General features: G+C 41.0%; 3 protein-coding genes across 8 annotated transcripts; 1 reads left to right on the forward strand and 2 right to left on the reverse strand.

Moving 5' to 3' along the window:
- Window positions 1-11,874: 11,874 nt before the first annotated feature.
- On the reverse strand, window positions 11,875-13,768 carry LOC131230483 (uncharacterized). Its single transcript, XM_058226403.1, has 2 exons — window positions 13,661-13,768; window positions 11,875-12,303 (listed from the first exon to the last, which is right to left on the reverse strand). Exons 1-2 carry the CDS (start codon window positions 13,766-13,768, stop codon window positions 11,875-11,877), a joined length of 537 nt encoding a protein of 178 aa, XP_058082386.1.
- Window positions 13,769-14,600: 832 nt separating this feature from the next.
- On the forward strand, window positions 14,601-43,802 carry LOC131230760 (transcription factor LRL2-like). 6 transcript variants are annotated; one of them, XM_058226723.1, is made up of 7 exons: window positions 14,601-14,851; window positions 17,030-17,388; window positions 17,958-18,113; window positions 18,296-18,361; window positions 22,196-22,261; window positions 33,526-33,585; window positions 43,292-43,802. In XM_058226723.1, the coding sequence occupies exons 2-7, from the start codon at window positions 17,062-17,064 to the stop codon at window positions 43,466-43,468; spliced, it is 852 nt and encodes a 283-aa protein (XP_058082706.1). In that variant the 5' UTR covers window positions 14,601-14,851; window positions 17,030-17,061; the 3' UTR covers window positions 43,469-43,802. The 6 variants fall into 6 exon arrangements, with proteins under 6 accessions (XP_058082706.1, XP_058082705.1, XP_058082701.1 ...); XM_058226718.1 differs by having other exon boundaries at window positions 14,604-14,851; window positions 17,030-17,604; XM_058226719.1 differs by having other exon boundaries at window positions 14,604-14,851; window positions 17,033-17,604.
- A 19,752-nt stretch (window positions 43,803-63,554) lies between these two features.
- On the reverse strand, window positions 63,555-63,950 carry LOC131230484 (uncharacterized). The gene is made up of 2 exons (XM_058226404.1): window positions 63,827-63,950; window positions 63,555-63,736 (listed from the first exon to the last, which is right to left on the reverse strand). Exons 1-2 carry the CDS (start codon window positions 63,948-63,950, stop codon window positions 63,555-63,557), a joined length of 306 nt encoding a protein of 101 aa, XP_058082387.1.
- Between the last annotated feature and the right edge of the window lie 8,139 nt (window positions 63,951-72,089).

Consider the following 72,089-nt stretch of genomic DNA (forward strand, 5'->3'; position numbering starts at 1 on the left):
ACTGGTATAAGTCTCGGGTCGAGTCGGCTCGGATATACGGGACACGACTCAGGATCACGCAAATGCCAGTAACAGATCGCAGGTCGCTGGAATTCGACCAGAAGGACCGCGAAAGCTTACGAAATGGTATGGTCTAGGATACGGGCCTTACACTTCGTTTGTCATTAACGATCCCTATCGAAGGAAGTCAACTTATAGAAGTAGTCTATAAGTCCTTTTGACATGGGGAAGGCTTTGTCATGAACAAGAGGAATTGTTCCGACCACTTGGGATGGATGAACAATAGTAGGACCCTAAGCAGGTTGTCATGTCCTAACAACAGAACTACAACTCACTCGAGCCATAACCAGAACAAGACCCTACATAGGTTGAACTGCTCCAACGACAGTACCTTGAATAAGTGCAACCGTTCGAAGGATTATACCACAATAAGCCTGAACCACTTTAGGGATGGTTGGACCTAGAGGATAAGCCCGAACCACTCTAGGGATGGTTGGACCTAGAGGATGAGGAACTTGTTGACGCAAAGGAGGAGGGGGAGAAAGATGCTTTAACCTAACTGCTCTTTTGAAAACATTGGTGGGATTGGTGTCTGATGACCATTGGCTTTGGAATCCTCGACTTACGAACAACCAGTATAGTAAAGGAGGTAGAACAAATCTCTTAGCCACATCCTCAAAGTTCTGTCAGATTGGTAGCTATTCCTCGGGCAAGCAGAATGGTTTTTTAGAAAGTGGATGGACATTTTTTTTAAAAAAAAAGGCAGGGAGGGATAGGGATATTTGAGTTAACTCGAACAGATAAAGGGATGAGGATACTTCGAGTCAACCTGAATGGACGGGCACACAACAAGGCGGGTTAAAATTCAACCTTTGCTTAGAGATTTAAATTACTGATTATAAAAGCTCCACTAAAAGGGAGGTTCCTAGAAATTAGGTAATTGGCCTATAAATACTAGTTCAAATTCTTAGCATGTTCAGGGTTATAGGGATCATATCATGTGCCTCTAAACCAAGAAGGGTTGTTAGACATATCCCATAAGGGAAAGAAGAAAGCGCCTGATAAATAGGAAAGCGATAAAAGAAGAAACATTAGCAATCCTAAAATGGTCACTTAATAATGTGGTAATGAAATAAATGACGATGATCGTAAGTGGGGAAAAAAAAAGAAGAAGAAGAGGCTCAATGTCTTTACAACAAAAAATTGAAAAATATTAGCAAAACCAAAGTTAGAAGATCTAGAGCTGACCCCCACACAGATGGATATTTTTATCTGCAAGCTCGTGAATGGCTTGATAGAGGTGAGAAAGGACAAAAGTAGCAAGAGCAAGCTTTTGGCTAAAGGCAAGTGCCTTAGCTGAGGCGTTGTACTTTTGGTCGTCTGACCGACCTTAACACAAAACAAAATGGCACAACCATGTCATGAAGGAGGCAGTGTGTTCCAAATGGGAGACCGACCGTGTCCTATCTCCTTCATAATAAAGTGTTATAAACAACATTTGCATTTTGATTGTTGAAAGTATGAGGTGGTTGAGGAATGCAGGGTTTGATATTTCTTCCAATGGCTAGAACACCAAAATGTCACAAATGTCTAAGATTGTCGGACTCATAGGTTTATAATGAAAATGGAAGATGTTGGAGGACCGACTTCAAAATAAATGATAACAGCCAATAAGGAAGACTACATAGAAGATGAAAGATGAGAGAGTTGGATACAATTATAGATGCCGATTTCCCTTCGGTGATATCCAAAAATAGTTTTCATCCAGTTTAGTTATGGGATCCATTCAGGACACTAGGAAGGTGATGGCTTTGTATTTAAGATTTCTAGGATTATATAAGGTATAGTCCAAACGGTCACCCTCTGGGAGGAGTTTCTCCTCAATATATAGAGAGAAGGAGGAAATAATAAGAGAGGTTACCCTTAAAAGACAAGCGAAACATTGGACCAAGGACATCCACGGTTAGAAGCGTTAGTAGGAGAAGAGTAGGATGAATAAAAGAAGGTGACTTAGGAGGAGAAAGAATATTAGGGAGACGTGGTTTTCCATACAATCGACAATTAGATTGACTATCTTGGAAGCAGGAACGTCCATGACTGCAAACTTAGGTTCGAAAATGTTGGAAGAAGAAGAAGCCATTAAATATGAAAATTTGTAATAACGGACCAATAACGAAAGCCATGAAACAACGAACGATGAAAGAAGAAGAGAAGGATGTAAGGTGACAAAATGAAAAGAAAACAAAATGTATGCGAAACATTTCTAAATAAATATAATCATTGGGTTTCACGTCCATATTAAAAGTGGGCAATCACGACATAAGATTTTGATGTAATATTATTGCGCACGACGACTGAACATGAACCCCTTGCCGCCACGTGTTAGGTGTTGGAGTGAATGTCGAAGTTGAAATGTCAAATGTCCCTTCACGACCTCCAGAGGTGAAGAGACGCGGGGGCATTATTTACACATGTCCTAGCACGTTCACGTGGACGAATGAGATGACACAACGTATCGACACTACGTACGAATGACGGACGAAATCTTACTCGCACTTTAAGGGGTCATTTGACACCATGGATTTGGGGGTATTTGACATCCCCGAGGTTGTTTTGCGCCATAAAGTAACTGGGGGTTTCAAATCCCTTCAATTAAGGGGTTTGAAATCTAAGGTGCGACCTTGGATTACATCTAAAATTATTCCCATAGTTGCATGTGCAACATGTGTATCACTAGACTATTAATTTATTGGACACATGGCCCATTAATGATATTGTAAAATAATTAGATTATCAATTGCATCACTATAATTACTTTAATACAATGGTCAACACTGTCCAAACATTATCCATGTAAATCAATGGTTAAAAATCGTCAGTTAGTCACTTCGATGTGATCTTGTGCTTATGGCCCATCCGAGACCTGCAATTTCATCATTTTTTGGCAAAGTATATATTTCAGCGGGCTTATTACAACCATTGGGTAAAAAATTACATAAGTTAACTAATTAGAGATATTAAAGTTGCTTTAGTAATTAAATTCAAACCGCTGCAAATACACTATGAATAGCTACTTTTGGATTAAAGTTAATTCTTAATATAGGGTGTCAAACACAACGAGAGGATTTCAAATCCAGGGGGTTTCAAATCCATGCTCCCAAACAGGCCCTAAGGATATCTTCTGATTCCACTCCCTTCGGGACGCGAATTGCATCCTACCCCCACTTGTCTCTAGCCACGAACATGCGCATCTGTGTGGGAGCCCACCGTGATGCATCTATTTATCCACTCTAGCCATTCATTTTCTCAGATGTTTTAAGGTATGAGCCAAAAAATGGGAGATCCAATGCTTAAGTGGACCACACCACAATATGACTCTTGCATTTAATGCAAACCCAAGCTTATTATCGGGCAAATGACACTTGCATTTAATGCTTTGTGCATAACCCAAGCTTACTATTGTCAAGGTTCAATTGAGCTTTGAATCTGCCTCATTTTTAGGCTCATACCTTAAATTGATATGAGAAAAGAGATGGACAATGTGGATAAATAAATACATCACGGTGGGCCCCCACACAAGTGTAACCATTCGTGGTTAAAGACAGGCGGGGATATATGGGACACAATCCACCTCCTTCCCTTCGGCAACACGTTACATGCCAAAAGCATAATGGTTTAGAGTTGTATGCACGTCTATGGTTGAGAAAAGCGAGACACAGTGAGAAGGACACGTAACCTTTACACGAGTGTGATATATGATTGAGCAACGTGCTTGACAAAGGCTTATAAAGACCTGCTGAGATTAGAAATATATCGCAATCCAGATACAATTGACAAGCCTGTCTTACACGATCGTGCCTCAATGAGAAACTTCCCGGAGATGATCTGTGCTTTCATAGTGACTGCGAAGGTTTGAGAGATGGGTTATTCCTAAATTCTAAAGTAACTAAGGGATGCAATGATGAATTCAAGTCAAACTGGCATACAATTGATCTCATGACTTTCGATGATCTCTACATCAACAAGGAAACCCAAACTAATGGGAGACTTTGATATGGATGATCGCCCTCCCAATCTATATAAGGAGCATTTGATGAAGGGCTCAGAGCACCAACTGAGCTATCACACATAAACTCTCACAATATATTGCTACCTTATTTTAGTTTTAGCCTTAGTGCATCTATTTTTTCCAACCCCGTTGTAAAAATTTAAGAGTTTAACATACTTTAGATTGTCACTGTCCAACACTATCGCTACAATACACATAAGAGTAGTGTAAATATCCATGCCTTACCATCATTGGATCCCAATCAATCAAGTTCATACTTGAAAAACCACACGGATCAAATCTTACTAACCATCTACTTTGATTGTTTATCCACACATCGTAAGTATTAATCTTTACTTTATTTTATTTTTCACTTATTTTATGTTCTCACCTATTATACTTATCTTCAGTATGCATCATAAAATGGATAATTAATTTTTAATTTTAATTTTAATCATTTATTGTTATATTACTAGGAACCTTGATTACTATTAACAAAAAAAAACATCCTTAAGTACCACATGAAAGGATCCTGTTAGAAAATACCAATCCTCTTTTAAATGGTCACTGAGGATATGCATAGTGTTGAGGTCAAAATCTGGACGACACTGCCCTCAGTCTCCCAAACCGTGGACCACTTCAACGTCTTAATCCTGCACAATGAGAACAGGCAAAGGTGACCCTGGCTAAGCCGGGGGACCCTCCGATGCCTAAGTCAAGTCAAGGGAACCTGGGTCTAAGTGGGGAGCAGTGGAGAATGTCAGAATGTTGCGTACCTATAGTAGTGGGGTCTCAATGTATTTATACCTGACTGCTGGACGGTTTGGGTCCGCTATTGTCGGCACGATTTACTCAATCAGTGGGATACTGAGATCGTGGGGATATTATACGCAATCCATGGATCGTGTAGCGCATGATGTGGATAATGCGTATCTGGGAGCGAAGCAATCAGCCACGTTTGCTTATGGTAGTTTTCGAATCTGGTAGACGGAATGCCCGCCTTGACATATTGTCTCGGCTCGGTGCTCTGGAAACCTTCTCTTTGAGGTCCAAGGCAAGGTGTCGGATTTATCTTATCGGGTCAGACTTCGTGCAATTGATGTCAGTGGTCGGATTGTTCCTCTTTCATCAGACATTAGGTAGGCAGCTTACCACTTCCGATTGGAGTGTGGAAGTCACTCTGATCCTTAGCCTCGAAGTAAGAGCACCTTCATAGCTAAGAGCACCTTCATAACGCACGACTTCTTTAGGGACGCTTACATCAGGTCGGATGAGCATCGCCTCGGTTGTTTATATATTTGGTTGAATTAGTTTGAGGCTTACCCTTGGGTTTATTAGGGGCTCGGATCTTCCCATAACAGAAGCCCCCTACTCTTCGAGTTCAACTGTGGACTCGAAGAGTAATTACATAGAAGATCGCTCACCCATGCTGGTGCAATCATGATCTACGAATTCGAAGCGCCATATTCTTAGGATTTCGCACCTGTGGACTACTTTCTAGCGGACCCGTGCCGACGGTTATGATTTCAAATAATTGCTCAGTCTATGATGAGTCGCCACGTAAGCCCGAGGAAGAGTCCATGCGACAGCTCCACCTACTCGAGCATCGTTCCGTGTATCGGAGCATGCTGTTCAATGTCAGAACCGTACTACCTGGCAGGGGCTTGGCTAACGATAGACAGCCACGTGTGCTCGGGAATCAACTCGCACTGATTCGGATGCGGCCATCACTCCTTGCCATTAATGCAGAGATTCTCTGTGGCTTATATAAGTTTCTTTCGGACTTGCTCCTTTCATTGGCATTTTAAGCTTGAGTGCGTGCCGGAGGAGGCGATTTCCAGTGAGAGGGATTTTGGTTGATTTAGAGATTCCGACGGGCGATTCCAACTAATCAAACGTTTCCGGCAAAGGCGATTTCCGGTGACCATCCGGTGAGTCCCTCTCATCGTTCCTTTTACTTCTCTTTATAATGTCATATGATCTCGAGACTGTTCAGGAGTATGGTGATGACTCCGAGCCGGGGAACTCTGATGGTGGGAGAGGAGGCCCCTTTAAAGCTATACCCTTATACCCTCCACCTTGAAGACAGAAGGAGGCAGGGGCTCCTACTCATCGGGCTGGCTAGAAGAAGGCCACCTGAGTCCCCCAGACTACTACCGCCAAGGCTAATGAAATGCCCACAAGTGGACGAGCCTTGGAGATAGTCCCTGGAGGCTCCATTCTATCATAGTCTCAAATGGATTGGATCCGTTCGGAGTTCCAGATCCCGAACTCCGTTCAGGTAAGGGCCCCGGGGCCCCTCAACACTGCTGTGCCCTTGCTAAGGGGGAAGTTGTAATCTTCCTCTGTGTGCTGCAATGTGGGCTCCGGCTCCCTCTACATCCTTTCTTCCAAGCTATAACAGCTTACCTCGGACTTGCTCCGGGGTAATTCACCCCCAATGCTTGGAGGCTATTAATCTCTGCCTTCATCACCTGGCGCCTAGTCGGGAATCTGGAGCTGACCCCGAAGGAGCTGATGAGCCTATACCTGGTTAAGCACGACAGTTAAGAACCATGGTACTACTTCGCGACCCGAGGCAGCAAAGGGTCGGGGCTGGTGATGAACCTTCCGTCTTTCAAGAAGGATTGGAAGAATAAGTGGTTATGGGCTGCGGGCAAGTGGAAGGCGCCAGCGGCGGAGCTGGGGACTCTGTCGACTCGGGTCCCCACCCGATTCTGAAACCAGGTCGGACTTTGATTCTCTTTCCTTTCGTTTTTTTTAGATCTCCTTCTGCTTCAGTCAGAATAGACCTTTCTTTATCCTTGTAGATTTTCCGAGAGGCACACCACTCCTTGACTCGGCCCAAAAGAACCGCATCGCCAAGGCTAGGGCATGATCGGGGGAACTTCGTTCCTGAACAGACCTGATCACTGCGGCCAACCTTCACTGGTCCGGGCTTTGCAAGTCTCAACCTCTCCCCACATCCTTCAGTAAGTTGTCATCTTATTACCTTTGGTGAGATCAACTTTATTTGCTAGGTTATTAATCCGTTATTTCTCGTACAAGCATGGCTGATGATATGCTCTCTCCCCCCGAAGCTGGAAATGAGTTCGGGGACAAGGCTCAAACCTCAATAGGCAGTCAGACCAGGCTGAGGAGGCAGTGGGCTTGGCCCAGGTGGGGATGAGCGGCGGGAGGTTCCAGCCGGGCTACCACTTGTCTTGCTTGACGTCTTGGGCCGCCAAACATGCCCCAGAAGAGGAGATAGCCAAACTTCTCACCAAGTCGACAGCTCCTTCCTAAACGACTTGGCTTCCATTTTTTATACGATAATACTCATTGCTTTTCTACCTCATCCACGTGCTCATTTTTCTATCTCCGTTTAGACTATCCCGAAGCTCCTTTCGACTCGAGAGAGAATACGGGAGCTCAAGAGGAGGGATGCTGTGGTGGAAGCTCTCCGGAACGAGGTGGGGGTTCACAGGGATGAGGCTACCCTATTTCATCTCGAGTTGGGTGAGCTGCATCGGCAGTTTGAAGATGGGAATACCAGAGAGCTCCAGCTGCAGAAGGTTGCAGACGACCTCGAGGTCCGACGCGAGGCGGCGGAGGCCAAGCTGACATGGGCTAGGGCTCATGCCAATTCGTTGGCCAAGGAGATTATTCGGTTGGGAGAAGTCCTATAACAGACTAAGGCCGAGGTGGCAGAAGAATGGAGCCGAGCTGTCTCTCAAGCGATGGAGGCTCAACGGGCCGAAGACGAGGCTTCCCTGGCAGGAGCAGTAGCGGCTATGATTAATGCCTTCAAGGCTTCGAAGGAAAGGGATACCAAAGCCACTAATTTTTACAACTGTGGCTAGTATTGAAGTGGTCCAAGATTTGTACCCAGACCTTAACCTTGAGCCCTTGTTGCCTAACGACACTGGAGAGGAGCCTGCCGAAGACGCCCGCCCGGACTAAGCCCCCGATTCCCAAGCGCCCTCAACTGCATAATTCTCAGTAGCCCTCTTTTTTCTTTTTTGAACGGATAATATTATTATTTTTTGAATGGATGGTATATTTTTTGACCCTTTGGAAATGGCTCTTAGATGATGATTTTTCTCATATTGGTTAATTTTTGGATGTTTGATGCTGACTGTTGATTGTCGAACTGAATCATTGTCCTGTCGGTTGATCTCCATGTATGGCCGAGCCGAGCCTGTCCTTGGACGGGTCAGCTCCCTCCAATGCATTTTTAGTAGACCTTTTTAAGCCTTCTTGGCTCGATTATTGTTGAGTCCGAACCCCTGGGGGTTCGGCTCTTCCCACGATTGGCGAGAAACCTCTGCTCTATGCGTTAGTCGAATGATGAGCCGATTACCCTACTAGAGAGTCAAGTCATCTTTTGGCTTTTCCCCTGTCTTGGAGGGGATGCCATGTCGAGTTTTCATGGGATTACGTTTTGACCCCTTCTTTAAGGGATCGGCCCGTTCAGTCCGCCTTTGAATATGAGAGGCGACTTTTACTTAATAGATAATTTCGTACGTGTAGAAGATGAATCGTGAATTTTATTGAAAGCCTTAAAGGCTGGTCGCTCGGAGGTGTACACTATTGGGGGCCTTAAAAGCTGGTCGCTCGGAGGCGCATACTTATTAGGGGCCTTAAAGGCCAATACATTAGGGATAGTAGATCTTCGGATGCTCGGCGTTCTAAGGGTGAGGGAGTTGGCGGCCCTCAAGGTCTTTTAAGTGGTAGGAGCCTGGCTTTGTTGATCGGACCACTCGATATGGTCCTTTCCAGTTAGGCCCGAGTGCTCCAGCCCCCGGCTCGACAGTGTTTTGGAAGACCGGGGGAGGACTAAGTCCCCTGGGCGGAACCGCCTGACCTTGACTTTAGAATTGTAAAAGCTCACCACCTGCTAATGCCGAGCGGTGACTCGGAGCCTCGAGATGTCTCAGACTTCCATAAGAAGATCCAGGTTAACTGCGATCTATTCGGAGTTTTAGTCCTCTTAGTAATTTCTTACCTGAGTAGTAGGGAGACCGATTTCTACCGACACCATTGCTTCCCAACTGTAGGAGAGCGAGAATGGGGTTTCCCTAGTAGAGGACTGAATTGTGGTCCTGTAAGCCCAGAGGACGAATGGGAGCTCCTCAGCCCAGTTACCTTTTGCTTTCTCCAATTTTATTTTGAGATGGTGTTTAATGACCTTGTTAACTGCTTTCACCTGTCTGTTGGACTGTGGGTGCTGAGGCGAAGAATATACATTTGCGATGCCGAGCCCTTGACACATGTTTCGGAACTTGTCGTTATCGAATTGTCGGCCATTGTCTAACATGATGATACACGGGATCCCGAACTGGCAGATAATATTTTTCCAGACAAAGTCAATTACTTTCTGTTCGGTGATCATTGCAACAGGCTCGGCTTCAGCCCACTTAGTGAAGTAGTCGACCGCGATGATGGTGAACTTGACCTGCCCTTTCCTAGTAGGTAGAGGGCCGATGATGTCGATCCCTCACTAGGCGAATGGCCACGGTCCGCTCATGGTGCTAGTTTCTCCAGGGATGGATATCTTATTTTCGCAGGTCCATCACCTTGCTCACGTAATATAAGGGGTATTGCTTGTTTCCGACTTCTCTGATCAGGGTTGAGCTGACAGCCGAGGCCGAGACAACGAGGTACAAGTACAGGGGCTCACCTTCTTCAGGCTTGGATAGGAGGGGGGTGAGCTACGTACTGCTTTAGCTGCTGGAAGGCTTGCTCGCATTCTGACGTCAACTCTGCCTTCTTATGACCCTTTAATTGTTGAAAGAAGGGGAGGCATTTGTTTGTCACTCTGGATATGAAACGTCCGAGTGCGGTGACTCTTCCCGTGAGGCATTGTATTTCCTTGATGGTCCGAGGTGAACTCATGTCAAGGAGCGCCTTAATCTTATCGGGGTTGGCTTCGATGCCCTGCTGACTGACTTGGAACCCAAGGAACTTTCCCGATTCAACCCCAAAAACACACTTTGCAGGGTTCAGCTTCATCTGGTATTCTCGGAGGACACTAAATGTCTCCCCGAGATTTGTTAAGTGATCAGACGCCTTAATACTTTTCACCAGCATGTCGTCAACATATACTTCCCTGGTGTGTCCGATCTGTTTGGCAAACATTTGATTTACCATCCTCTGATATGTCGCCCCAGCGTTCTTCAGGCTAAATGACATGACCCGGTAACAGTAGAGTCCCTTGTCCGTGACGAAGGTAGTCTTCTACTTGTCTGGGGGATGCATCGCAATCTGGTTATACCCAGAATAGGCATCCAGGAAGAAGAGTAACTCATGACCAGCTGTGTTGTCCACCAGTTGATCAATCCAAGGCAATGGGAAGCTATCCTTGGGGCACGCCTTATTCAGGTCCGAGTAGTCTACACAGACCCGCCACTTCCCGTTGGATTTTCTGACAAGCATTACATTTGCAATCCAGTCGGGGTAATATATGTCCTCTATAAAGCCGGCATCGAGTAGGATGGAGACCTCCTCGGCAATGGCCTCGTAGCGCTCGGCGTCGAATGGTCTTCTCTTTTGTTTCACTGGTTTATGATCTGAGTCCACGTTTAACCTATGGACCAAAACATCAAGGGAGAGCCCTGACATATCTGCGTGCGACCACGCGAAGACGTCCTTGTGTTGCTGCAGGAACATTAACATTTCGAACCGTTGCTCGGAGCTTAATGATGTATCGAGCTGAACGGTCTTACTCGGGTCTACTTCATCGAGTGGCACTTTCTCTAGATCTTCTATAGACGAGTTCCTAGCTCATCCTCGGAGTTCTAGAACGTTGATAGTAATTGCTTGTTTGACGGATCCCTTTTTGACCGCTATCGCGTAACATCCTCGAGCCTCACGTTGATCGCCTCGGATGTAGCCTATTCCGCCCTCAGCTGGAAACTTCAACATTAGGTGATAAGTAGAAATGACTGCCCTCATTGCATTGAGGGAGGGTCGGCCCAGGATGACATTATGCACCGATGGTACATTGACAACAAGAAAGTTCACCATAAGGGTGACTTAGTGTTGTCCTTCTCCTGCAGTTACTGGGAGGGAAATGGCTCCTTTGGAGATCACTCTCTCTCCAATAAAGCCGTGCAGGGGGGTTTTCACAGGTCGGAGGGGCGACCGGGGAACCCCCATTATTTTGAAAGCTTCGGAATAGATCACATTGGCTGAACTTCTGGTGTCGACCAGGATGCGGTACACCTTGTGATTTGCTATATATAGTCATCATGACCACTAGGGCATCATCTTCCGTAAAGGTTAGGCTGCAGGATTGACCTGGAGCTCCTTATTAGGCCACTCAATTAAATGGATGTAGTGTTCTGGATCGGACTTCCTAGAGTAGGTCTTCCGAGCCGTGTTGGAATCTCCTCCACCGTCCGAGCCCTCGAAAATGGTGCGGATTTTAGCTGGCTCTTCCGTGGGCTTCTTCGATCGCTCTTGCTCCCGTTCTTCCTTTCGAACGACCCTCTCTTTTTTAGTGTAACGACGCAGGTGTCCCTTGCAGAGAAGGGACTCGATTTCATCCTTGAGATCCGTACAATCGTCCGTATTGTGGCCATGATTACGGTGAAAATGACAGAACTTTCGTCTGTCCCGATGTTCCGGGTCGGCCTTCATACAAACAAGCCAATTCAAAAGTTTTTCTCCTCGGATGTCTAACAGGATCTGTTCAGCGGACGTATTGAGGGGGGTGTAGGAACGAAATTTCCCTTCCGGTCTTCGGCTCGGTCGATGATCGCGAGGGGTGCGGTCATCCGACCCTTTGCCGGTCGACTGGGACTCTTCACTCCTAGGCCTCTTCCGTTTACCAGTTGAGTCAGTTACTTGTACACTTTTGTGGCATTAGTAAACTCCTCGACATTAGCGGATTTTTGGGCTCTTACGACGAAGTCCGATAACGTCTTTGGAGGGCTCTTCCTAATGGAGAAAGTGAACCTTCCTTCTTTCAGAACATTGAACACCGCAGCAAGTGCCATTTTGTCATTGTAATCTTCTACCTGTAACGCTTCCTCGTTAAAGCGAGCAATGTAGTCCTTTAGCGACTCTTTTGGCCCTTGTCTGATGGCGAGCAGGTGAGTGTTGGGTTTTTTACTTCTCTTACCACTTATAAACCGGGTAAGGAATAGTCGGCTTAACTTTGCGAAGGAACCGATGGAATTGGGTTTGAGCTGACGATACCAACTCCGAGCGGATCCTATAAGGGTAATAGAAAATCCCCTACACATCATCGCATCCGTTGCTGTCTGGATCTGCATCCACGAACAATAGGCTCTCGATGCTCAGATGGGTCACCGGACCCAGAATATTGGATGACAAGAGGTATTCGAAACCTCTGCGGCATCACTTCATCGATGATGGTGGAGGTGAAGGGAGGTTCGGTCTCTTCCATCATTGCCTAAATCATGGCGGGAACTGTCAACAATTGCTGCTTCCTTTCCAGGGTTAAAAACTTGTAGTTGAGTTCCGCAAACCGCGCTTCCCAGGGATCTTTATTCTTAGCGACAATCTTTGGGGCATCTTCTATTTATGGAGTCCTCCTTTCCCTCCTCCGCTCTAGCTGATGGCGGAGGTCCGTAGGTGCTAGGGCCAAGGTGATCGAGTTGTTAGTGGGAGCTCGAGTGGCGGTATTCCGTGTCACGACTCTAACTTGTACCGGAGGAGGATTTTGACCCGAAAGTGGCGCCCGAGAGTGTTGAGTGCCTTGGGCCTCATACTCCTCGGCATAGAGTGAGCCTCTACGAACAATCTGACTGGCTCAGGAACGGGATATTCGCGAATTGGCTGTAGTTCCTGTCGTTACTTCATTCTGTTTACTTCATCGTGTAGGACTTGAATCTCATTTTGCATGGCTCGACACTTACTCGCCCGGTTGCGAGAACGCTGAGAAGGCCCCGGAGCTGACTCGGCATGAAGTAGTGACGAAGAGCGAGTTGGCTAATTTTGCTCTGGTTCCACAGCCACTGCTTTCTTCTTTCCTCTGGCCATTATATTTGAAAGTAGAAACCTAACCTTTCGTATTAGATTCCCACAGATGGCGCCAAAAAATGTTGAGGTCAAAATATGGACGGCACTCCCCTCAGTCTCCGGAATCGTGGACCACTTCAACGTCTTGATCCTACACAATGAGAACAGGCAAAGGTGACCCTGGCTAAGCCGGGGGACCCTCCGATGCCTAAGTCAAGTCAAGGGAACCTGGGTCTAAGTAGGGAGTAGTAGAGAATGTTGGAATGTTGCATACCTGTAGTAGTGGGGTCTCAATATATTTATACCTGACTGTTGAATGGTCTGGGTCCGCTATTGTTGGCACGATTTACTCAATCAGCGGGATACTGAGATCATGGGGATATTATATGCAATCCGTGGATCGTGTAGCGCATCATGTAGATAATGCGTATCTGGGAGCGAAGCAATTGGCCACGTTTGCTTATGGTAGTTTCCGAATCTGGCAGACGGAATGCCCGCCTTGACATATTGCCTCGGCTCGGGGCTCTGGAAACCTTTTCTTTAAGGTCCAAGGCAAGGTGCCGGATTTATTTTATCGGGTCGGACATCGTGCAATTGATGTCAGTGGTCGGATTGTTCGTCTTCCGTCAGAAGGTAGCTTACCACTTCTGATCGGAGTGTGGAAGTCACTCCGATTCTCAGCCTCGAAGTAAGAGCACCTTCATAGCGCACGACTTCTTCAGGGACGCTTACATCAGGTCGGACGAGCATTGCCTCGGTTGTTCATATACTTGGTTGAAATAGTTTGAGGCTTACCCTTGGGTTTATTAGGGGCTCGCATCTTCCCATAACACATAGCACTATTCTAAACACATGTTTGACTGAATGTCTACAACTGGTTAACATGTGGCCTCCTGTGCAGTTGAACTGCAATGGTTAGATGGCAAATAAATAGTTCAGTGGCTGTGCTGTCACCCCCACGATGGGAAGTCGCTTTGCTTTGCTGGCATACCAGATACTAGCGATTTAGCTGGTGCGAGTACGTATGCTCGAGTTATATGAACGGTTAAAAGGAGATCAAAGGTTCATGGCCCCAAAATGATGTATTTATTATATCCATGCTGTTCATCCACTCTCTGAGATCATTTTATAGCAAGAGAAAAAAATCAGTCATATGCAAATCTCAAATGGGCCACACCTTGAATAGCAGTGGGATAATGATTTTCACTGTTAAAACATTTTTAAGGCTAATCATAACATTTATTTTTCATCCCATCCGTTTATAAAGTTACATGGACATGGATGAAGATAAAAAATATATATATTATATTGATCCAAAACATCCGTGACTCCCAAAAGGGTTTCAATAGTAGACGTTCAATCACCCACCACGTATGGTCCACTTGATCTTTATATCTATCTTAATTTTAAGCTTAAACCTTAAGATGAGCTCCCCAGATGGATGGACGGTTGGGATATAACATATACCTCATTATGAGACCCACAGAACTTGCTGACCTGAACAAATCAGCAATATCGCTAGTCTGTGGTACAGCAGCCAATCCGCTTCCTACCCAATCAACCGAACAGTGGTCCAGATTGCTCGAGCAGAGATGCGCTTTGAGGCTCGCATATTTCCCCCGGAAAGGGTAGTTTCGTCATTTTCACAGATAACGGGGGTGTTTTCGCCTTTTCCGTTCCTTCCCGCGCTTCTGCGCTTCGCTCCGTTCTCTGGTCAGGTCTGCACATGTACGACCGGGACGGCAGACCTACAAGTGCCTGCATTTCTCCCTCTTCGATTCCTTCTCAAAGGAAAACCCTAGAAATTTCTCGGTCTCGACAGCTCTTCCTCATGTAAGACCAAAATCTCTCTCTTCTCATGGCGATTCCTCTGCTTTTTTTCTTCGTCCGACTGATATCTCTTATTGCATTAAGTAAAAACAATTATCTATTTTTGCATTCCTTTCTGCCTTCTTGTCGATTCTAGGGTTTTGTTGGATCAGTTCTCTCTGTTGCGAAATCATGGTCAGAGGTTTTGATCACCACTGTCCGTACATTTGCTTCTGATTTCCTCCTCGACTCGTACAAGTCCAGGGTTCCGCATTTCAATGATTCCAAGGTTTTGTGAATTTCTAATGAACCGTTTTATTTTTTATTTTTTTTTGCATTCCAAAAATCCACTGGGGGAGATTTCTGAGGCACGACCCTCTGATGATGGCATCCACCAAATGAATGGCGTGGATCACTGAATGTTGGGGCCTCCGTTTCTGTCACTGGCTGAACAGAAAAAAGCATTGCTTACATTTGAAATGTTTAGCAAGTTATTTTGCATTTTTTTTGAGGTCCAAAGTTAGAACTGAGACTGTGATTTTATGCCTTCTTGGTCTTTAATCTTAGCAAATGAAGCTGGATGATAATCGTGTTTTACGTTTTACTGGATGGTCTTTGATGTCTTCTCTATCAGCCGTGGCGGAATTATCCGGATGGTCCACTTGCTAGGCCCAAACGTGGATAGGTCGTGTCCCAGAGATTACATTGATCGTGCTATCTTATCCATCTGATCACTGGAGTTTTTCCAGTTGAATGTGGACTGTTTCTCTCTCTCTCTCTCTCTCTCTCTCTCTCTCTCTTCTCTCTCTCTCTTTAACTGTCAGTTTTCTGGCTGCTGATGAATGTTTATAATAATCTGATTGGTTTGATTTTGGGCCGGGATCCATCCATACTGGGGGTGTTTTGATCCCTGTACATGTGGCCACATGCATGGTGGAGAAAATCCAACTGACAAATTTTTATGTGGCCACCTTATCCGAATGGTGTGATTCTTGGGCCCATTTATGGTAGGGCCCACTGGAAGAGTGGCCCTGATTCCTTTTGCAGATGGCTTTGTGTGGTGAAGGCACATCATTGGTTTTTATCTGGCCAGTGCATTTGCGTGATGCATTGTTTGGGCTATGTCCATCCATGGTGTGCCTATTGGATGAATGGTCAAGATTCCTATAGTGTGGATACGCACAAGGTGTAGAAGGTGATTTTAATAGTTTCCATCTGTGTCATTGGGATTCTGCATTTTCTTGGCTTTAGGTTTCTTTTGGTTTTAGACTTGTTAAAATGAGTTTTGGAGTATTTGTCATCTATTTTTCATGGTAGTCAGTTTCTCCACATTCTGAGGCTTGAGAGTTGCTAGAGCATGAATATGATTCTATGTACAACTTCACACTTGCAAAAATGAAGTTGTGTAGCTCTGATGCTTGATTATTCAATTCTCGTCTTCTAGTATTAAGGATGGGTCTGTTTGGCACCTGAGTTCTTGCGAGAGAATTTGCTTTATTGTTGTGTGACTGGGTTGGGTTGGGTAGGACTGAGATGACTGAGATTTGTCAAGGCCTGGCACTGAGCTAAGCTCAAGCCCAGGATGGCCTACTAAGGATCCAGCACCAGGCTTGCCTGGCCTGCCAACCAAATCCTAGGTCCAGCAATGTTTAAAAAGCTGGCCTGTTGGCCCTTTTGGCAGACATAGGCTTGGACCCTGCCTTCCTTGCTTGATAGGGCCTGCAAACTCAGTCTGTGCCCTGCCTGCTCATCTATAGACTCAACTGGAACTGGGAGACAACCCACCTGGGCCTGGTCAGGTTAGGGCTGGCCAATTTCGGTTGCAACCCTAAATGGCTCGTTTGAGTTTCTTTGCATTCTGATTGTCACAATCCTACAACACTGCTATGTACTCTTATGCACTTTTTGATTACCAACTCCTATGTCATTTGAGTTTCTTCTGCAAGGTGAATGCGTATCTTGAATTACAAAGTCTGATATATTCGTATATTGGTTGTATTGTTTCAATTCTAATGCTTCATTGTTTATTACCTTGTGGCATAAAAACTGTTTACTTTCTTTACTCATCCATTCTTTTTATGTCTTTTCCTTATTGTGATTATAAACTCTGTTTTCTATATTTTATTCAGTGGCTTCCAATTGGAGCCAATGATTTGTCTATCGTCAACACGCCTCTATGTTCATTTTTTTTTTTCTTTCTAGCAGTTCAAAGCAGTCAACTGCACGTGCTTTGGATGATGAGTGGATTAAGTCACCATGAGACTTCTATGCAGTCCATACCATCAGTTTCTGGGGGTCTGAGTGCCAAGGAAGCATCGTTTCATGAACTACCGAGAGATGCTTCAATGCACCCTATCCTCATGGTAGCTGAGAGGAACGGAGATAGTTCTGCAATGCATTTGCTTTCCTCAACTGGGATTTGTCAGCATCAAGTCTCTGACAATCATGTTAATTTGCTTTCTGCAAGTCCAAGGATGCTGTGTGCTGTTCCTGCTTGGCACATGCAAGGGGGTGTTAGTTTACTGCTTGCTAGCACAGAAACTGGAAAAGGCATCTCTCAGGTTGGAACTGGTGAAATATATGGGAGTTCAGGAATTCAGACTGATTCTGAGCTGAAACAACTGTATAACTCTGCTATGTTGTCTCCTGATAAGAGTGCTTCCAATGTAATGCACATGCTTGATCTCAATACAAGTGAAGCTGCAGAAAGTTCCTCAAGAGTTTTGAGCCGTGAACAAAATGACATGCTATGTGGAGTAGATCTAAAAATACCAGTGGTAATGCAACTTTTCTGGAAAAAATTCTTCCTAGAGAACAAGCTTTAACTATCTGATTAAGAAAGCATTAAATATAGCTTGCTTACACCATTCCGTACAAAATCCAGGCAAGTTTTTGAGGCAACCTGCCAAAGGTAGCCAAAAAAATAAATAAATCTACAGTTGAGAGAAACAGGTCCTTGCTGAAGTCTATTGATATTCTTTACATTCAACTATTTCCTTGTGAATTTTTCCCATGTAGAAGCAAGTTCTTTCCCAACAAGATTTCATTATCTCTATGATTTATAAGGGGCTTTTTTATGTCTTTTATAATGTTTTTATCATGACAGGTCTTTAGTTAATTTATGCAACAGAATCTCGCTTCATGTAAGCACCTGTCAAATGGAGAACACTGTACTGTTTCTCAGTCTCATTCTGCTGCAACTGTTACAACACCAGCTTTCGATTCAAAATTTCATGGTGCACTATCTAGATGTGAAGCAACTGCTCAACATGCTATGTGTAATCAGGTAAGAGTGCTTGCTCTAAAACCTTAGTAAATGAAATTCTTGTGCTGCATAATGGTTTGAAAGTGATGCCACTGTGGTGTTGGTAGTCTCTCGACAAAGCCAGAACTTATGTCTCCCTTTTTTGTAAGGTTATTTCAAAATCAGTTTACTCTTGCTTAAAGCCATTGCAAATATTTATTCAGATCCGCAAAGCAAGGATTTCTAAAGGAGTGAAAGAACTGGAAGAACTTGTCCCAAATTCTGGAAAGGTGATACATCTGTGCCAAAATTGATGTCATGATATTGTATTGCTGATCAACTAGAAGGCTGGTTCATGTTCAAAGCAACTGTGGGACAGATAATATATTTTATGCTTGCTTCAATTTGGTTGAGAAAATCTCTCAAAGCACCCAAAACCCACCACCATTTAAAAGAGCATGAAATGGCTACTTACATGTTCAGCATTTTGAATCCCATTCTTCCCACACGTGCCAATGTGGGATGAATGAGATCTAGGTCATTATTCAAGCTGGGCCATCCCAAAAGTCAGGCTGGTCTGCTCAATTGGTGAGTCCATAGTTACCATAATGGGAAACAATTTGAGTCAAACATGAAAATGAAGCAGTGCCAATAAAACACAGGAAACGATAAGCATATTGTGAGGGAAAGAAACATGAGAAACAGGTCGTGAAATGGATCGGGAAACTTATCTGAAACACTTTCGAAACACTTTGGAAACGAAACATAAATCAGATAAAAATAAAATTCAATGTTGAGGTTTGTTTTAAACTAGTAAGAAATATCTTCAAATTGTGTTGTAAAGCTTTACTTTTTAATGGTAACTTTAATTTTATTAAGTATAAAGCAAAAGAGAGAACAACAAAGGAAAGCAAAACCGGTGGTAAATAACAAGATATCATCCCACATACGCATACAATATCGTGAGAGATCTCTCCCAAAACCCATGATCGTCTCTTTTACAACATTAAAAGGATCTCCTATCCGAACGTCTGCCTTTGGTGTATGAGATCGGAAGAGTCAGTTAATCATCTGTTAATTCACTGTCAGTTCGTTCAATTCATTTGGGCTGAAATTATGAACTGTTTCAACTTGTTCTGGTGTTTTCTGGGAGATGTGATTCATTTGCTTCAAGCGTGGCATGGGGTGGACCTTGGAAAGGTGAAGACTATTATATGGAGGACGTCTGTTCTTGCAGTTTGGTGGTCGGTTTGGGGAGAAAGAAACAGCAGGTGTTTCAGAAATCTTTCCAATACGGCTGGGACAGTGGCGAAGAAAGCTAAGCAGCTCATCATTGAATGGGTTTTGAATGTCAAGGATCTTTTGGGCCCCGATTTTTATTTCTTAGGAGTGTAATTGTGGTCTGCTTTCTCAGCAGCCTCTCTCTGTTTTCCTTTCCTTTTTTTAATGAAATATGATCACGTTTCAAAAAAAAAGAAAGGATCTCCTATCCCTAGGATAACCCTACTCTAGCCTTAAGAGCAATAGAATATGTTGTTTCCTAGTTCTAAAATATCGTGCTATTGCCCGTCGTATTAGTATTGGTTGGACCTGGTACGGTTTGGTCCACTTATACACCTAAACAGGATGTTTTTTTTTTCTTTGAAAGGTAATACTGCCAAGGATTGAATCCTGAATCACTCACACACACACTTCACCGTCTCTACCAGCTCATCTAACAAGAAGGAGATCACCTAAATGGGGTAACTTGGCCCTGTCTTGAAAACTCTTATGATTTGGGACGAGTTGACATGACATTGGACAAGTCAAGCCCGACAGATACCAAGTCGGGGCGAGTTGCACAATGAAGATGGGTTTTTAGAGCTTATCTTTCACGTACACATTGTTTTTCTTTTTGAGGGTTGGGGAAGGAAGAATACCTATTTTAGGCCTTAAAAAACCTATTTTAGGCCTTAAAAAACCTATTTTAGGATGTCAGTTGTTGTCAATCACAAGAAAAGCACATCTAAATCTTCAGATTTGAGATCTAAAGTTTCCAATGAAATAAATGATTTGGGACGAGTTGACATGACTTTGGACAAGTCAAGCCCGACAGATACCAAGTCGGGGCGAGTTGCACAATGCGACTTGCCCAGCGCATGCATATACGAAGATGGGTTTTTAGAGCTTATCTTTCACGTACACATTGTTTTTCTTTTTGAGGGTTGGGGAAGGAAGAATAAATATTTTAGGCCTTAAAAAACCTATTTTAGGATGTCAGTTGTTGTCAATCACAAGAAAAGCACATCTAAATCTTCAGATTTGAGATCTAAAGTTTCCAATGAAATAACTGATTTTTGGATTTTTCAAATCCGAGGTAATACGTAGTTTTTTTTTTTTTTAAAAAAAATAAATTATAATATTGGTAATTTTGAACGCAAAACCACCTCCAAATCATAATAGTGGGTTTAAGCTTGATCATGGATATATGATAAAAATATTTTTATTAAAAATATATAGAAAAAATGAAAAATCCTTTATTCCTTTTTTTTTTTTGCTATGTTTATCTGCATTAGTTTCTTCATCTTGATATGTTGTACACATTATTTTCCTGATTTTTTTTTTTTTTTTTTTTTTTGCAATTTTCCCAATTTCTAATTTTTAATTGGTTTTTGGGGGCTTCCTTTTGACTAGCCCTGTATTGCCCAAGTTGTATCTGTATCGGTGGGATGACTGAGTTTGGCATCTGGATGAGTTGCACGCTGATAGCCTGATACTGACTTTAATTCATGGCCATTTCAGCTATGTAAAAAAAATCTTTACAGAGAGCTTCAATAAAATATTTATGGAAAACTAAGTAAAACTTACGAAAGTTTATTAAAGTTTCACTTGCTTTTAACAAACAACTCACTTACGTTTCTCTTACAGGTCATAAACATTTCACAAGGGTTTCACAAATGCTTCAAAATGGGATTTTAGGCATTTCATTGTGTTTTAAAAAAATTCTTATGCCTTGCAGGAAAGTTTTTAAAGATGAGTCGTTTTGGTTTTCTAAGTGTTCTTCCGTAGAGATTTCATTGCCTAAAATAGAGAGTTGGTCCATGGAGACTTGGGGTCATATGGTCACATTCTTTGGACCATGACAGTTCATGCTCTGTGATTTCTATGCAACGGGAGAAATGCTAGGATTTTTGAAGGCAAAAGCTACCTCTGTTCAGAGGCTGGTGCTTAGGCTTGACAATCTTATCTTAATTTTATCAATGGTGGGGCTCCAAATTCACAGGGATAGCCCCCATATTGCTAAAAGCTAGCTAGCTAGAGGTGCTGTTTTGCATCTAGAGAAGAACAAGAGGGCCACTCACTATCAACCAATCCAAGACCGTTTTGTAGTTTTTTGGTTTTTGGTTTTCCTAATAAAATTATGTTGGCATTAAAAAGAAGAAGAAAACTAAGTTCAACCTCTTGCAAAGAAGGAATTTCAGTTTTGTGTCAATCACCGTCATCATCATAGCCTTGTCCAAGCCATTTGCTGCTGTTGTTAAGCACCCTGTTTCACCAACTAGATTTGAGAGAGGATTTCTCATGATTATTGTTTGGCAAAAGTTTAAAACCAGCTACCCACCTAACGTGAACGTTCCTTTACCTGGGGATGGCATTGTAATAAACTTGTTCAATGTAATTGACCTCTGTGATAGATTATTAGAGCGCCTGATTGTAATAATAGTCTATTATATTGTGCTTGTGGGAGTTTTGTACTCTCATTGCTGGTCCCCAGCCCGAATAAAGGAGGAGGTTTGTGTCAGTTTGGCAGTTGGCAACAAGCTTAACTATGTATAATATAAAAATAAGATAGTAAAACATGCCTATAATTTCCAAGAGTGTGCTTTATCTTTTCTGAATATAGAATGAATCCATTTCTCACTGTTGTTTTGACAATACTGTGTGAGGATCATCCCTATGTATTCTGTGACCATTGCTGGGAACTCGTTTGAATTAGTTCCTTCTATTGTTTGATAACTCTCAACTGATAAGTTTGCTTTTAGAAGATTGTGTGTTCTATTTTTCCAAATTTACTTCATTACAACATCCCTTTTAGAGTTTCTTGATTTCATATACTAATTCCTTTCATATTGGATATTATGTAGGGTAGTGGAGAATCTGTGCTGGATGATGTTATTGAATATGTCAAGTTCTTGAAACTTCAAGTTCTGGTAGGCGTTTGCTTTGATGTCCTTAATTAGCGGACTTGTTTCTATTGTAAGTCATAGACATAATTCCGGACTATGCTTTATGTGACAGAATGTTGGGCAGTTAAAGAACATGTTCATAAGATGAGTGTACCTGAAATGAGGATGTTGAGGTGGATTGGTGGCAAGATGAGGAAGGACATAATTAGAAATGAATGCATTCAAGGGAACTTAGTAGTACAAATAGGTAACAATACGAGGGGAAGTAGATGTAGATGGTTGGTCATGTGCAATGGAGACTGAGAACCGTGCCGGTTAGGGTGAGTTGGTACAAGTTGAAGGCATTATAAGGGCAAAGGGAAGGTCCAAAAGGATGTGGATGGAGGTAGTAAGAAAAGTCTCGATGAGATATCATCTAACTAAAGGTCTGGCCCTTGATAGAGTGGAATGGTGGAGTAGGATTAATGTAGCCGACCCCATTTAATTGGGATAAGGCTTAGATGATCATGATGATTGTAAATGTGGATAATGACATGGTACGGTAAATGATTTTTTTTTTCTTTCCTAAAAATTAAGGTTTTTTTTTTTTTTTTTTTTTTTTTTATAAATTTTTTTAGGGCCTATTTGTTTTTCAATTTACTCTATAAATGGAGTGTAAATGAGTAATTATTACTTCTCACACCTGACTGGAAGAGTGAATTATAGGGTAATTAGGTCTCCAAAACCATGGCATAAATACATTGAAATCGGACTAGGATTGTGCCTGTGAAATTCATGGGGCCCACTATTGTGTATGTCTTTTCCATGCCATCCGTCCATTTTACCTGCTCATTTCAGGGCATGAGCCAAAAAATTATGAAAAGGTTGGATGACAACTACACATCCATGTGGGCCCTATGCTCATTTCAACTTTCAACGGTAGGCATTCAATTCCCTAAGGTCACATACATGTATGAAGGGTAAACACAAATATCAGCTTGATCCAAAACTTTTGTGGCCCCCAAGAAGAATTGAATGGTCGGCGTTCAATTTCTCGTTTCCTGTGGTGTGGTCCACATGAAGTTTGGTTCAAGCTGTTATTTATGTTTAACCTTTATCCATGTCTGTGTGACTGTATGAACAAGTTGGATGACAGGTACACATCCATGTGGGCCCTAGGGTCGTTTCAGCTTTCAACAATAGGCATTCAATTCGCCTTGTTTCCTGTGGTGTGGTCCTCTTGGAGTTTGGATCTGCCTCATTTTTGGGCTCATGCCCTAAAATGAGCAGGTAAAATGGATAGATGGCTTTGGATTAGACACATACCTAACAGCGGGCTCCACAGATTTGAGTGGAAAAATGTCTTCTTTACTCGGTTTTAGCGAAGTAGCATTCCAAACAAGCCTACCTGTCAACATCAAGTGGAGGCTGCTGAACATAAATCAAGTACTCATTTACACTGTTACAGTGTAAATTGAAAAACAAACATGCCCTTGTTGCATAAAGCTTCGGTATCTTGTCCAATTTAAAGAAAAAGGTTGTTGCCATTTCTGAACATGTTTGTTTAATTCATTAACGTTTACCTGTCAACTTCAAGTGGAGGCTGCTGAACATAAATCAAGTACTCATTTACACTGTTACGGTGTAAATTGAAAAACAAACATGCCCTTGTTGCATAAAGCTTCGGTATCTTGTCCAATTTAAAGAAAAAGGTTGTTGCCATTTCTAAACATGTTTGTTTAATTCATTAATGTTTAGAGATATTTGAGTTATTTAAAAAATTAAGGGAACCGGCTTTCCTCTTCAAAATTCAAATTGTCATCGTCTGAGCCTTATCCCAACTAATTGGGGTTGGCTACATGAATCTTTTCCTGCCATTCCATTCTATCAAGGGCCCTTCAGTTAGACCTAGGTCATCAAGTCTTTTCTAACTATCTCCACTCATGTCCTTTTGGGCCTTCCCTTTGAGCCCTCTTTCAAATGATGGGGAATATTTAAATGTGCAGTTACTCAGTTTCTTATGAGATTTTGAGATGGTGATGATATGTCATGATATTTTGATAAAAAATAGACAAAAAAGAATTTAATTTTCTTTTTTCAAACAAAGGCAAAAAAAAATGTAAGAAACTTGACTATTTTTTATGACGGTCTAGTGTCAATACCATGTAAAAAGTTGGAAGGTACATTGCACACCTTGAAATTGTGCAAGGAATCGGAGTATTTTGAAGCATATTATAAAAACAAAGGAAGCAACGGTGCAGGTTACCATAAAATGGAGAGGCTAGTTCCATCATGCTTGAATTTAAGATATGATGATTAGAGATGAAAATAGCATGGGTAAACTTAATGGAATCAGATAACAATGCCACATCTTTATTTTAACTTCATCAAGACAACACTCTTATGAAAAACACCCTTTTATCTTTTTTTCCCCCCATGATTGATAATGGAAATTTTATGAGTAAAGAAAGCGAAAACAGAACCCCGGCTAATGAAAAACCTAAACAAATAAAGCGGTGAAAAATGAATTGTGACAAGGCTATGATGATGATGGAGTTGTGGAAATACATGATATAGGTTATGTAATTAAATATCAAGCAGAATTTTACCTTTTGTAGGTGTTAAATTTACAAATGATGTCATTTCATGATTCTTGAGGTGTTAATAGTAGGATAATCTCTAGTGTTGGTTGTGCTGTTATCATCATGCCCGATTTTAATATGCTTAGATTTGAAAACCCAAAAGATGACCCCTTTTTTTTTTGTTTTTTTTTTTTGTTTTTCCTGTGTTTCAATCAGGTTTGCATTCGTTTTCACATGACATATCATCATTTATAAAGATGAGGTATATAGCTATGTAAGACTGTTGGTTTATGAGAAGATGAGATATGTTCTTCAATTTTCTGCGACAACACTTTCCAAAATCTGATAGCCAAGACCTTAGCGACAAATTTATACGGGTCCCCAATCAAGCTAATGGGTGTATCATCTCTTACCATATCCTCCCCTTCAACTTTATGGATGAGAGCTATGAAGGACGCCCGTAGCTCATTTGATAGGCGACCACGATCGTGAAGTTTACAAGCAAATTCCATCTCATCCCCTTTGATAACTTGTCGAAAATTTTGGGAGAACTCTCTTGATCCTTGGATTGCACAACATTAATGGGATTGCTAGGTTGCGAGAGAAGAGGGAGATGAGACGCAAAAAATAAAAGCTATTGTTAGTGACCGAGGGAGACTGTAGAGGAGTTGGGCCATGTGTCTCCTAGAATGGCGATTCTCTGAAAAAGGTGGAGCCATCGTTATCAACTAGTCAGAGGCAGATGAATTGAAGGTCTCTCTAGCAGTGCCACTTGGCTTAAAGGGCAGTGATGAATGACTGGTACACGATTTGTGTCGTTGGGCTGTGGAACAGGCTATGTATTGAGGCGGTGGAACCTCATATGACGTAGTCATTGATGTTAGAGTTAGAACCATCAATGGAGGAGATGACAAATGGCTCGAGAGACAGCGTAGTTAGACCATGCGTCCTCTTTAGGCTGATATGGTTGGTCGAGTTGTCAACAATTAGCACTATGAATGAGGCTGATGACGACAAATCACATGTCATTAGAGAAGGGTCTCCAATACTGCCCTAGCTCTGTCTCCGCCCTTTGTATGGCGCATGGGGATTGCTCACCCTAATCAAGGCAGGAAGGGTGATTCATGGCACTTGAAGGTCTTGCTTCTGGTGGTGGTGACCGGCTCAAGAGAGGGAATGACATGGCCACTTGTCACCTGATGAGGGCGGACGCTCGAGATATCACCATGTGGTTAGGCCATCAGGATTGGAGAGCAGCCTCCATTTGAGCTTCCATAACACTGTTCGAGATGGGCCAGTTGGAGGGCAGGAAGTGGTTGGGATCGAAATGTGGCCTTAATCTCGAAGAGGCTGGGGAAACACGTGGCCACCACGGGATACCGAAGAATGCAATGGTGCATCGTCGATGCATGGACATAATGATGCTCCATCTTCTGTGGTAGCCGCTGTGCCACCAGGAGAGGAAGAACCAACGCCCCTTAGCCTATCGGTGAAACGTTGAATGTTTGAAACTCCCCCTCCATTGCCTCCTTCCACATCTTGATCTCGATGTGATCAACCCCCACCAAGATGGGAATCATTGGAGTTGGGGGAAGCCTTTCCCCCCCCCCCCACCTGTTGAAATTTAGTGGTTTTTTGAAAAAATTCAAAAATTCAAAATTTCGAGATTTTACCGCCAAAACTCTTTTCCGAAAATTTCAAATCTAAAAAGTGCAGTGTGTGCTTTGTCCCACATCGGAAATGGTTGAAATTCTTTTGTGGTTTATATGTCGACTTGTGAAGAGCATTCTTACTTGGTGTTTTGGATGTGGATATGCTCAGGTTGCGCACTGGAACATGCATGCATGGGCGCGCGCGAGCTCGGGCTCCGGCACGGGCGTGGGTGAGGGCAGTGTGGCTGTAGTGGTGCTAGTTGGCGCACTTTGCACTTCGCACGTGCGCATCGTGTCGCAGAGAAGTCGCTCCCTCGCGACCTTAAGCTCCAATTTCATCTTCTCAACACACCATCTCTCCCATTAGATCAGATACAATCCAAACATCGATTAGAATACCGTGAACATTTCTACTATTCTGAGTCTGCCAGAATAGATCTGCTGCGTTCAACTGTTCCATAGTGGACCCATCGTGATTGCTGCATGCTGGATCCAAATAAGGCTTGTCTTATCCTGGAAGCAATTCACCTGTAACCCATCAGCAATTGATAAGGGGGCGAATTACGCTTTAAGGACAATGTATCTGTTTACGTGATTCAGCCTAGTGAAGAACAAATTCATATTTTATTTTTATTTTTCGGTGCATCCATCAGTATATTTTCTAACAATCTTAAAGCGTAATTCATGGGCACCGAAAGTGTTGCATCAGTCAAACTGATGAACCAAGATCTGATCCGATTGGACCGATTCAATAGTTCAAATTTCACTAGATGGCAGGACAAGCTAAAATTCCCGCTGACAGCTTTGAAGATCTTCTACATCCTGGACCCGACTTTCCAGCCTCTGCCTGAAGCGAAGGACATTGAACTCTAGAACAGGTTGCTGCCAGGGTCAAGCGACAAGAAGATGAACTGTTGTGTCGTGGCCACATCCTCAATGCTCTCTCTGATCGGTTGTACGATCTGTACACGGGGACCACATCTGCTAAAGAAATTTGGAGCGCGCTGGAATACAAATACAAGGCTGAAGAGGAAGGTACATAGAAATTTTTAATTGCTAGGTATTTCGACTTCACGATGGTAGACAATTTGCCGCTGCTTGCCCAAATCCATGAATTACAATTAATTGTAAACAAGATAAAGGCATTAAAAGTAGACCTACTTGAATCCTTTCAAGTCGGAGTTATTATTGCAAAATTGCCTCCGAGCTGGAAAGACTACAGGAAGAAACTACTGCATAAATCCGAAGAATTCACCCTGGAACAAATCCAAAAATATTTTCGTATTGAAGAAAAATCCTGTAACCGAGATAAAAAGGATGACGCTAATGGTGCATCCTCATCCAAGGTGAACGCAGTAGAAAGGCCATCTCAAAATAATACCTATGAAAAAGTTGATTCCCTTAAACCTAACAAAGATTAAGGGAAATTCAAGAAAACCCAAAAGAAGAAAAATGGCAAACCTAAGGGAGCTTGCTATGTCTGCAGCAAGACCAGGCATTTCGCCCGAGTCTGTAGGGATCGAAAAAAGCCTAAGAAAGAGGCTAATGCAGTAGACGATGATATCATAGCCATGGTCACGGAAGTGAACTTAGTTCAAGAGAAAATTCTTGGCTGGTGGTATGATACAGGTGCCATAGTCCATGTATGCAACAAGCGATCTGCCTTTAAAACCTATGAAGAAGAAACCAATGGTCAAGAGGTTCAAATGGAAAATGAAGGACGATTGAAAGTTGCATGCAAAGGAACTATAGAATTACTCTTTACCTCTGGAAGAAGGTAATCTTGACCAATGTACTGCATGTCCCAGACATAAGGAGGAATCCTGTCTCAGGGGATCTCTTAAGCAAACCTGGGATTAGGGTTGTGTTTGAATCAGGCAAGCTGATCTTGTCTAAAAATGAGAACTTTGTGGGTAAGGGTTATGCTTGTAATGGGATGATCAAACTTTCATTAAATGAAAAGAATTCTTCTGCTTACATGATTGAGTCTGTAATGCTATGGCATGGTAGACTAGCCCATATTGGCTATAGTACCATAAAACTCATGACTAAGAACGGCCTAATATCATACAATGATAGTGACAAAGATAAATGTGAAGTATGCATACAGTCTAAAATAATCAAGAAATCATTCCCTAGCGTTGAGTGATCATCTCAAATATTAGACCTAGTGCATACTGACATATATGAACTAAATGACGTTCTTACCCGTGGAGGTAAAAGGTACTTTATAACGTTTATAGATGATTGTTCAAGATATATATATGTATATCTGTTAAAATCAAAAGATGAAGCATTTAATGCATTCAAGATCTATAAATCTGAAGTAGAAAATCAATTAGTTAAAAATATTAAAATCCTTCGTAGTGACTGAGGAGGAGAATATTTCTCTAATGAAATTTCTATCTATTGTGAAGAACATGGCATAATACATCAGTGCACAACACCTTATACACCACAACAAAATAGTGTAGCAGAGAAAAAATAGGACATTACTAGAAATGGTCAACTCAATGCTAATACAAGCACAGTTGCCATTAAACCTATGGGAGAAACACTGTTAGTTGCATGTCATGTTTTAAATAGAATTCCGTCTAAGAAAACCAAGACCCCTCCATATGAAATATGGAAAGGAAGAAAACCAAATATAGAGTATCTTAGAGTGTGGGGGTGTCTTGCATACTGCAGAACTCCAGAACCTAAAAGAACTAAGTTAGGACTAAGAGCTATCAAGCGCGTCTTTGTAGGATATGCACAACATAGTAAGGCCTATAGACTTCTAGATTTAGCCTCCAATGTTATCATAGAGTCTAGAGACGTAGAGTTCTTTAAGAATTCTGTATTTACGGAGAAAAAGAATACTGAGATTTAATCTCCTAATGAAACTATAAAAAGAAACACAAATAAAAGAAAAAACTCCAAGTGAACCTCGTAGGAGTCAAAGAGCAAGAGTAGAGAAGAGTCTTGATCCTGATCAAATAGACTCTTAGCGACTCTCTTTTCATCTAGTTGAGGGTGGTAAAGAGAAGATAATTGAGAAAATACCTATGGTTTTAACTATAGAAGATGAACCTAAAACCTTTAGTGAAGTTATGACTTAAAGAGACTTTGCTTTTTGGAAAGAGGCCATTAATGATGAAATGGATTCAATAATATCTAACCAAACATGGGAGTTGGTAGATCTACCTCTAGGTTCTAAACCAATAGGTTGTAAGTGGGAATTTAAGAAAAAAATATCACACAGATGGTACAATTCAAACCTTTCAGGCAAGGTTAGTTGCGAAGGGTTTCCGACAGAAAGAAAGAATCGATTATTTTGACACTTATTCACCAATAGCTAGAATAACATCGATTAGGATCTTATTCACTCCAGCATCTATACATCATCTTCATATCCATCAAATGGACGTGAAGACGACATTCCGGAATGGTGATCTCGATGATGAGGTATACATGGAGCAACCAGAAGGGTTTGTTCTACCAGGCAATGAAAGAAAAGTATGTAGACTTGTTAAGTCTTTGTATAAATTAAAGCAAGCACCAAAACAGTGACATGATAAATTTGCTTCTAAAGTTCTGTCTCATGGTTTTGAACATAACATTGCTGATAAATGCATATATTCAAAAGTGTGTAATGATTATATTGTAATCATATGCTTGTATGTAGATGATATGTTAATAATCAGTAATAAAATGGAAGGTGTAACTGAAACCAAGAAGCTTCTCTCTCTTCAGTTTTCAAAATGAAGGATCTTGGACAAGTGGATAGTATATTAGGTATCAAAGTTAAAAAACATAGTGGGGGTTTTGCATTATGCCAGTCTCATTGTATTGAGAAAATTCTAAAAAAGTTTAATCACTTGAAAATCAAAGAGGCAAAAATCCCGTTTTATCCACGTATCAAGTTAAAAGAAAACAGTGGAAGAGTATTTGTACAACTAGAGTATGCTAGTGCTATAGGCAGTCTTATGTATGCAATGCAATGCACAAGACCGGATATAGCATACGCCATGAGTAAACTAAACAGGTTTATGAGTAATCCAAGCATTGAACACTGGAAAGCAATAAGTAGAGTTCTAGGTTATCTTAAAAAAACCAAAGAACTAGGGCTATTTTACTCAGAATTTCCAGCAATGTTGGAAGGATATACCGATGCAAGTTGGATATTGAGTACAGGGGACAACAAGTCCATTACAGGGTGAATATTTACCCTAGGAGGTGCAGCTATATCTTGGGGATCCAAGAAACAAAGTTGCATAACGCACTTAACTATGGAATCTGAGTTTATAGCTTTAGCTACTACAGGCAAAGAGGCTGAGTGGTTAAGGGATCTTCTATTAGAAATCCCATTCTATGCGAAGCATATACCGGCTGTTTCACTTCATTGTGATAGTGAAGCCACTCTAGGGAGAGCCTATAGCGGTACCTATAATGGGAAGTCCAGATACATAAGTTTGAGACATGACTATATAAGGCAATTGATTCAAGATGGAATCATTGTAATCTCATATGTAAAGTCGAGTAATAACTTGGCTGATCCTTTTACTAAACTTCTGACGAGAGAGGTAGTAAGGACAACATCTAGAGGGATGGGGTTGAAACTCTTTACTCAAAGTTTCACCAGTGAAAGAAACCCAATCCAAAATTAGAAAATCTCTAAAGATTGGGTTTAATGGGTAACAATAATTCACTGATAAGTGAAAAGTTGCAGCACTAAAAAAATAAAATTAAAATAACCTCATCCAGGATGAAAGTGCCGGCCGTTATAAAAGAGGGATGAGTATTAAACTCTTAATGAAGTCTAGTCAAATAGGACAAGTGTTTTAACGGAAACACTGGAAGGATTTCACCTATGTGAAGGTAGAAGAGGTACCGCTTAAAAAATAAAAATAAAAATAACCTCATCCAGGATGAAAGTGCTGGCCGTTATAAAAGAGGGTTGAGTATTAAACTCTTAATGAAGTCCAGTCAAATAGGACAAGTGTTTTAACGGAAACACTGGAAGGATTTCACCTATGTGAACGTAGAAGTTGTGCCGCTTCTCATGAGAGTTAGAGTTATCTTGGGATCGTTCATGAAACAGGATAAGCACATAGCCATTAAAAGTGCTAAGCGAGATTATGAAGGAATACATAACGCAGAAGCTATTATGTGTGTAGTATTTTCATATAGGAATAACTGGTTCAATGCTGCGTCAACTAAAAATTTTGAAAGAACTTTAAAATACTTACACTAAGGAAAGATTCAAATCACTAGATATCTTTCTTTATGCATAATAACTATTATTATTTTGGCAGAGTTTTTCCATTGTTTTAAAAAAACCAGTAGGGGATTGTTGAAATTTAGTGGTTTTTTGAAAAAATTCAAAAATTCAAAATTTTGGGATTTTGCCGCCAAAACGCTTTTTCGAAAATTTCATATCCAAAAAGTGCGGTGTGTGCTTTGTCTCACATCGGAAATGGTTGAAACTTTTGTGGTTTATATGTGGACTTGTGAAGAGTATTCTTACTTGGTGTTTTGGATGCGGAGATGCTCGGGTTGTGCACTGGAACACGTGCGTGCGCTCGGGCGAGGGCATGGGCAATGTGGCTGTAGTGGCGCTAGTTGGCGCACTTTGTCTTATCTTGGAAGCAATTCGCTTGTAACCCATCATCAGTTGATAAGGGGGTGAATTACACTTTAAGGACAACATATCTGTTTACGTGATTTAGCCTAGTGAAGAACAAATTCATATTTTATTTTTATTTTTTGGTGTATCCATCAGTATATTTTCTAACACCCCCTTGAGCCTTGGTATTGGCCTAAAAAAGCTTTTCAATCCCCAACATACTAACAACTCTCCTTCTAACTCTTGGGGATGCGACAATGAATGTTTGGACTTTATGGTAGAATGTTCTATTGTTGTATTCCTTCCAAATTGACTAAAACTCCGTTAAAAGGGATAAACGCCATAAATTTTTTTGCTTTGACCCCCATTGTCCGATGTGCTAATGGCATGCCTATAGCAAAAGTCTCTGGTATCCCTCGCATCACCCATGACACCCCAAAGATACTGAGATGCTTATTCCAAACTGCTGCGAGTATTCATAGTGCAAAAGTAGGTGCCCCACTAATTCTCCATTTCGAAGGCATAAATAGAAATATTTATGATGGTTGCGTTATTGCTTCTTAAGTGGTTAATGACGAGGACTTTATCCTTACCAACAAGCCATTCAAAAGCAATCTCCCGTGGCAGGCCTAGATAACGCGGACCATTGAAGCCCGCTCCTCCCTACTCACCCCTCTCACCCATAATGCATTACTGATTTTACAGAAAAATCCCTAACTTCTCTAGTTTCCACTTCCAAGCATCCCTCTCCATCTACACCAAATTTCACACATTTAAAGTTTCCTCCGTAAGTCCAACTTCCACATGATCTGGTCTCCCATCAAATTGTTGCACTTGCAGTCTACGCCATGCCCCTTCATTCATACCCCTAGGGAAGGATGTATGGATTGGCAAAAATGGGAGGTCAACTCGAAATGCAGTTGATGAGATTTTGGCTCATGCTTGTAATTTTGTCCTATCTTTTTAATAAAAAATTCATCTTATCAGAAAAAAAGCAAAAAGTATCTAACATGTCATAGTTTTTGATGATGTCACTAGTACTATGTTCATGCAAATTTTATAAGTGGTGGTGTCATGTCCCAGTGTCTTATGTTTCCGGCATGGCAAAAACCAAAACATAGAATTGTCAACACTAAGTGTCATCCTTTGTGTTAATTGCATTTGTTATTGAATGTGAAATCTTTTTAGTATAAACAAACGAAATCTGTTATTTCTTCTTATAATGTCTAAGTCTTCTTCTTCTTCTTCTTCTTCTTCTTCTTTTTTCTTTCTTTCTTTCTTTTTTTCTTTCTTTCTTTCTTTTTTTTTTTTTTAAATTTTTAAATATTGTTTAAGGTACTTGTACTCTCTCTCTCCCCCATTTAAATTGCATTGGGTGTTAGAAGTGAACTCCTCCAATCTTCTTGATTTGATGTTGACTCTAGATTATCCTTTTATGTAATAATTTTTAAGTGTGCCATTTTGCAGCTCTTGAGTCAAAGTAGATTGGGCAGTGAAGCAACACCTAATCCTTTCATTCATCTTGAGGTATCTTAGACCCTTGCTGTTTTCTTGTTTCTGTTCTTTGAAGGGCCAGTTCATCCTGACGTTTGGATTTGATTGCGGTAGGACATATCTTAGGCCCTCTTGTATGTTTGTAACTGATATTCTATAGAATGTCAACTTCTAACACGAAATAAGTTCTTGAGGAACCAACTCCATTGCTAAGTGGATAACAAATAATCTTTAACATCTCCTAAACGATAATAAATATTTTTGGGTCTTTTGTTATAGTCTCAAAGTAGAATGTAATTTTATAACGATGTACATACGATGAAAGCAAAGTGGTGGGAATACGACTCCAATTATATTTTGTATGGTTAGTAAATATTTTATTAAGCCATGGGATTTTGGCTAGAAATTATAGGATCCTGATGCATTACAATGTGATGATATCTGGATGGGCACAGGCCATACAAATGGATCCCATGGGTTGTTAATTCAGATCATTTAATTGGTTGGATGAATTGTGGACAAGGTAGACCCCAAGTGTTGCCCAATTTGGAAGATCCTAGAAATCCACTCTTTGGCCTTTTTCTTCAGGTAAATTTTTTGTTGTTTTTCCTAACTGTATATTTGTATGCCATTGATTGAAGGGTCATGTCCTTTCAAACTTGGAGAAAAAATGGACTCATTAGATCAACACTCTGGACAACAAGCTATGGTTTGTATTTGCTTAGATTGGTGTAGCAGGACACGGTTCACATCTTAGTGCATTGTGACCCTTTAGTTTCACTCTTGGTCATTGGTCATCGATAGTTGTCTGTCTTTCTAACTTTGATGTGCTTTTATAATTTCATTAATTACTAGTCATTCTCCAAGCCCCAACTTCCTTTTGAACGCTTTTATAATTTTATTCATTACTAATTCCACAAGTCACGACAACTTCCTTTTGAATACTTTTATAATTTTATTCATTACTAGTCATTCCACAAGTCACGGCTTCTTTGAATGCTACCAATCTATTAATGTTCCGAACCAAGCCGAAAGCACATACAAAACACCAACCCAATCATGATGGCAAAATGAAAAAAAGTTGATTTAAGGGCAAGCCCTCCACCTGATTTTGAGAATGAGATTTGTGGGATTTGATTTGGGTCATGATAACAAGCTGTCAGGGATTGTCTTCAATCCCATGGAAGTGGGCTTGAATGGTGAAATGTTTGGATGGGGTGTTGGCTTAAAACCCATCCTGGGATTGAAGGTGGTGTTACGTTTGGCTGCTGGGAGTAACCCATGGGTTACGTATGGATACATTACAAACACATGTTTGGATATCAAGTTGGGTCTGTGAGATGGGTTTCTCACTTCATACCCGTACTCATTGTCTGTACAAAACATCGAAAAAACGAGCTACGTCAACATTTTCTGTTGGCCCACCGTAAGTGGTGTTTGATCCACACTGTCTATCCAGTTGACATGATATCATTGTCGGGCATGATCCAAAGAATCAGACAGATCCAAAGGTGGAGTGGACCCCACGATAGAAAACAGGGTGGAGAGGGACGCCCACCGTTGAAACCCACCTGAGGATCACCATTGGGTTCCTTTCTGATCCAACCCGTTCATGTGTTAATGCAGACATGAAAAAAGGAAAAAAAGATCATTCATGCACTCGAAAACGGTTGGATCGGACTCATTCTTTGCATCATGTGGAGAGGGACGCCCACCGTTGAAACCCACTGTTCTTTGTCGTGGGGTCCGTACGAAGCATTGGATCTGACTCATTCTTTGTGTCATGCCTTAAAATGATTTCTAAAAAAGGATGAACGGTGTGGATTCGTAACATGCATCGTGGTGGGCCCCACAAAAATTAGTCACTTCACTTCCGTAGGAGGTCATCCACGTTTCATCGCAACATATTCTACCTGCAATTCCAAGGACTGTTACGATTCCCCATGAAACGGATTGGCTACTCCCCTTGCCAACATATTCTACCTGCAATTCCAAGGATTGTTACGATTCCCCATGAAACGGATTGGCTACTCCCCTTGCCACCAGCCCGGTGGCTGGTGTCGGTGCTTTGTGGGCCCCACCATGATGTATGTGTTTCATCCATGCCATTCATCCATTTTTACAGATCACTTTAGGGCTTGATCCCAAAAAATGAGAGGGATATAAATATCAGGTGGACTGCACCACAGGAAAACAATAACGATTGGATATCCACCATTAAAATCCTCCTAAGGCCCATTGTTCTTTTTATTTGACATCCAATCTATTGATTAGGTCATAAAGACCCAGATGAATGGAAAAAACAAATATCAGGTTGATCTAAAACTTTTATGGCCCCCAAAAAGTTTGTAATGGTTGATGTTCATTCAATACTATTTCCTGTAATGTGGTCCACTTGAGATTTTTATATACCTCAATTTATTTATTTATTTTTTTGTCTCATGTCATAAAATGATCTATAAAAGCAGATGGACGACATGGATGAAACACATACATCATGTTGGGGCCCACAGAGCACCGACCACCAGCTATTGGCTGGTGGCAGGGGGAGTAGCCAATCCATTTCCATGGTATTGGATGGGAGTAGTCGATGGCATCTCGAGTACCAAGGTGGGTTATCGTAAATCCATCTACCTGGCGCAGGATCCGAGTAGTCCATTCAAAAGACCAACGAAGTCTTCCCAAACATGATTAGATTTCAAACCCGGGATTTCTAAAACCCACTCCCACTAAATCCCACCTAATCCCATGCGCCAAACGCCCCCTAGATGATTTGGAGGCAAACAGTGAGTGGGTTATGGAGACAGAGAATCCAGCTTTTGCCGGCAAGACCCTTACATGGGCCCAAGTTGAAGACGCCGCTTATGGATCAACACCTGGCGAAGGTTCTCAAGGGCAGAGAAGAGGGGCGAGCAGTAGTACGAGCGTTACTAGAACTAAGGACAAGAAGATATTGAGATTGAAGAAGTGCAAGAAGAAGATGCTCGACCATTAGATGCGGATGAGCAACTTGTGTGAACATGATAAAGAAATAAAATAAAATGAAATGTACATTTAATGTAGGGGCATTTTCACACCGGGCTCGAGCAAGGTGTTTGATATCGGTATCGGTGGGCGTAACGGTGCCCACAGTTACCGATACGGATACGCTCCGTATCGGCCGATACGAGGTGTTTAACAGTGCATTTTTTTTTTGGCCAAAAAATTGTGGAAAAATATCAATTAAATCCGGAATATTCTTAATATTCCAAATATGCATTCATTTATAATTTGGAACATTTTATGGTGGTGTAACGGTCCACTCTTTGGTGAGAATGCTATATCGGGTTGTCTGATGGATTTATGAACCTGACAACCTGGAATTAATTGAAAACTTTTTATATTTAGTTTTTCAACTATATAATATCTATATAAATTTATTATAATTAATGTAATACCAAAACATCTTAAAATGGATTTATGAACTTGACAACCTGGAATTAACTGAAAACTTTTTATATTTAGTTTTTCAACTATATAATATCTATATAAATTTACTATAATTAATGTAGTACCGAAACATCTTAAAATTTCAAGTTTTCCTTTTTCATGACTCACATTCATTTCATTTCAATATATAGAGTTTAGGGACTTTTCATATACCTATCAATTTGATATTATTTTCCCCCATAGATCTTTTAAAAAATAAAATTAAATTGGGGTAAATAGTGTTGTTGATTCGGGGACCATTTGATGCCCCAAACTAGCCTCAAATTAATGCAATCTATTGGCACTTATCCCACTAATGGATTGGTGGACATTTATTGGACAGTGAAAAATGAAAAATATCAAATGGTCTTATTTTTAAAAACGAGTGTCTGCAAACTAATGGTGAAAATTGTTCAAACAATTTAATTTTGGGATTGTGACTTAGCAATAATGGTCTCAAAATTTAATTGGTTAATTTTGAGTTGATATATACCTCATGTATAAATTTTTGGGGCCATGTACTGGGGTCCACTCGATTATGTATTATATATCCATGTCATCCATCCATTTTGGCAACTCATTTAAGGGCATTGGAAAAAAATTAAGGTAAATCCAGATCTCAGGTGGACCACTAGTGGGCCAGGCGAGCCACCTCGATGTATTCGTATATCCATGCCATCAATCCGTTTTGCCAACTCATTTCAAGGCATGGTCCAAAAATTCAGGTGGATCTAAATCTTCAGTGGACCACTGGTGAGCATCCCTTTAAAAGCGGGGCCCACCTCAATGCATTTGTTGTATATCCATGTGGTCCATCCTTTTTGCTAACTTATTTCATGGCATGGTCCAAAAAATGAGGCTGATCCAAATCTTAGGTGGACCACAAAAAAGGATTTAATTCCCACTATTAAAAATTGCTTAAGACAATTTTTTTTTTTTTTTTTTTTTTGGGATCAAGCTGTTATTTGTGTTCTCCCTTCATCAAGGTAAGGTCAAGGTCTATGTGACCTCATCGACAGGTTCGATGGAAAATATACATTATATTGGGCCCTAAAAAGATTTTAACGGAGGGCATTCAATCCCAACTCCGTGGTCCAATTGAGATTTGGACCGCTTCATTTCAAGCATCGTGCCTTAAAATGAACTTAAAAAATTATGGACGGCATGGATATACTACACATAAATCAAGGTGGGCCCCACGTAACAAAACAGTGCATGTGTGCAGTGTTGCGTGCACTGCAGACTACAGTGTATATAAACATAAGTGTGTGCCTGTTTCACAGCCACACAGTCCATTTGTTTTTTCTAAAGAAGGAAAAATGAAAAGAAGAGAGAGGGAAACTGAAAAGAGAAGAGGGAAACAAGAGAGAGAGAGAGAGAGAGAGAGAGAGAGAGAGAGAGAGAGCGCCGCAGCCGCAACTGTAGCAACGCCGCAGCCACAGCAATGCCGCAGCTGCAGTCGTAACCCAAAACGAAGAAGAAAAAAAAGATTTTTATTTAAATTTCATTTTTATTTCATTTTTTCCCATTTTCTTTACTGTTATGGGCCGTAACAGTTGTTACGGTACCGTAACAGCCATTACAAACCCAAAAATAGAGGGTGCTTCGTTTCGGGCCGTATCGCGTAATGGTATCAACCGTTACTGTTACGTATCGGCCGAAACGTAACTGATTTTGAATACCCTGGGCTTGAGTGGGGTGGCCTGTGGGATGCAGGGGCACACTCGATGTGGGTGGCCCATGTAACCCATGGATTTGGGGCCTGGGCTATGAGATAAAAGGATTAATTCGCCATGCTCTATTGGTTCCAGCTTTTTGAGCAAGTGGTTAATTGTCCTGCATCAACATTGAAGGAGGTGACTTTGACTTTGACGACGAAGATGGTGGTCATGTGCCACAATGGGAGAGGGAACAATGTATATAGTAGATTAGTGGTTTGTATATTTTATTTATCAATAAAATTATTAACTTTTTATCAGTAGGTTTGTTGAGTTGTTAATTTTTAGTTTTTTACATCTTGTGGTTAATGGCTTATTAACTTATTAGTTAGGTAGTACACATTAGATTAAAAATTGAAATAGATAAACAAAATCAAATTCAAGTAGTTACAGTCTTTATGAAAAAAAGATTTTTTTTCCAAGAGGAAAAAATTGTGCTCGATCGCTTATGTGATTGGCGATCACACATGTATGATCGATTACAATTGTAGGTCCGTAGAAGAGGGCATTTCCATCATGAAGGATTCAATCTAGTCACATGTTCCTGTACGGCTACCTTGTTTCGACTTCACCCTAGTCGAAGACCCCACTGTGGTATGCGCCAATAAGACCACCAGAAGATGTCTGTGGCACTAGTGGTGCACAAAAGTCATGGGTGATCATTGGTCCAATGCTTCAGGCGAAACGAACTCCTAGGGTGTGATGGGCGGTGTGTACATGGCTCGGGTACATATTCAGTGTGGCATGCTAATCCGCGATTAGTAGAGATTCCAACTTCATGTTCTCGAGTTGTAGAGAACAATCCGAGATTCCAACTTCATGTTCTCGAGTTGTAGAGAACAATCCGAACTGAGGCAATCTTTTTGGATATGCTTTGCTTTACAGCCTAGGTTCCCATTGTAATTGCCATTATAGCACATGTGTGGCCCAGCCCATAAGGGTCATGTCCGAATTGCCATTATAGCACATGTGTGGCCCAACCCATAAGGGCCATGCGTACATGACGTCATCGCCACCTTCCTCCAGTATATCACTGGTAGTCCCTCGTGAGTGTGGCATGCACCTTTTTGTTTAATTCAGAGCTGTTTTGGTGGGGAATGCTACTACCACTACGTGCCAAACCACCGGATGCCTCGCCTGAATGTTGAGTCTTCCTCCGCCGTCAACTCAATGTCAGCGTCACGACATGTTGTTGATATTGATTGAGTTGGAGGCAATGTTGTCAAATTGCATATGCGATCATGTGCGATCGCATATGCCTTTGCGCATATGCAATCACACAATTGCATATGCCTTTGCACATATGCAATCGCACAATCGCATATGCGACCACATTTTTTTTTTTTGAAAAATAAAAAAATGGAAAAAATTAAAGAAATTTGTAAAAAACATAAGAAATTAAGGGTGACTTTCCTAAGTTAATAGATAACTAATTTTACATATTTAAAATATATTTGAGAGAAATAAAATCAATTAAACAATGAATTAAACATCAAGTGCTTGAATCTTGATCTTAACTTGAGAGAGAGAGAGAGAGAGAGAGAGAGAGAGAGAGAGAGAGAGAGAGAGAGAGAGAGACCACTTGGAAGTAGGAAATGTAAGAGAAGAAGAGAGTAAAAGAAAGTTATTTTTTTAAAACAAATAAAAGAAAATAAAATAATGTGCCAACTGTTGGCCAATATCCGATCGCATACATTGCATATGCGATCACATATTTTTGCATATGCCACATGCGATCGCATATGTGCCAGATCACATATGCCATGATCACACATGCGATCTGCATATGGATATGCACATATGCGATCACGTATACGCATATGCGGTCGCACATGACAACAATGGTTGGAGGGAATTTCGCTGATTGAATACATATTATGTTATGCAACCAACGTCATCGTTACTGGTACTTTGACTAAACTGTAAGTAGGCATCTGTGGGGCTTGCGGATTCGTGACACTTAACGACTGTGATTTCATAAAGAGTGCTTCGAAAGGCTCCAATTCCCTCTTAATGACAGCACACTCAACGAGTAGCACTGGCATGTCACTTGGCTCCTAAGCTCGCTTCGGTTGCAAAGACTGTCTCAAAACACAAAATAAGGATTTTGCTCGTTATAGGACATCACCAAAATCTCACGACACAAGCTAACGATAGCCATGCAACACTGTAAGGACATGTTTTGTTGTTAATTTGTCCAGGGCTGGTCAGGTTTTGCCTATTGTATCGAATAAAACCACATGCTCCATTGCCTGTGCACGCTCCTGTCAATTCATTCGAGTTTACCTACGTGCCCTTTACGCTCAGTTATTCCAAAGGACACTTGCCCCCACCCCCTCATCTTATTGTGGTTGTTGGCACGGAGTTAGCCGTGGCTTATTCTTCGAGTCCCGTCATGATTGCGCATGGCATTCCCTTCTTCACTAACGTGATATTCTCAGAACACAAAGTAAGGATTTTGCTCGTTATAGGACATCACCAAAATCTCACAACATGAGCTAACGATAGCCGTCCAACACCTGTATGAAAGTCAATACCATCTCCGTAAGGACATGTTTTGTTGTTCATTTGTCCAGGGCTGGTCAGGTTTTGCTGTTGTATCGAATAAAACCACATGTTCCACTGCTTGTGCAGGCTCCTGTCAATTCATTCGAGTTTTAGTCTTGTGAACGTACTCCCTAAGCAGAGTGTTTCACGCATTAGCTGGGCCCCTGATCAGTGTAGACCAAGGGCAAACACTCATTGTTTATGTCATGGACTGTCAGGGTATGTAATCCTGTTTGCTCCCCATGCTTTCTCACCCCAGAATCGATAAGGACCCAAGAGCTGCCTTGGCTTTTGACATTCCTTTGTTGATCTTCGGATATCACCCCTACACATGAAATTCCACTCTTATTATTATTTTTTTATTTTTTTATTTTTTGAAGACACAGGGTGTCCCCACCTCTTTTTTGAAGTGAGACTAGTCCCTGCGGATACATGCAATCACCCATAACCACGTGTATCGGGTAGTAAAGCCAAGGAGGGGAATCGAACCCTCACCTATAGGGAGCAAACCTACGGTGAAGACCATTCGCCCAAACCTCGTTGGGTAAATTCGAAATTCCACTCTTATGTCTCACTCAAGTGAAATTTGAGAGCATTTCACCACTATTTGGCAACTTTCACCTTCAACCCGTTTGCCCAGTTATTCCAAAGAACACTTGCCCCCACCCCCTCATCTTATTGCGGTCGTTGGCACGGAGTTAGCTGGGGCTTCTTCTTTGAGTCTTGTCATGATTGCGCATGGCATTCCCTTCTTCACTAACGCGATATTGTTGGATTGGGCTTTCACCCTTTGTCCAAGAACCCCAACCCCCCCCCCCCAAAGGATCATCTGAAAAGACCAGCTAAGCATCATTGGCTCGGTCAACCTCCACCTGACCAACTATTTAATACTATGCAGGCTCATCAAACAACACTTTTTAGCTTCCTTTAGGACAAAAATTGTGTCAGTAAGGTTTCACTATCCCCTCTCTTCAAGTTTATGGTTTTTTTTTTTTTTTTTCCATGCTCCCTCCTTTTTTCTTCTACTTCATATTATCTTTGAAGGCATTAAGCATAGACAAAATTTTAATATTTCTGCTATGGACTTTCAAAATAGAACTGCTGGTGCACTTTCTGAGGTGCAGACATTAGAAGCCTGAAACTCAATTAGGTCATAAACCTTGCTCGAGTTTGAGCACCATTTTGTGTGTTAATATATATATATATATATATATATATATATATATATATATATATATATATATATATATATATATATATATATGGGAAAAGGTACTGTGCTCGAGCTCACGATAAGCTCCCATGAGGTCGAGCTGTGTGGGCCACACCGTGATGCGTGTCGACCATCAACATCATGCATTTGATGGGTCCCCTTGAAATTATGGGATATCCCAAAAATCAGCCGTATTAGGAACTCAGGTGGGCCATACCATCTAAAATCATGTGAAGACATGCCAAAAACATATAAAAGCACTTGGTGGGGCCCACCTAAAATTGCATGCATCTGAAACTTGGTCTGAACCCTCATCCAAGTGGGACACACATAATGGATGGGCTGGATTTGCAAACCACATCTCGGTGGGCCCAAAAAATGATTATGAATGTTTTAATGGTGCACGGCCCCTCTCAACTTCTGTATGTTGTGTGGCCCACACAAGTCATGGATTGACTTGATTTTTGAGACCTAGGCCCACGATGGAATGGTGCATCTGACTGATGGGGTAGATGTTTGAAACGCATCACGGTGGGGCCCACACAGCTCGACCTCACGGGACGTTCCCATCAGCTCGAGCGCATAGTACCTTTTCCCCATATATATATATATATATATATATATATATATATATATATATATATATATATATATATATATATATATATTAGTTTAACAAATACCAGCACCACCTGGTACTTGATGAATCTGGATCTGTGTTTTTTGTGCATCATTCCGCCCTTGGCTTATTTTCACATATTGGCTTGGATAAACATGTACTTGGAATTTTGAGGCATTGCAGGGTTATGGCCACTACCTGATCCATGAGCAGATGGTGGGGGAGCCTCTCGAAGAAATAATAGGGCAGCTGATGGAGAAGAACACACCAGTGGCAAACCAACTTTTAGAGAGGAAGGGCCTGTATGTCATCCCCATGGCCTTGGCACATGACGCCCTCCAAACCGATTAGATGCTGTTTCTCTCAACAGCCAAAAGCTTGGATTCTCGACTAAACAAATGGATTTCTTTCTTGGTTACTCAAAACTATGCCAACGTTTTGAACTTTGCTCTCATACCACCCCAGACTGAAACTGGTAGCTGGCGAAGTGGAAGTCGAGGCTTTTGACTACTGAGCATTTTTGGGTGATTCGAAAGGTAAAGGAATTTCGGTCATTTTATTTTTTATTAAACAGATGTTGGGTGGCTCGATGCAACAAATACTGAAATGATATATAGCATTTGTGAATAATTCGATTTTGGATTGGTTGATATCACATATACATACACTACATTTCAGTAGTGGATGATGCACCGGCTGGTGTGGTCTTTCTCCATTTGAGCTTTTGATTTTTCAGGGAAGAAAGTCAATCCTTCAATCAGGTGTAGCTTGAACTTTTGTAGTGATTGGTCTGCTTCAGTGGGTGCCATGCATTATGCTGGTAGGTTTTGTTTCCTCATGGGAAAGGAGAAAAACAATGAGTGCCAAATGCTTTTCCAAGGAACTCAAGTGTGACCGAAGTTGTAAGCATGCAAGATCCAAGCTGCTCATCAAGAGGGCATCAACATGTACACACTGGGCCCACGAGCTGGGCCTGTTATCGATCATTCATTTCTTTCATACCCCAACTGTTGGGCAGACCTGCCACCTAAATGGGGGGTGCCTAACGAGCGGCTTGCACTGCACACACTTTGCGCCTTGTTGGCAGTCTGAGCAACATGGAATTTGCGAGACCTGTTAGGGGCGGACCTGAAAAGTCCCAAAGGTACGCCTCTCTCTCACTCTCTCTCTCTCTCTCTCACACACACACACACACACACACACACACACACACAGGATCTTAGCCATCATATCTTTGCTCTTTATTGCATTGATGTTGCTTGATGATTCTAGTTTCTTAATCATGTACTAGTGGGGCCCCTCAGGCAATGCCAAGGATCTTAACCAAAAGAAAAAGGTTTTCAGGTCCGTCACCACTAAACCCTAATGGTGGGGTCTAGTTTGGATGGGTTCTAGCCACAAAGCTAGACTCGATTGGACTGTCTTGATCTCTGATTAGAGGGTATTCTACCATCCATTAGATGAGCACCAATCGGCCATTTAGGACAACAGTTATGAGTAAGTTTTTGTTTACTGTCCATCAAAAGTGGCCCGGCATTCTAGAGTGGTTTAAGCTGTGTTCTATTGCATGCATGCATGCCAACATAACATTCTTTTAAATTATCAGAAGGTTGAAAAAAAGATCAGTGGAGCTCACCACGCTATAGCATGGTGTGGGGTCTGTGGCCTTGATGTATGTGTTTTACCCATGCTGTCCATCCATTTTTCTAGCTCATTTTAAGGTGTGAGCCCAAAAATGAAGCACATCCAGTGCTCAAGTGGACTACAACCTGGGAAATAGCGGGAATTAAATGCCTTGTTCAACTTGGGGCCACAAAAGTTTTCGATCCAGCCGATACTTGTGTTCTCCCTTCATACGGGCCTGTGTAACGTTATGTAACCTTATGAACAGGTTGGATGACAGATAAACATCAATGTTGTTGGGATTCAGACTCCCAACAAACTCAGATCAACCCTAGGTCTTAGAAATTCGGATCTATCACTGTTTTCAATCTGCATGCTTGGAAGCATGCACGATGAAGATAGAACAATAAAATAAAGTAGAATAACTAAACTATAAAGCAATCAATCATAGACCAAAATATTTACGTAGAAAATGCTCGCGCGAGAAAATCACAATACAAAGTGACAAAAATTTACTATAATCAAAACCTTAGAGTTTACAAATTCACATTCTTTGATTACAGATGTACTGGATCCTCCTTTGCAATGCACAACTCTTGAGAAACCTTTCCCAAGCCCTTGGAAATGTTGGAAACCTTCTCGGCTCATAAACCCGTCCTTGTAAAAAAAAAAAAACGTTTGTAATGGTTGCCAAGCTTTAATCCCAAATGAGGCTCAAGTAACTTGATTTGTGCAACTCTAGGTAATAGTTTAGGTTGGACCGAACATAACTTTTGGTTGAACCTAATCTACCTAAATAAATTTTCGGTTGAATCGAAATTGACCAAAACATCACAAAAACATCACAACGAGCAACTTGATAAAATCAAATCATCCTGCACAATAATCTCCACCTTAACTTGCATTATGCCAAGTTACCTTGTAGACTTCCCGTGTAACCTTTACCTTGAGCGTAAACCGCTTCCTGTATTCTCTACCTAGAACGCAACTCATCCGCACTCCTATGCAAGGTTGCCCAATCTCATTAATAGCTAGTGAGATTGATCAAGCCCAAGCAATGCTTGAACTTCTTTATAGTTGCCAGCTTTGTCAACATGTCTACGGCATTCGCAATTCTCGTTCATATGAATATATTTTGAAATATAATCTCTTTTGAAGTAATGAGCTCCCGTATCTTATGAAACATTATGTCGGTGTGCTTGGTTCGCACGTGATACACTTGATTCATCGCCAGATAGATAGCACTGACTATCACGGTACAATTGAATGGCCTCTTACTTCAACCTGAGTTCTCCATCATACCTTTCAACTATAATGCCTCATTTGACGCTTCCGTCACAACCCTACCTTTGTTGTAGACAACGCTATTGTAGACTATATCGTAGATCTTCAACATATTGGTTCGCCTGTTAATGTGAAAATATATCACGGAGTGGACCTCTTGTTGTCCAGATCACCTGCATAATCCGAATCCATGTAGCCTACAACTCCATCTGAAGCTCTGTCCCCCAAACATGATTCGAGTGTTGACTGTGCCCATGAGATACATGAGAATCCACTCAACAACATTCCAATACTATTTTCCTGTATTACGAAGGTATTTGCTAACCACATTTACTGCCTATGAGATATCCGGTCTTATGCAAACCATTGCATACATGAGACTTACCACTGCACTTGCGTATGACACTCGTGACATTTCTGAAATCTCCGCTTCTGTACTTGGACACGACGTAGTTAACAACTTAAAAAATGACCTGCTAGAGGTGCGCTAATTGTCATAACACCTTTTATGTGGAACCTCTCTAGCACCTTCTGCACATAATCCTTCTAAAAAAGCTACAGTTTCTTAGATTCTCTGTTTATGTTTATCTCCATGCTTAAGATATTCTTTGCAATGCCTAGATCCTTCATGTCAAACTTCTTGCTTAAAATAGACTTAAGCAAGAGTATTTCTTTATTGTCCTTTGTAGCAATCAACATATCATCTCAAAAAAATAAGTAAAATATAGGACTCATCCTCAAGTACCATCTAGTAAATGCAATAATCGTACTCACACCTGTTATACCCAACCTCTAACACGTAGGAATCGAACTGCTTATACTATTGCCTTAAAGACTGCTTTAGCCAATGCAATGACTTCTTTGGGCTACACACGTGGCATTCCTTACAGTTCTTTGAATCCTTCAGGCTGTCTCACGTAAATAACTTCATCTAAGTTTCCATAAAGTAATGATGTCTTTACATCAAGCTGCTCCAATTTCAAATTGGATTCCACTACCATTGCTAGTAGCACCCTAATTAAGGAATGTTTCACGACCGGAGTGAAAACCTCATTGTAATCTACTCATTCCCTCTGTGAGAACTCCTTTCCTATGAGTCATGCTGTGTATTTTCATCCTCTTTTGCAGTTAATGCTTCATTCTTCCTATAGACTCATTTACACCTTGTCTACTGACCTTTAGGAAGTTTCACCAACTCCCATGTCTGATTCTTATATAGAGATTCCATCTCTTTCGCCATCGTGGACATCCACTTATCGCCATCCTTTTTAGATTTTTCCTCTTGAAAGGTGAATGGATTTCTACTTTCTGTGAACAACGCAAAAGAGATCATGTCTTCGAACCCATACCGAATTGAGGCTCTAATGGTTAATTTCTCCCTTTTCCTAGCTATACATTCCTATGTATCCTGCTAATTATTTTGCTGATCAGTTTCTTGCATATGCTAATTTTTCCCTTCAGTAACTGGCTCAACTGGCTCCACTTGCATTGATAATTTCTCAGTCTCACCTTGTTTTTTTTACTTCTTTGTAGTTTCCTTGTTGACCTTCAACATTGATGTCTCATTGAAGATAATATCTTTGTTAATGACCACCTTTTGTGATGTTGGATCCCAAAGCTTATAGCCATTAACACATTTTTCATACTCGACAATGATGCACGTCTTAGACTTTGGATCCAATTTCAACCTTTATCCACTTTGCACTGGACATATGCTGAACACCTGAAGATTTCCAATCTTGAATAATCGATGTCCTTGCTTGTCTATACTTCCTCTGCAACCTTGGAGTCCAATGTTATAGATGGTGACCAATTTACCATATGGCATGCCATGTTCACTGCTTATACCTAGAAACTTTTAGGAAGCCTCTCATGCAATCGCATACTTCTTGTCCTTTCCAATAAAGTTCTATTCATCCTGTTTGCCACCTGTTTTGTTATGGGGTCCCTAGAGTTAAGAAGTGCCTTGTGATGCCTTATTCCTTGCAGAATTCTATGAATCCCACCTCTTTATACTCTGTATCGTTATCTGATATGAGATACTTAACATGTTTCCCAGTTTGCTTCTCAACTTGCGCCTTTCATTGCTTGAACCCAGTGAACACCGTAGACTAGTGTTTCCAGAAGTAGACCCAAACCTTCCTTGAATAATCTTCTATGAAGGTCACGAAGTATTGTGGCCCTCCCTTAGATGGTACTCTCACCGACCTTCAGACATCAGAATGAATATAGTTGATCATCCCGTTGCTAGTGTGCGTAGTAATCTTAAACATTATCTTGCACTGCTTCCCATAAACACAGTGCTCATAAAAATCTAGCTTGCACGCCTTAACTCCCTTTAATAGTTTTATTTAATAGAGTTTCATCATGCCCCTCTGAAAAGGCCGAACTAAATGTCTTTGGGGGGGGAAAGAAAGATAACACAATCAAATAATAAAGAAGCACAAGTAAGTAACAACCTCAAATGTACTAGTTTTGAGAGATTGATACAAACTTATTTCTAAGGACAACTTAACATCAAAAACCAAAGGCTTATGGCAGGACAACCTTATTAGAACGTTTGAAAGTATAAAAAACTCAAACCAATAAAGAGGCAAAGGAAATAGCAAAGGAAATAAACTAAGTTATTACAACATTCCTATTAGTGCATAAAATAAATTACATTATTCATCACAGATGCTTAAAATAAATTACAACATTCACACACATAAGCACATTCAATCATCCACCACAACTCTAGGAATTATAGTGGTTCGCTTGTGTGTACACCAACTGTTAGAAAACAGCCATACAACTACTCCACTCCTAATATCCATTCCCTTAGGATATTAGCATTCACAATGAAAAAGGTTTTCCAAGGTTCACCTTAAAACCTTCACAATTGTGTCTTTAGTTGGGCTTACACAATTACAAAAACTCCACACTCTGAGATTTTCTGGATTAGCTCAGACAAAACCAAAAAGAGATTTTTCTAGCACAACCTCAAAAATAAAAAATGATATACAAAATTATAAATGATACTTATCTGGAAATTCTCCTTTTGAAGAAGCTCGATAGAACCAATCCGATGTAGACCAAGCTGTTTAATGTCCGGTCTCACAGATGAAAAGGTTCTAGTTCTAAATGATTTTTAATTAAATCAACCTGGGCCAGCTTGATTTGATTTTGATCTCAAGAAAGGGTAAAACTCAAATCCCTTCTTAATATAAGATTATAATAAACATCACAAAATCAAATTACAAAAGCTAATTAAAGAGAATCTAAAATGAGCACAAAATAACTTAATGAAAACCTCATTGTAATCTACTCATTCCCTCTGTGAGAACTCCTTTCCTATGAGTCATGCTGTGTATTTTCATCCTCTTTTGCAGTTAATGCTTCATTCTTCCTATAGACTCATTTACACCTTGTCTACTGACCTTTAGGAAGTTTCACCAACTCCCATGTCTGATTCTTATATAGAGATTCCATCTCTTTCGCCATCGTGGACATCCACTTATCGCCATCCTTTTTAGATTTTTCCTCTTGAAAGGTGAATGGATTTCTACTTTCTGTGAACAACGCAAAAGAGATCATGTCTTCGAACCCATACCGAATTGAGGCTCTAATGGTTAATTTCTCCCTTTTCCTAGCTATACATTCCTATGTATCCTGCTAATTATTTTGCTGATCAGTTTCTTGCATATGCTAATTTTTCCCTTCAGTAACTGGCTCAACTGGCTCCACTTGCATTGATAATTTCTCAGTCTCACCTTGTTTTTTTTACTTCTTTGTAGTTTCCTTGTTGACCTTCAACATTGATGTCTCATTGAAGATAATATCTTTGTTAATGACCACCTTTTGTGATGTTGGATCCCAAAGCTTATAGCCATTAACACATTTTTCATACTCGACAATGATGCACGTCTTAGACTTTGGATCCAATTTCAACCTTTATCCACTTTGCACTGGACATATGCTGAACACCTGAAGATTTCCAATCTTGAATAATCGATGTCCTTGCTTGTCTATACTTCCTCTGCAACCTTGGAGTCCAATGTTATAGATGGTGACCAATTTACCATATGGCATGCCATGTTCACTGCTTATACCTAGAAACTTTTAGGAAGCCTCTCATGCAATCGCATACTTCTTGTCCTTTCCAATAAAGTTCTATTCATCCTGTTTGCCACCTGTTTTGTTATGGGGTCCCTAGAGTTAAGAAGTGCCTTGTGATGCCTTATTCCTTGCAGAATTCTATGAATCCCACCTCTTTATACTCTGTATCGTTATCTGATATGAGATACTTAACATGTTTCCCAGTTTGCTTCTCAACTTGCGCCTTTCATTGCTTGAACCCAGTGAACACCGTAGACTAGTGTTTCCAGAAGTAGACCCAAACCTTCCTTGAATAATCTTCTATGAAGGTCACGAAGTATTGTGGCCCTCCCTTAGATGGTACTCTCACCGACCTTCAGACATCAGAATGAATATAGTTGATCATCCCGTTGCTAGTGTGCGTAGTAATCTTAAACATTATCTTGCACTGCTTCCCATAAACACAGTGCTCATAAAAATCTAGCTTGCACGCCTTAACTCCCTTTAATAGTTTTATTTAATAGAGTTTCATCATGCCCCTCTGAAAAGGCCGAACTAAATGTCTTTGGGGGGGGGGGGGGGTTGAAAGAAAGATAACACAATCAAATAATAAAGAAGCACAAGTAAGTAACAACCTCAAATGTACTAGTTTTGAGAGATTGATACAAACTTATTTCTAAGGACAACTTAACATCAAAAACCAAAGGCTTATGGCAGGACAACCTTATTAGAACGTTTGAAAGTATAAAAAACTCAAACCAATAAAGAGGCAAAGGAAATAGCAAAGGAAATAAACTAAGTTATTACAACATTCCTATTAGTGCATAAAATAAATTACATTATTCATCACAGATGCTTAAAATAAATTACAACATTCACACACATAAGCACATTCAATCATCCACCACAACTCTAGGAATTATAGTGGTTCGCTTGTGTGTACACCAACTGTTAGAAAACAGCCATACAACTACTCCACTCCTAATATCCATTCCCTTAGGATATTAGCATTCACAATGAAAAAGGTTTTCCAAGGTTCACCTTAAAACCTTCACAATTGTGTCTTTAATTGGGCTTACACAATTACAAAAACTCCACACTCTGAGATTTTCTGGATTAGCTCAGACAAAACCAAAAAGAGATTTTTCTAGCACAACCTCAAAAATAAAAAATGATATACAAAATTATAAATGATACTTATCTGGAAATTCTCCTTTTGAAGAAGCTCGATAGAACCAATCCGATGTAGACCAAGCTGTTTAATGTCCGGTCTCACAGATGAAAAGGTTCTAGTTCTAAATGATTTTTAATTAAATCAACCCGGGCCAGCTTGATTTGATTTTGATCTCAAGAAAGGGTAAAACTCAAATCCCTTCTTAATATAAGATTATAATAAACATCACAAAATCAAATTACAAAAGCTAATTAAAGAGAATCTAAAATGAGCACAAAATAACTTAATGAATTTACAAACTTATCTCTCAGAGTGGTGTCTTGATTCACTTTTTTGATTGAATAAACTTTGAAATTCGTACTCTATTTATAAGTGAAAATACTGTTCACTCGACTGGTCAGAGGGTCGGTTCGGCTGGTCGAAGGATTAACAAAATTTCAAATTTTCTGGTGCGATAAGATAAGGTCGTTACTCGACTAGTTGAGTGGCCTGCTCGACTGGTCGAGCAATGCACTTGACTAGTCGAGTGGGACCGGAAAAGCTTGCTGGACTTTGAGTTGAGCACTGCACGACCGGTCGAGCACTATTCACTCGACTGGTCGAGCAGTCTCCAGGACTGGTCGATAGTCCAACAGAAAATTTCAAAAAATAGCAACAAACTTTGAATTGGTCGAGAAAACTCTTAGACTAGTCGAGCCAGTACTTGGACTAGTCGAACAAGGACTAAGACTAGTCGAGAAAATGACTTGTAAACTTATGAAATGACTCACATATAATATGCAATGAATATGACACAACCTATGGTCAATCTAGGGTTATCCATACCTGTTTGTGAGTTGGAACAATTGAAACATCATTTGCTTCAGAACCTTGATTACTTGTGATACGTGAAGTTTGAGTTCGATCTCTTGAACTTGAGCTTGAGTTACGCTTGAATTCTTGAGTCTTTAGCGAATAGTAGTTAAACTTCAAACTTGAACTTCAGTTCTTGAGCCTTAGTTCTTGAATTTAAGCTTAAAATCATGAACTTCAACAATCTTCACTTCAACTTGAAAATGTAGGCAAGTTCAATGAAGATCCAGACAACTTTAAAATGCACGAACCTGATCACTTCAACTCAAAGCATGATACAAATACTAAATGGTTTTACACAACAAAATTTGACAACTCTATCGGTACTAGATTTACACAATAACATTTACAATCTCCCCCTTTGTCAAATTTGTGACAAAACCAAATAAAGAATCATGCACCAATAAAGAATCGTGCACCAGTTATATGCACAATAACGAATCATGCATCATATGAGCAACAAATGATTAAAAGTCACGTCTCCCCCTTAATCCATTACTCACCCTCAATCCAGGAGAGGTGATTTGCAGAACTTGTTAAAAAAAATTCATACATCCCTACATTCCATATTCCACAATCGTACAATCATCTCCACAATTTCTCTCCCTTTTTGTCACAATATGACAAAGGAAAGATATAAAGATAAGAGAAGTAAATGAAATAAGAGAGGAAAGTGTATCACCATGATAATCATAATATCATGTCCACATGGTAGGAAGTAAAAGTATGTCCAAGAATTATCCAAACACACAAAGAGTAGAAAGAGATAATGCATGTCCAAAATAAAATAAAAAGCTAGTCAGATCCAGATGATGGAGCAGGAATAGATGGATCTATCTGATGTAGTTCCTTGTTAATGTGCTTAAAATATTTACGCATGTATTTGAATTGATTTTCCTGGGACACATGCAGACCCTCCACCTTTTCCTCAAGGGATCACAATCGCTCATCAAAGTCAGAAGGCTGAAAGTTTGGATCAGCCGCAAATTTTGAATCAATCTCATCAAACAAATCATTAACATCATCAGGAGGCAAAGCATCTTCCTCTCCAGTTTCTTCAGCAGCTCGTCCAGCACCCCCATCAACTTGGCCAGGAGCCAACCTCAAATTCATCTTATTAATGTTTGAATTGTTGAAGGGAAGATGAGATATGGGAGCTTCTCCAATAGGCATAGCCACAAGACTATGGGTGGCTAAGGCAGTCATAAGATAGGCAAATGAAATATCACTATGACCCGAATGGAGATGAAACTGAATGATAATGTAACAAATATGAGATGGAAGACATATATGAACACTAGTAACAATAGAGTGAAGGATGCGAGCCATGAAAGAAGTAAGTTCAGTCTTATTATCGGACCTACGATACACATTAGAAATGAAAATACGATGGAGAATCCTGTATCTGGGTAATATATTGTAACACCCCGTGCTCTTAGTACTCGGGTGTTAACATGAATTCTTACCTCATTGAACCGTTCACCTATACTATAGTCAAAATCTAACCATTAAGATAAATCTCCATCTACGAATCAAATTATCCGACCATGATTCTCAAGATTGACCATCACCCCATCACAAAACCTCCATTTCTAGGGTCACGATCGCGATGAAACATTGAACAACGCTTAACTAGACTAACGGAGATGTACATAACCAATTTTGAAATCTAACCCATCATCCTATTCACACCATGCATTTTAGAAACCAATCACTTCACCATTGCAACTAAGTATATGATCACTCACTCTACTAATAAATCTCAGCTAGACTAGGAAGAAACCTTAGACCACTAACTAAACCTTCGTATGAAAAGATCTGACCGTCAGAACTTCGAGGATCGTCAAATGATGCCATTTAGGAACATAAATCAAGCATTATGGCTACCTGAACGTTAGATCCGCCTCATCTTTGACCTGATGACGTAACAATTATGTCCAAGACGAGCGAACGAAGAGGATCTCCCATGAACATCCTGTGGACCCCACCTTAGAGGTGTGTGTGCACCATCTGTGCATTCACCTGCCTTGCACCAGAACTGGCATGCGGTGTTGACCGCACTGACCCGATAACACAAGAGGACTTTCCTCTTGAGACTTCTCGCCAGCAACGGCGTTTGAAAAAACATTGTTCCGGATTCCAATGGTGGACCACCATCTGAGATTAGATGGATAATCTAGACTGTCCATCATGCATAGACCTCAGATTCGACCTGACCATAGGTCTTATTCCATGCTGATATGAAGGCGCGTGCTTGCGATCACTGACACAAAACGGGCGTGTGTGCAACGCCTTCTAAAAATGGAAGATTCCTTTTTGACGAGCTGGCAAATCTAAGAAAAACCTCTTTTAAATCCCAGCCATCCGAAAGAATACATCTGAGCCCTCCATTCTTGCCACGCTTTAGGGTTTCCTAGGAAAGAAAAGAGGCGCAGCTAAAGGCACTTTCTGTGTCTTCCTGTTAGCCGTTTAAACTGGCTAGCTTGTGTATGATCTGTGGCCCACCTCATGCTCCAGCATCAAGATCTAAACCATTAATCTAGTTCAAAGGGCCGGTCTAACCAAAACCCAACTCGTCCCACACGTGGAAGCACGTGTACATGTACACGATCAATAGCACAAATCGGTTAAGTGCCGTCGTTTTTCCAAAAAATGGGAAGCTCCGTTTCTTCTTCTGTTTGCTAGGCTGGAAACCCTAACCTCCTACATCCTCAGTCGTTGGATGAATACCATCTAAACAATTAGTTTTAGGGCAACCAACATTGCTTCTCTCCGCCGCTAGGGAAGATTCGAGAGAATCTTTTCTGTTAGACAGCTAACATTATCCCAGCCACTGGGATCCTTATAGAAATGATCCTGGATCATCTTAAGTGTCAAAATTAGGGCGCCACGATTTTTAGCTAGGTGATCTCGTGCGAGATCTTGTTGACTCGAGAAATTGGGTGCGGAACGAGAGAAGTTCGCGCACCATCAAGGGATCTTGATTGTCCATCCAAAACAAGGGTCCCACAATGATTAGAGTACAAATCCACGCCGATCAAACCATCTGGATCATCGGATTTACTTACCTTTCGAGTTTTACCATTGTTAAGGGAGTAATCTTCCTCGATCGGCTGGAAAAACCACACATCAGCCTTGAACCCTTAAACCTTAATCAAAGCTAACCCTTAGGTGGGCCAGCATCCTAGAAACTCATTAGTGCAAGTGGATTAAGGCCATACAAACTGATCAAGATGAAATCAGTGGTTAGAGTCAAATAGAGTTGCCGATTAAGGGGATTAAAAATCTATAACTAATCTCTAGATTAGTTGGGCTGGATGGTTTTAGAATTATATTTAGGGAGACTATAAATAGCTATTATTTGGGCTTCCTTTCCAGAAATGGAAAGAGATAGAGAGAGAGAAAAGGCGACTTTCTCCATGCTGCATCGAGCCAAGTCGTGACTCGGTTGAGTCGCTGCGAGCCGAGTCAGCCCATCCATTTTGCATTGAGTCCATGTCCGATTTGAGTCAGAACTTCTCCCTGGTCGTGAGGAGAGAATCAGGAGAGAGAAGTGGAGAAGGGATGGTGGTTGCGACCGGGTTTCACCGCTACACCACATCACCCTACCGGGTCAGCTAAAGTTTGTCGGGTTGAGCTTCTGCTGAGTCCAGAAGCTGGCCGTGGGTTTTGAAAGAAGAAGGAGGAAAAGGAAGAGTAAGGAATAGGGGGCATGGGGGATGAACTGCTGGCCGTGGCCATCATGCTGCACCGGGACTCGGCTCGAGTCTGTTGAATCTGGGCCGCGTCTGGGCCATGTCCAGACCCATTCCAATCGAAGATCAGATAGAGCCAGAGAAAGAAGTAGAAGAAAGGAAGAAGATGGAAGAAATAAGAAAGAAACAGGAAGAAAGGGGAGAAGCCGTGTTGCCTTGACTGTGGGGTTGAGTTGAGTCGACTTGACTCAAATCGCTGCACGTTTGGGCGAGTTCAGACATTTTGGACCTGTCAAAGTAAAGAAAGAAGTAGGGAGAGAGAGAAGGAAGAAAAGAAGAGAAAGGAGAAGGAAGAAATAGCATAGAAAGAAGAAGAGAAGGAGAAGGGAACTCGGCTTTTGTCGGGTTGAGTTGGGAGCTTGACTCGCTGCCTAGTCATGGGTCGAGTCTAGGCTTGGGTTTGACCCTAGTATAGCTGGGATTCCAATAGGGCTAGAGAGAGAGAGAGAGAGAGAGAGAGAGAGAGAGAGAGAGAGAAGCCGGGTTGAGTTGGGAGCTTGACTCGCTGCCTAGTCATGGGTCGAGTCTAGGCTTGGGTTTGACCTTGGTATAGCTGGGATTCCAATAGGGTGAGAGAGAGAGAGAGAGAGAGAGAGAGAGAGAGAGAGAGCAAAGAAGGAGAAGAGGGGAAAGATAGTAGGAGGAGGAAGATTGAGTCGACTCAGTCCAAAAGCAAGTCAAGTTAAGATGAATCAAGCTCAGCTAGATCTTCCTTGCCTGAATTGATTCAAGTCCAAATTCATATTGGTGTGGATGTTGAGTTGGATTTGTGCATATGAGAGTGATTCAAGTTGACTTCGTCTCGAATTGGCCGAGGGATTGGTGTTTGCGATCTAATTGATCAAACGGTTTGAATTGCAATTAGAATCGGATTTGTGGACGTGCGCAAACAATTCTAATGACATAGGAAGCCAATTCAACTCTTGAAAAGTGAGGGATATCCCACATGGCTTCATCATCTCGTTGAATTCTAAGATAGTTGTATAAAGATATTTTAATTGTGCAAATAATAGTTGTGTTCCTTTAATTTTTAATTGGCATGAATAATCATGTAAGAATATCCTAAAATTGTGTTACTCTAATCTACCTCATGAGAGTTATAATACATTCATTATGCCAGATTTGAAATTACTTAAATACATGTATATTTCTACTAGTTGCATTAAATTTAAGAACTCTTACTTCCATTCCAATGTTAAGTTTGCTCCGTGGATTAGAATTGTTATAATTTGATACTATTGAAGTTTTAGAATAACAACAATAGTAAGTAGCCCTTTAGTTTCCCATATGGATGAGATGAATACGAGTTAGTATATTAAATTCCATTACTCAAGCCCCACAGTTAATAACTATTTAGTTGGAATTTAGCATTACATTCTCTATGATATTTTAGTAATGGCTTGATTTTGGGCATAGTCCTACTAGTAATGACAAGGGTCACGATATTTTATTTCATCATATTTTACAAACTAAAGTTATGTATGGTATGGAACGCTATCTTTCATGAGAAATGTTGAATAGAATTGTTAACAATTTAATATGCTTGAAATGTAATAATTGTGGGCCTTCCTTTGGACCTTGGGAAAGTAAATAAATTTATATTGAGCTCATATTTGAATGTTAGATATCTTAATAAAGGACTACAAGTCTTGATCATGCTTATGAGAGTAATCTTGCTAATCCTATGGAATGTGCATGAGCATCACGGTACATGACATTCATGCATGACATATGAGCTTTTCCAAGTGCTTGATGTAAGTCACACTCTGATTGAATTCCTGAAGGTTCTAGCACTTCAGTTAAACTCACAGATCATGTGCATTCATGCCACTTTGGGCGCTCTTTCTTTTCAAGAGGCTTTTCCGGGATTAGACACTCATCGGGCGTACCCCATGTATTTTTTCAGGAGATATCCTTGGGCGCACTCACTTGCAAGGCTTTTTCCAGGTAGATAATCTACTGTGGGCGGCCTGCATGGTCTTTTCCTGGTGGCTAGTTCTTATTGGGTGTACCTATGAGTATTTTTCTGGGTGACTAGTTTCTCCTTGGGCGACCCTTTATTTTGACAGCTGTATGTGCATCCCCAGACTGTGACTTGAGCATACATTCATACCTCCATACATTACATATAAGTTCATATTTTTCTCATTATGATTTAATATATTGGTTTGAACTATTTTGAAATGACTCGATATGTATGAATCATTGCGGGAAATTCCTACTGAGTTTTTATTCACCCAATCGTGCGGTTACACCAAATAGATGCAGGACTGATGACAGGTGGAGACCCCTATGACGGGAACTTAGGGATAATTGAGGAGGAGCTCAGCAGGGAGAGCCTTCATAACAATGTAGTTGAGCAGTTGGAGCTCAACTGATAATTTCGGATTTGTTTATTTTCATGTTTTATACCTTATGTTTTACTTGGATTGTAATAAATTTTTTTCCTGTTGTGGGATTTCATTTTGTTCCTATTTACATGTATTAGACTTCCTTTTTGTTACTCCTAATATCCCTGACTTATGTAGTGATTGCTTTACTTCATGCTTTGAAATTTACCATTAATTGGATGCATGTTAGTCCATTTTATAATGTAATACTCGGGTTCTTAATGAGGAGCGACTATCCTCGGGTTTTGAGAACCGGGGTATTACATATATATTTGGAATTGAGCGTAATACCAGAGTTCCAATTAGCATCCATGTTGCATAACACTCTAGTTAGCATTCGTTTTTTAGATTCAGAAGGTCTTGCCACTAAAGAAGAAATAGGAATTCCGTCATCATTAACTGGAATATCCATCAATCCAGATATCAAGTGACGGTCTACATTAATAGGACTTTCTCTTGTTGAAATAGTAAAAGTTAAATTCTCAGTAGAAAAATCAGTTATACAAGCAAACATGACCTGTGCAAGGGAACGGTATGTAGGACGGCTCCAATTTAATATGTTAGCCCATTCTACAGTTTGAAGGAGGGAAACTATAACGCCCCGGTTTTCAGAACCCAAGTACATGCCTCGCATTCCAAAAAAACCCAGGAGTTAACTAATAATAATGGTAATCAATAAGTAAATCAAAGTGCAAATAGCGGAAAAGAAACATGGCATAAGTATGATCCATCATGTGGACAATATTTTGGCCCACTCAGCTAGGGGCCAATATACAAAAATTCTCAAATATAGAAATAATAATCCCAAACATCTAACATAATTGGAAACTACTGATTTAAGCCGTAATATGAAGCTGCTTCCTGATACGGCTCTTCCTTGCAAGGCTCATCCTCGACTGCGGCCTCCTCCTGATCCATCGTGTGCCCATCTACCCTTGCATCCTCTGTACAATTGAACATTGATGAATGAGTGGCCAACTCAGTGTGATTTTCCTTCAAGATTACACACCGCCGCCATAGAAAACAAATATCATAAAACATACAGGCAGTCCAATACATAACAAATATAATCTTATTATATGCATGAATGTATGAATGCAATCATCGCCCCGGGGATGCTCATCCGTGCGGTCAGTGGGCTTGTCACCCATGCAATCACTGTCTTGGAAAAGACATCTAGATAGACATTGGGCTTGCCACTCATGCAATCTTTGTCTCGAGAAAGAGATCTAGATGGACATTGGGCTCGCCACTCATGCAATTATTGTTTCGGGAAAGACATCCAGACGGACACATACGTACATCACGTACGATAGCAATAGATGCTAGTCTGTGCCATGTATGCATGATTAACCATCCGTTATTAATTCGATTACAATCAGCCAGTTTAAACAAGCTCACGGTCACTACGAGGAGCTCATGGCCCATCATAGGTCGACGGCTCGGGGGTAGTGTCCCATGACCACCATCCTCGGCCCATGAGACTACCGCCTTAGGGTGTGTGTAATACCCACCAACACATGGTCAATCAATCCAAAACCTCCATGTCAAGGCCTACTCGTATTGTAACCAGTCTAGTTACACCCTTAGCACGGACTCTCCTTTGATAGAGTTTCCCATGGAGAGGTTTCAATAAGGTGTGTATCATAATAACAACATGGATCTTACTATGAGTAAGAAATAGAAAACAACACATGTATTCCTTGAGATTATAATTACAGACTAAATGAGCTAACACTTGGCGCATGTAATGAGTAACTAATTTGCTCAATTGGATAATCTAATACACATGATCCAAACAAGTATAAAGCATGGGAGTCATCAATTTAAATAAGCATGTTAATTAAATGCAGTCTATTTCCACATAGTCCATCATAAGTCTAATTAACCAGTAAATCACTATAACAACTACTCCTAGTCTAGTTGGAAGTGGAAAGCCCAAGAGGAAGAGAATCATCACTAGAGTTGTCGAGGCCTTGCTTTTGATTTGAATTCCCAGGTGAAGCTCGTAGCTCCAAGCTTCACAAATAGTTCCCTAGAGAAATCAGTTTGCGTTAGACAAGAGTTCTAACAGTTAGGTTTCTTGGGCTTGTTTTAAAGTGACTGGGCCCACCAGACTGTTGCCATAATAGGTAACCCAGTCATTGGGTCCAATTAAGGCCCAAGTGGGACCGGCCCACAACACCCTATGGTGAGGCCTACTGGAATAGGGTGCAGCCCACCTGGTGATACCGTGTGGCCAGCCTGTTCATACAGGGTGCAGCCCACCTGGTTAGCATGTGGAGTGGCCCACTGAGATCCAATCTTAGGTGCGGCCCACCAGAGTGTGGGGCGTGGCCCACCTGAAATCTTCCTAAGTCCACTGGACCTTTGGTGCGGCCCACCTTTGTATATAGTGAGGCCCACACATTTTGAAAGTGCGGCCCATTTGGGTTGTAAGGTGCAGCCAGCTGGGATTTCATCCCATGTGCGGCCCACCCATTTCACATGGAGCAGGGAGTGGCCCACCGTTATATACATGGTGTGGCTCACTTATTTTCAAGCATGCTGTCCACAACATCTGTGGTGTGGACCAGCATCATGTGAGGTGTAGCTCACAGCAGGTGGGGCCCACCACGATAGAACGTGGCCCACTGAGATCAGACAGACGCAGGGCCCAGGCAACAAGGCCTTGGCCAGCAATCCATCCCATCTGGTTGGTTCCAGGCCTGATCCCAGCCCGTTACAGAGCCCTGTTAAGGGTCTGCTATAGCTGAGTTTGGGGCCTGATTCTAATGCAGATCAAGACCCTGTTTGAGGGTGGTTTTAGTCCAAACTGTGGAGTCATTTTCAGCTCGATGCATGGTCGGATTTCGGGACCAAAACCGGGTCTGATCCCTGTCCCGATTGAGGGTGTTCTCGGCCCATACTCCTAACTCCACTAATCAAAGGCTTATATTGTCTTATTTGGGAGATTTTTGTGAATCCCGCATCCTCGAAAGGGCCCATCAGATCAATGATCTAGGATCACAAAACCATTGCGCATTTGTATAGACTGCTGCATCATGTAGTTCTTCACGTTGGATGCATCGGGACCCTATAATTCTTCCTCTGATATTCGTCTGTGATGAAAATTGAAAACATGACAGAATGAAGAATTATAGTCCCTATGCACAAGAACGTGAATTCGATTATCCTGATGCACCCAACTTACACAATCCTTGCTGTCCAATTTATGGCCTTTCTCAGAGACTTACCATACTCCTGGCTGATTCCAACCCAAACAACACCCCTGCTGAAAGACTGTTTTCAGTCCGATGGAAACCTATGTTGTAGCCCATATAAGACTTGGTTTCAACTCGAATTTTTGGCCCAACTGGAGCCCGTTTCCTATCACCATCCTGGCCCAGAGATATGCCATCAAGTGCCCTGATCCTGGCCCGAGACAGAGCCACAACTTGGTCTGTTTGGGGGTATGAATCAGGGCTACTTCCTGGCCTTGATTTGGGTCAGATCACAGCCATCATTTGGCTGGTTTTCGACCCGAACTATGGCCGTTATTTGGGTCTGCTATCAACCCAACAACGCAGCTGTTGCTTGCCTGAAAACATGGCCATTGCTTGGCCTGTTTTTAGCCTGACGTGCATCCATCAACCGGCATGGTTCTGGTCTTTGTTTTGGTCCGAACTATAGCCATTGATTGGCTTAGTTTTAGCTCGACTATGGCCATCATTTGGCCTAGTTCTAGCTTAAGATCGAGCTCCTATATTTCCTGTTTTCAGCCCAACGTACGGCCATTGTTTGGCCTGCATCCGGCCTGAAATGCAGTCACTAGCTGGCCTGCTATAAGTCTGGAACACAACCTAATGGAGGCCCGAAATCTGCCATGGTTCCGGTCCAAAATGGAGGCACCTCTTGGCCTGGTTTATGGACGATAATGGCTAGATTAAAAGGGTTATGTGGTCCTAAAATGCTGGAAATCAGAACAGAGTGACGACTAGAGCATTACCTGAATTCCAACGCTCGTCACTCAGCTGTGGCTTCACTCAATGGCCCTATAGGGTGTCACTGGCCTCCACTGGCTCGACTCAGTCTGCACGGCTGGGTTGACTCATTGCAGAACCGAGATTCACCACGCTTGATCTCTTCTCTCTCTTTCCACTCTCTTTCTCCTCTCCTTGGCGTCAATCCTAAGAGCTACAAGGCTCTTTATATAGCTATGAGGGAGAGAGCTCCCAACGATCGGATTTCTTCACATGGCCAGGGGATGGCCGAGATCGTGCCATCCTCTGTTTTCCCAGAGAGGAAGGTCTCTGCTCGTTTTTCCCACCTACCAGCCCTGCCTGGCTATTTTTGGCAAAAGGAAGAGCATGTCCCATCCTGGAAAATGGATGGATGGGATGGCATGATCGGACCGATCGTGAGCCACCCAAACGATCCCAGATTGGTTCCATCTCACAGATGCCTCCCACGTGTGATGTGTTGGGCGGTTGAAATCTATCTTTCTCATCCATTTACAAAGGCTCAAAAGCCTATATAGTTTTGATCGTCCCCCGAAGAAGTTGGACGGTTCGGATGGTGAGGAAAGTGGCTGCCTGGGTGGGCTACTTTGGAGCTCAAAGATTGCCATATTCAAATAGCCGTTAGCGGGAGAGGAGCTTTTGCATTTTGGCATGGTCAAAGTCGGTTTGACCAACAAGGGACGTCCAGTGCACTTCGTGCACTAGGGCTAAGTGGCACGTGCACCCTATGTGAGGTTCACTTTGGGGTTTGTGGCAGATCTAGACCGTCCATTTACCTTGGGATCCCCGTGTGGGAGTCCCGGCCCAGTTTCGGGTGGGGACGAGGCTCAGGTGGGCCATATATTACATCTACATCCTCTATTTGGCCAACCTACTATGATCCTAAAGTTAGATTGATTTGGAATTGGGTTTCAAAGGTCAAAATGGGGCCCATATCATTTTGAGGGTTTGATTTGTTACTAGCTAACTCTCAAGAGTTGGTTATAGGGGTGTTATCCCTAATATGATTCAATTAATGATACAGGGCTTCTATAAGTTGGGATTTTTGGTTGATCTTACCTTCCTGGCTGTTATGGAGTTCGTCTCAGCTCCTATTGCCCTTGATGGATGGCTTTACTGCTGACTAGAACTCCTACCCTGCACGCGTTGAGTGCAAACTATTTAATTAATCCATCCAGATTTCTGCTAATGCAGGTTCAAAAAAGGATAACTCCCGCGTACCAAAGGTATGGGGTGTTACAGTCTACCCCCCTAAATGAAAATTTTCGTCCTCGAAATTACCTAAGGTGTGTTATTGAACAAGTGAGGGTATTTCTCCTTAACCTCAGCTTTTCGTTCCCACGTCGCCTCTTCTTCTCCATGGTGTGACCAAAGAACCTTGACTAATGGTATCGTCTTAGTCTGGAGGAGCTGCTCCTTGTAGTCCAAGATGCGGATAGGTTCCTTGGTGTAAGAGGCGTTGTCTGTAAGCTCAATTTGTTCCCAGCTAACGATATGTGATTCGTCTGGAGTTTATTTCTTCAGCATGGATACGTGAAAGATGTTGTGAATACCAGCCAGTGCAGTAGGTAGCCCAAGGCGGTATGCTATGGCTTCCACACGATCCAGGACCTCAAAAGGGCTAATGAACCATGGCGCTAGCTTCCCCTTCTGTCTGAATCTCATTAGACCCTTCATAGGCGGCACTTTTAGAAATACATGGTCGCCAGTCGCAAACTCTAGGTCGCGCTATCGGTTATCCGCATAGCTCTTCTGTCTACTCTAGGCGGTGCACAAGTGCTTTCTGACCACGTCAATGACCTGAGTAGTTACCTGAACCAGCTCAGGCCCTAACAAGCTTCTTTCTTCGATTTCTGCCCAGCACTAAGGAGCTCGGTAAGGGTGACCATAGAGAGCTTCATACAGTGCCATCCCTATGCTGGACTAGAAACTGTTATTGTATGCAAACTCTGTCAGGGCCAGGTGATCATCTCAGTTGCCCTGAAAGTCCAGGACGCATGCTCTCAACATATCTTCCAGAATCTGATTTACATGCTCAGTCCGCCCGTCTGTTTGAGGATGAAATGCCGTACTGAACTTGAGTTCCGTACCCATCTCTTCCTGCAACCTCCTCCAAAAGGCAGAGGTAAACCTGGAGTCTCTATCTGATATAATCTCTCGCAGAACTCCGTAGGATTGCACGACTTCCCGGATGTATAACTTCGCCAAATTATCGGTGGAATCTGTCGTGTGAATCGGGAGGAATCGGGCAGCCTTTGTCAATCTATCAACGATGACCCAGATCGAGTCGTGCTTCCTCTGTGTCTTCGGAAGGCCAGATATAAAGTCCATAGAGATGTTGTCCCACTTCCATGCGGTTAGCAGTAGCGGCTGAAGGAGGCCAGCGGGCTTGCGATGCTCGGCCTTGACCTTCTGGCACACCATACATTTTGCCACAAAGTCTGTTATGTCTCTCTTCATGTTGCCCCACCAGTATTACCTCTTAACGTTGTTGTACATCTTGGTGCTCCCTACGTGGATAGCTGATTTGGAATGGTGGGCCTTTATCATTACTTCCTTTCTCAAGTTGGCGCCATTTGGAACGCATACTCGCCCCTGATACCGAAGATCACTGTCGTTACCAACCCACCAGTCAGGCATCTCCTCGCTCTTGCACCTTCCTTTCATCTTGACAAGCCATTCAACTTGATCCTGAGCGGAGATCACATGCCGAACCAGGGTCGATTCTGCAGTCAATAAAGCCACATAAACATCGGGTTCATCGAGGGTAAGTTGGATGACAAAGTCCTGTACGAACTCCATCATTTTCCACTCCTTGATCATTAGAGTGGCTACCAGCTCATGCTTCTTCTTCCGACTCATAGCATCGGCCACAGAGTTCGCCTTGCCAGGGTGGTATGAGATATCGAAGTGGAAGTCTTTAAGTGACTCCATCCACCGGCTTTGGCGCATGTTCAAGTCCTTCTGTGTGAATATGTATTTCAAGCTCTTGTAATTGCAGAATAATTGAAAATCCTCTCCGTATAAGTAATGCCTCCATATCTTTGAGGCAAAAACCACAGCTACCAATTCCACGTAGTGAGTCGGGTAATTCTCCTTATGCTTCTTCAATTGGCAAGAGGTGTAAGCGATCACTTTGTCGTTCTGCATTCAAACGCAGCTAAGGCCCAACTTTGAAGCATCGCTATACACCACGAACTTTTCCCCTTCCTGTGGGAGAGTGAATACTGGTGTAGAAGTTAATCTCATCTTCACTTCTTGGAATGCTGTTTCTGCATTTTCTTCCCACGTGAATCGGTCGCTTTTCTTTGTCAGTTGAGTGAGTGGTCACGCGATTCTGGAGAATTCCTTGATAAAGCACCTGTAATACCCAGCCATAGCTAGGAAACTCCGAACTTCGGTCACTGTAGTGGGTTGCTGTAAGTGCTATGGTTTCCTGCTCCTTTGGTTGTCAAATTTTGTGGTGCTAAAACCTCAATCTGTGTCTTGTGTAGCTCATAGGTATATATATGTTCAAGACATTACATCACCTCTCTAAACACTTTGCTTCAAGTTAAGAACGAAGAACTACTTCAAACCATTTCAAGAAATGCAAGAATAAGATACAACAAATGAAGTGATCTTGTTCAAAGACTCAAGTTAGTGTACAACACAAGATGAAGTGTAATTCAAGCTCTAGAAGATCTCAAGCTCAAGGTTATATCAAGTAGAAAGATCTTAAGCTTCACAATCTTTAAAGGTCAACTATCATATGAAGAAATGAAGTCTCAATGTTCATACCTCACTTTTAAGGTATGATTGACCTTAGATTGACCTTAGGGTAGGTCATTTTGTATACATAATTCAAATTGAATCATTTTATAGATGTTTGGTCTATTCTAAGACTAGTCTTGAACTCTGTTTGACTAGTCCTAGCTCTGGCTCGACCAGTCTAAGAAATTCCTAGACCAGTCCTAAGTTGTTGCAATTTTTCAGAATTTTTTGGTTGAGATACGACTAGTCCTGGAGACTGCTCGACCGGTCGTAGGAACAGTGTCGACTCGTTCTAGGACCAGTCGTGCACCTTCGACTCAAACTACAACGATCAAATCAGGTGCCTCACGACCAGTCGTAGGATGCTCACGACCAGTCGTGAAGGGCTCACGACCGGTCGTGGACACCATGCGACCAGTCGTGAAACGGTTTTATCCGATCGCGCTTAAAATTTTAAAAATCTGTTCGGTCTACGACTAGTCGTAGTGTCCTCAAGACTAGTCGTAGATGCGATTTCTGCAATTATAAATAGAACACGATTTTCAGAGTTTTACAATGCAATTCAAGTAAAATTAAGGCATCACTCTGAGATAAGTCTGTATTCATTCTTAAGCTAATTGTGCATATTTAATATTCTCTTTTGTTAGCTTTTTCGTATTTGATTTTGTTTCTGCATTTCAATCTAATTTGAAAGAGGAATTGAGATATTTCACTTCTTGGAATCAAAATCAAATAGAGCTAGCCCTAATTGGATTTAATTTAAAATCAATTAGAACTTAGAACCATTTCAAAGTGAGTATTGGACATTGAACTTTCACATTCGAACTTCTACTCCGATTGGTTCTTCGGGGCTACTACAAAAGGAGAAATCCAGGTATTTTACTGTATTGTAAATTTCCTTCATTTTGGTTTTTATTTGAGATTAAGCCAGAAAAACCTCAATCTATTGGTTATTTGAGGAGAGCCAGGAAAACTTAGAAGTGGGGTTTTTGAATTGTGTAAGCCCATTGAAAGACACAATTGTGAAGGTTTTAGGTGAACATGTGAAACCTATTTTCATAGTGAACGCTGATATCCCCTGTGTGAGGATATTAGGAGTGGAGTAGAAATCTGTGTGGCTTTTGTTTAACAGTTGGTGAACACACAGGCGAACCACTATAATTCTTTGTGTATTGTGGTTTGAATGTTTGCTTAATTTGTATATCATTTATCATTCAAAATTGTGGGATGTATGTGTGGATGTGAATTTCAAGCACTGTGGGGAATATTGTAATAGTTTAGATTTCAATTCTTGCTATTTCCTTTCTGTTCCTTGTCAATTTTTAATTCTCTAATTGTTCTAGTAAGGTTGTCCTGCCATAAACCCTTGGTTTTTATGGTGAAAGGTTGTCCTTAGAACAACTAGATTTTGTGATTGCTTTACATTCTGTATTGTGAATTATTATCTTTCCAGTTCTTAGCTATCTTATTATTTTATTCCACTGTTATTATTTTAAATTTGACATAGCCCTATTCACCCCCCCCCCCCCTTCTAGGACATATAGCTAGGCCTTTTCAAGTGGTATCAGAGCCTAATAGCTCGTTCTAATTCTTTATGTTTGGATTTATTTTCTGACCTAATCGATCTAAGTTATTAATAAGATGTCAAATTTTGATAGCCTTTCAGTCACTAGGCCTCTACCATTTGATGGCTCTAATTATGCCTATTGAAAAACCAGGATGAGAATTTTCCTTAAATCCATGGATGAGAGCATGTGGCAAGCCACAGTGACTGAATGGAACCCCCTACCACTGAAGTAACCGGTATCGATGGTTCAAAATCAATAAAAGTTTCACCATATTTCACTTGGACCATAGTTTAGAAAAGTGAGAGTAGTGCCAATGCAAAAGCCCTAAATGCAATCACTTGCACACTATCACCGGATGAATTCAAAAGAATTATATCCTGTGATACTGCAAAGCAAGCTTGGGATATTTTAGAAGTGACACACGAGGGTACTTCAATTGTCAAGAAATCTAAAGTCCAACTCCTCACAACTGAATTTGAGGAAATTCATATGGAAGAAAATGAAATGTTTATGGACTTTTATACAAGATTAAATGACATTGTAAACTCTATGTGGGGTCTCGGCAATAAAATCTCAGAAAGTAAAGTGTATGCAAAAATACTATGCTCACTTCCTGAACGGTTCAATTTTAAGGTAACCGCGATCCAGGAATTTCGTGGTACGGACAATATGAGGGTAGAAGAACTAGTTGGTTCTTTATAAACCTATGAGTTAAACTTTAAAGCTCCTAAAGGTAAATCTATCGCTCTTAAATCTTCTAAATGTATTTCTCAAGAAAATTCTGATTTAGAAAATTCTGAAGATGATATGTCTCTTTTAGTGAAAAAGTTTTACAAGATTTTCAAAAGTAAAAAGAAGGTTGACTTTCAAAAATCAAATGATAAGAAAAGATCTAAAACCAGAACTTAGAAATCTTTAAAAGATAGTCAATGTTACAACTGCCAAGAATATGGGCATTTAGCAAACAAGTGTCCTAAAAAGGATAAACCCAAAACGAAGAGTATGTTGGCTATTTAGGATGAATCCGCTGATTTTGAAGCCTCTTCTGAATCAGAAGATTCTGAAACCAAGTCAGGCAGTGAAGTTAAAACCCTTATGACTCTAGCCAAATTCACTTTTTTAGATAATAATGATTCAACAAGTGAAGAAGATCTTCAAGATGCTTACAGTACCCTATACAAGGACAGTTGTAAAATTGCCATAAAACTAAAACTTCAAAAAGAAAAGTTTTTAAAACTTAGTTCAAAACTTCCCTGATTGAAAACCTAAAATCGGAAAATGAAAAACTTAAACTTGAAGTCTCTTCTCTTTTGAGTTTAAAGGATATACGAAGATATGCTTAAGGTGATCCAAAGTTAGAAAAACTTTTGTCTGGATCAAGAAAATGTGACGATCGATCTGGTTTGGGCTATGATAAAAATGTTCTTCCTAAACAGAAGAATATTTTTCCTAAGTTTGTGAAAGGAGAATCTTCAAACTCAAAAGGAAATAGTTCAAATCAAAAGTTTTCTAAAAATGTTAAAACTTTTCAATCTTTCAAACCTAAAAGTAATTATATCAACTATAAAAATCATAATCAAAACCCTTTGGCTGAAAAGATAGTTGATTTGCTTAAGGAGCTCTTAAAATCTAACACGGTGGGTCATTCCTACAACAATTATAAATACAAAAAGACCAACTATACTCCTAAACCTAAAACAGTTATGAAATGGGTTCCTAAGGTTACTTGCTTGGTTGCTCACATGGCTTTCAAAGCTTCAAGCCATTCAAAGTGGTACTTAGACAGTGGATGTTCAAGGCATATGACAGGTAATAAAGGTCTATTTACTGATCTCAAAGACATGGCTGATGGTTCAGTCACATTCGGTAATGATAGCAACTACAAGATTATTGGCCAAGGTACGGTTCAACTTTCTAACCTCCCCTTATTTGAGAATGTTTTGTACGTTGAAGGGTTAAAACATAACTTGTTAAACATTTCTCAAATATGTGATAAAAATCATAGTGTTAAATTTTCTAATCTAGGGTGTGAAATTTTAAACAAAAATGGTTCAGTAATATTAACTAGTCGTAGAACGTCTGAAAACTGCTACATCGTAAGTGATTCTAGCTCATCTAATCAATTGTGTTACATGTTCCATACCGATGAGATCGAGTTATGGCATAAACGGCTTGAACATGTACATTACCGCAATCTCTATAGATTAAGCAAAAGAGAACTAATAAGAGGTCTACCTAAATTGTAAAAAGTAGATAAAATATGTGGTGAATGCCAGATTAGCAAACAAACTAGGAGTGCTCATAAAAAGGTGGACTCCAATGCCACATCTAAACCTCTCGAACTTCTCCACATGGATCTTGTAAGACCAATCAGGACAGAGAGTTGAGGTAGCAAAAAATACATATTGGTAATCGTGGATGATTTTACCAGATTCACTTAGGTAGCCTTCCTAAGGGATAAATCAGAAACCCTTGATGAAGTAAAAATGATTATTAAATGGATCCAAACTGAAAAAGGTTCTCAAGTCAGTAAAATCTGTAGTGATCATGGATCTGAGTTCGAGAATAGCAGTTTTGAGAAATTCTGTAGTGATCAGGGGATATTAAATGAATTCTCTGCACCTAAAACTCCACAACAAAATGGAATTATTGAAAGAAAAAATAGAGTGCTTCAAGAAATGACTAATGTAATGTTAAATAGTATGAAGCTCCCTAAAAATCTTTGGGCTGAAGCCATAAATACTGCATGCTATACTATCAATCGAGTTTATACAAGTAAGTCAAATAATAAATCTACTTATGAACTGTGGTTCGATAAGAAGCCTACTGTCAAATACTTTTGAGTTTTTGGCAGCAAGTGCTATATTTTACGTGACCGTAAAAATCTGAAAAAGTTTGACACTAAAAGTGATGAAGGGATCTTTTTAGGATATTCTTTAAACAGTCGCACATATCGTGTACTGAACAAAAGGACTGGTGTTATTCAAGAATCTATTAATGTGGTCATAAATGATCACTTGAATACACCTGCCCCAAGTTCAGATAATGATGAAGTTCTTTTAATTGACAAATCAAATACTTCATTAAATCAAATTGACTCTGAACTGAGGACTGTTAAAGATCATCCAACCACTCAGATTCTTAGAAACCCTCTCACTGGTGTACGCACTTGTAGACAACTAGAAGACATGTAATTATATATGTTTTACATCCCAGATTGAACCGGTAAACGTAAAAGAAGCTCTTATTGACGAAAACTAGATTGTTACGATGCAAGAAGAGCTTAACCAATTTGTGAGAAATGATATTTGGTATCTTGTTCCTGGACCTAAAGATAAACATATTATAGGAACTAAGTGAATTTTCAAAAATAAGTCTGACAAACTTGGTAATATAATTCGAAACAAGGCTAGACTGATTGTTAAAGGGTACACTCAAATTGAGGGTATTGATTATGATGAAACCTTTGCCCCAGTAGCTCGTCTTGAGTTAATCAGACTATTTATATCCATTGCTTGCTTTAGAAAATTTAAAATTTATCAAATGGATGTGAAGAGTGCCTTTTTAAATGGTGATCTGCATGAAGAAGTATATGTTGAATAATCAATGGGTTTTGAAGACCCTAAGAACACTAATCATGTCTATCACCTTAAAAAGGCTCTCTACGGTTTAAAACAAGCTCCCAGGGCATGGTACGAGAAATTGACTAAGTTTTTAGTAAGTTATGATTTTCAAATGAGAAGTGTAGATAAGACTCACTTTGTTAAGAAACTTAATGATCACATCTTAATAGTACAAATCTACGTTGATGATATTATTTATGGATCTACTTGTTCTAACATGACTGTTGAGTTTATAGATTTAATGAAATCTAAGTTTGAAATAAGCATGGTTGGGGAATTGAATTATTTCCTAGGATTGCAAGTGAAACAACAATCTGATGGCATTTTTATTTCTCGAACCAAATATACTCCGAACTTAATCAAAAAGTTCAGATTTAAGAACGGTAAGAATTTTGATACTCCTATGAGTACAACTTTAAAACTCTCAAGGGACTCTACAAGTAAAAATGTGGATCCTAAATTATTCCGTAGTATGATTGGCAGTTTACTTTATTTAACTGCTAGTAGACCTGATATTGCTTTAAGTGTTGGTATTTGTGCTAGATATCAGTCTGATCCTAAAGAGTCACATTTAACAGCTGTTAAGAGGATTATGCGATATGTCACAAGTACTACCAAATTGGGTCTCTGGTATCCATATGATACTAGTGTTCAACTGGCTGGGTACTTAGATGCTAATTGGGCTGGTAATATGGATGACAGGAAATCAACCAGTGGTGGTTGTTTCTATATTGAAAATTGTTTGGTTTCTTGGTTTAGCAAGAAGAAAAGTTCTATATCACTCTCTACTGTTGAGGCTGTATACATCACAACTGGAAATGCATGTACTTAGCTTGTTTAGATGAAACGTATGTTAAGCGATTATGGAATTG

Source organism: Magnolia sinica, chromosome 17, assembly GCF_029962835.1.
Source record: "Magnolia sinica isolate HGM2019 chromosome 17, MsV1, whole genome shotgun sequence".
NCBI lineage: Eukaryota > Viridiplantae > Streptophyta > Magnoliopsida > Magnoliales > Magnoliaceae > Magnolia > Magnolia sinica.

What these genes read in the sequence shown, in the direction of transcription:
- LOC131230760 (XM_058226718.1), top strand. Translation starts at nt 17,062, where the DNA reads ATGATGAGTGGATTAAGTCACCATGAGACTTCTATGCAGTCCATACCA. An exon ending in TTGTCCCAAATTCTGGAAAG is followed by an intron (nt 18,362 to 22,195) that starts GTGATACATCTG and finishes GATATTATGTAG; the next exon opens with GGTAGTGGAGAATCTGTGCT. An exon ending in TCTTGAAACTTCAAGTTCTG is followed by an intron (nt 22,262 to 33,525) that starts GTAGGCGTTTGC and finishes GCCATTTTGCAG; the next exon opens with CTCTTGAGTCAAAGTAGATT.
- LOC131230484 (XM_058226404.1), bottom strand. Translation starts at nt 63,950, where the DNA reads ATGAAGGGTCTAATGAGATTCAGACAGAAGGGGAAGCTAGCGCCATGG. An exon ending in GCTACCTACTGCACTGGCTG is followed by an intron (nt 63,737 to 63,826) that starts GTATTCACAACA and finishes TTGAGCTTACAG; the next exon opens with ACAACGCCTCTTACACCAAG.
- LOC131230483 (XM_058226403.1), bottom strand. Translation starts at nt 13,768, where the DNA reads ATGCTCGTCCGACCTGATGTAAGCGTCCCTGAAGAAGTCGTGCGCTAT. An exon ending in CCACACTCCGATCAGAAGTG is followed by an intron (nt 12,304 to 13,660) that starts GTAAGCTACCTT and finishes TCGTGGATGCAG; the next exon opens with ATCCAGACAGCAACGGATGC.